Source organism: Colletotrichum karsti (genome assembly GCF_011947395.1).
Source record: "Colletotrichum karsti strain CkLH20 chromosome Unknown Scaffold57, whole genome shotgun sequence".
NCBI classification, from domain to species: Eukaryota; Fungi; Ascomycota; class Sordariomycetes; order Glomerellales; family Glomerellaceae; genus Colletotrichum; species Colletotrichum karsti.
Window position 1 is genome coordinate 30,481 of NW_024065957.1, and position 69,332 is coordinate 99,812.

General features: G+C 51.4%; 15 protein-coding genes across 15 annotated transcripts in view; 7 read left to right on the plus strand and 8 right to left on the minus strand.

The window, feature by feature from the left end:
* Positions 1-2,623: 2,623 nt before the first annotated feature.
* Positions 2,624-3,646, minus strand: CkaCkLH20_12271 (uncharacterized protein; the record flags this gene model as incomplete). Its single annotated transcript, XM_038894984.1, has 1 exon — positions 2,624-3,646. One exon carries the CDS (start codon positions 3,644-3,646, stop codon positions 2,624-2,626), a length of 1,023 nt encoding a protein of 340 aa, XP_038739646.1.
* An 835-nt stretch (positions 3,647-4,481) lies between these two features.
* CkaCkLH20_12272 (uncharacterized protein) lies at positions 4,482-5,476 on the minus strand (the record flags this gene model as incomplete). The annotated part of the gene is made up of 3 exons (XM_038894985.1): positions 4,482-4,762; positions 4,969-5,328; positions 5,419-5,476. 3 exons carry the CDS (start codon positions 5,474-5,476, stop codon positions 4,482-4,484), a joined length of 699 nt encoding a protein of 232 aa, XP_038739647.1.
* A 724-nt stretch (positions 5,477-6,200) lies between these two features.
* On the minus strand, positions 6,201-8,264 carry CkaCkLH20_12273 (uncharacterized protein; the record flags this gene model as incomplete). The annotated part of the gene is made up of 1 exon (XM_038894986.1): positions 6,201-8,264. One exon carries the CDS (start codon positions 8,262-8,264, stop codon positions 6,201-6,203), a length of 2,064 nt encoding a protein of 687 aa, XP_038739648.1.
* An 866-nt stretch (positions 8,265-9,130) lies between these two features.
* On the minus strand, positions 9,131-11,293 carry CkaCkLH20_12274 (ipa protein; the record flags this gene model as incomplete). The annotated part of the gene is made up of 1 exon (XM_038894987.1): positions 9,131-11,293. One exon carries the CDS (start codon positions 11,291-11,293, stop codon positions 9,131-9,133), a length of 2,163 nt encoding a protein of 720 aa, XP_038739649.1.
* Positions 11,294-12,629: 1,336 nt separating this feature from the next.
* CkaCkLH20_12275 (uncharacterized protein) lies at positions 12,630-14,423 on the minus strand (the record flags this gene model as incomplete). The annotated part of the gene is made up of 1 exon (XM_038894988.1): positions 12,630-14,423. The coding sequence occupies one exon, from the start codon at positions 14,421-14,423 to the stop codon at positions 12,630-12,632; it is 1,794 nt and encodes a 597-aa protein (XP_038739650.1).
* Positions 14,424-15,918: 1,495 nt separating this feature from the next.
* CkaCkLH20_12276 (subtilase) lies at positions 15,919-23,492 on the minus strand (the record flags this gene model as incomplete). The annotated part of the gene is made up of 3 exons (XM_038894989.1): positions 15,919-16,812; positions 16,864-17,187; positions 22,551-23,492. 3 exons carry the CDS (start codon positions 23,490-23,492, stop codon positions 15,919-15,921), a joined length of 2,160 nt encoding a protein of 719 aa, XP_038739651.1.
* A 1,828-nt stretch (positions 23,493-25,320) lies between these two features.
* CkaCkLH20_12277 (uncharacterized protein) lies at positions 25,321-26,745 on the plus strand (the record flags this gene model as incomplete). The annotated part of the gene is made up of 3 exons (XM_038894990.1): positions 25,321-25,440; positions 25,498-25,781; positions 25,836-26,745. 3 exons carry the CDS (start codon positions 25,321-25,323, stop codon positions 26,743-26,745), a joined length of 1,314 nt encoding a protein of 437 aa, XP_038739652.1.
* A 1,006-nt stretch (positions 26,746-27,751) lies between these two features.
* CkaCkLH20_12278 (uncharacterized protein) lies at positions 27,752-29,434 on the plus strand (the record flags this gene model as incomplete). The annotated part of the gene is made up of 3 exons (XM_038894991.1): positions 27,752-28,226; positions 28,279-29,277; positions 29,358-29,434. 3 exons carry the CDS (start codon positions 27,752-27,754, stop codon positions 29,432-29,434), a joined length of 1,551 nt encoding a protein of 516 aa, XP_038739653.1.
* A 4,997-nt stretch (positions 29,435-34,431) lies between these two features.
* On the plus strand, positions 34,432-34,756 carry CkaCkLH20_12279 (uncharacterized protein; the record flags this gene model as incomplete). Its single annotated transcript, XM_038894992.1, has 2 exons — positions 34,432-34,605; positions 34,658-34,756. The coding sequence occupies 2 exons, from the start codon at positions 34,432-34,434 to the stop codon at positions 34,754-34,756; spliced, it is 273 nt and encodes a 90-aa protein (XP_038739654.1).
* A 962-nt stretch (positions 34,757-35,718) lies between these two features.
* On the plus strand, positions 35,719-36,602 carry CkaCkLH20_12280 (uncharacterized protein; the record flags this gene model as incomplete). The annotated part of the gene is made up of 3 exons (XM_038894993.1): positions 35,719-35,875; positions 35,936-36,408; positions 36,480-36,602. 3 exons carry the CDS (start codon positions 35,719-35,721, stop codon positions 36,600-36,602), a joined length of 753 nt encoding a protein of 250 aa, XP_038739655.1.
* Positions 36,603-43,520: 6,918 nt separating this feature from the next.
* On the plus strand, positions 43,521-45,884 carry CkaCkLH20_12281 (uncharacterized protein; the record flags this gene model as incomplete). The annotated part of the gene is made up of 5 exons (XM_038894994.1): positions 43,521-43,560; positions 43,684-44,129; positions 44,244-44,294; positions 44,438-44,682; positions 44,810-45,884. The coding sequence occupies 5 exons, from the start codon at positions 43,521-43,523 to the stop codon at positions 45,882-45,884; spliced, it is 1,857 nt and encodes a 618-aa protein (XP_038739656.1).
* An 11,876-nt stretch (positions 45,885-57,760) lies between these two features.
* Positions 57,761-60,745, plus strand: CkaCkLH20_12282 (uncharacterized protein; the record flags this gene model as incomplete). The annotated part of the gene is made up of 1 exon (XM_038894995.1): positions 57,761-60,745. The coding sequence occupies one exon, from the start codon at positions 57,761-57,763 to the stop codon at positions 60,743-60,745; it is 2,985 nt and encodes a 994-aa protein (XP_038739657.1).
* A 421-nt stretch (positions 60,746-61,166) lies between these two features.
* Positions 61,167-62,240, minus strand: CkaCkLH20_12283 (secreted hydrolase; the record flags this gene model as incomplete). Its single annotated transcript, XM_038894996.1, has 1 exon — positions 61,167-62,240. The coding sequence occupies one exon, from the start codon at positions 62,238-62,240 to the stop codon at positions 61,167-61,169; it is 1,074 nt and encodes a 357-aa protein (XP_038739658.1).
* A 3,623-nt stretch (positions 62,241-65,863) lies between these two features.
* CkaCkLH20_12284 (amino acid transporter) lies at positions 65,864-67,328 on the plus strand (the record flags this gene model as incomplete). The annotated part of the gene is made up of 2 exons (XM_038894997.1): positions 65,864-66,042; positions 66,098-67,328. 2 exons carry the CDS (start codon positions 65,864-65,866, stop codon positions 67,326-67,328), a joined length of 1,410 nt encoding a protein of 469 aa, XP_038739659.1.
* A 1,088-nt stretch (positions 67,329-68,416) lies between these two features.
* The window catches only part of CkaCkLH20_12285 (uncharacterized protein), a gene marked incomplete at both ends in the record, with an annotated part of 931 nt that continues 15 nt past the window's right edge, over positions 68,417-69,332 (minus strand). Inside the window, 2 exons of the mRNA XM_038894998.1 lie at positions 68,417-68,895; positions 68,948-69,332. The exon at positions 68,948-69,332 is cut by the window's right edge and continues 15 nt beyond it. Of these exons, the coding sequence (XP_038739660.1) occupies positions 68,417-68,895; positions 68,948-69,332 (864 nt within the window). The remainder of the gene's footprint in view (positions 68,896-68,947) is intronic.

Sequence of the window (69,332 nt, forward strand, 5' to 3'; positions counted from 1 at the left end):
GGTGATAAGTGACGAGTTCCAGAGAGCCACTTTTCTATCTTCGTTGCCAGACGAATGGAATGGCTTTGATGAAAGCCCGGTTGCCGGATTCTCGGAGAAAGTTCCCCGTTCAGATTCTGGACGAGAAATCTGGAAGCGTACGTAAATATGCATTGTGACCACCTGCGCGGACACAAACAATATCAAGTGGAGGCACTTGAACCGAAGCAGAAGGTCAAGTGACGGAAGTCTGGCCAATTATGTCGCATTTACCCAAATTACTCTAGTTCAATAGTCACGTTGAAACAGAGGAAATCTCAACGCGGGCTTTTCCGCAGCACTCAGTTTCTACGGGGATTTTCAGCGAGCGGAGAGCTTTTGTCGAGGGTTCCTACCAGCAGGATCCCGCAAGTGTATTCTCTGTGCACGCAGGATGGGCCTGCATATTGTGGTGCAAACGTTAGCTGTGTAACATAGCAGACACCAACTATGCGGCAGACTCCCGGGGTGCCGGTTATGGAACACTGGTAGACGTACGGTCGCCAGATTCTTCTGCTCGTTTGTCAGTTCCTTGAATAATATTTGCATTACCAACTGCTTTCTGCACAGCTGAGAATTTCATATTTATTTTAAGGATGCCAGACGAGCACTAAAGAAGTTAAATAGATAAACTTTGTCGTGTTCAGCTTTATCATCTCTATTTCCACTGTTCTCAAAATGGGAGAATCTTAACTAGTCGAAATCCCTTACAGCGTATCGGCCTGATAAGATGGAAGCGGTGATGTGGAAAAAGACCTGCACAACAAGATCGAAGGTAAAATGGGATGGAAATCAACCATACGTTACGTTGAGCTATCGCTGGGGCTCTAGCTCGGCCTCCGAATCCGAAGACCTCACTGCACCTTTACCAAGGACAATCGAAAACGCCATTGCAGCAAGCCGCATGATGGGATTTCGGTATCTTTGGGTTGATAGATTCTGCATTGAACAGTCCGCTACCACCAACGACGAAAAGAAAGCGAAGCAAGCACAAATCGATCAGATGGATCTGTCATACGGCCATTCATCACTTACTATTGTTGCCGCAATGGATGGCGATGGCCCAACAGTAGGACTGCCCGGAATGCCTTCAACACCGAGGGCTTTGCGATGTTGTTTCACAACACCAAGCGGACAATCGTACGTCTCAGTACCACCTGAGCCACTGCAAGCGATAAAGAACTCAACCTGGAACGGCCGTGGTTGGACCTTCCAAGAAGCTCTCTTGGCCCGAAGATATCTTGTCTTCTGTGCAGATCAGGTTTTCTTCACCTGCGGCGGAATGACGTGTCGAGATGCCACAGATATGCCATGCCACTCGAAATAATGCACCGCAAAAACCTAAGCCGCTTCTCTGCATGGAACATCAACTGGAATGACTCATATAATGCGACACGTCTGGACAACAGGTTGTTTAAGCCTCTTCGCAGAGTTCGACATCCACACCAAGAGAGCTTCAAGTTGATTGCGGCGTACAGCAAGAGAAAAATGTCGTTTCCTAGCGACGCCCTGAACGGCATCGCGGGTGTTTTCCAGCGAATCAAGTCCATCTATGGACCGTTCCGTCATCTGCACGGCATACCAGTTGTCCCGGACATCACTCTCGGAAAGGCGGCATCAAGTAACACGGAGAATCTGATAACTGGTTTATGCTGGGATATTGAAAGATTCGCCGGCCCCAGTCCTTCCCAATTTCGAAGAAAGGGCTTCCCAAGTTGGTCGTGGACAGGTTGGCTCGCGCACATCTCTGCTCCTTCAGAGTATGATGGATACGTATCAAATACGCATCAGTTGCAGATCGCCGTGGAGGTCACTGTTTCAGGAGCTCAAACCCGTACAATCCGGTGGGAAGATTACTGCACCGAACTTGATTCGACAAACCAAACGACAACTTTGCAACGTCTTCACCTCACGGGAGATTTCGTTGAGGTTTACCTGAGCAAAGTCGGTATGGAATCTGAAATCGATAATGTCGCAGACTCTGAGTCGGGTTGGCAAGTAGTGGTCAAGCGCGGAGATGGGACTGAATTTGGCACCGGATTCCGGTGCACACTGGGAGGAGATGAGAAGTTATACGAGAAGCGGAGAAATGCTTTACAGAACGGGCTGGATAGCTTCAAAATGTCTGCGCTGGTCATGGGAGAGAGATTCGGGACCGTACTACTACCAAGTCGACATCATAACCCGAAGTCGGTCAGTCTGATTCTCATGGTTGTTCACATTCGCGATGGTCGGTTCGAGCGGCTTGGCCTAGCAGTCTTTCACGGTAAAGTCAACTTAATCGGTGTTCCAGTCGAGAGGCGTTCTTTCATTCTAGAGTAAATTAGTTATTCTGCGATTATTGATGTTCTGTCTTTTGCAGAGCCCAAGAACAACTTCTATTTGACAAGTCTAAACGCAATGTAATAAGAAGTATCGTACACGCATAGCCTCTCCTCCGGCTTGAACATTAGAACAGTGGTCATATCCGCTAATAAACCGGAGAAAGATTCAAAATACCCGAAGTCGTGACGCTGTTCCCTGTTCTATCCCGGGTTTCATATCCGCACAAGCCATACCAAGTCCCAAATGGTATCATAATACAGTGTTGAAGCCTTCAGGGGGTTCAGTTGATCCCCAGCGTCGACGACTTCCGACGATCTGTCTTGACCTCAAGTTGCCGACGAACCACATCAAGCTCCATCGTGGCCCATACCAGCGCGATCTTGCCCTTGTCGAAGCGGTACATGCAGTGCTCGTGGAACTTGATACGCTTGCCGTTCGGTCGCATACCCGCAAACTCCGAAATCGGCGTTCCAGAGAGTTCCAATCGCGCCGCCACCTGCTGGGTGTCCTCGTCCACCAACAGCTCCTGGATCTCAAACTTCAGATCGGGGATTGCGTCCTGGCTGTATTCGATGTTGCGCCAGTAATCCTCAACGGAGAAGGCTCTGTTGTTGTGACGGAGCTCCTTCCTGCAGAACCTGGGGAACTCGCTGCTCATCGTGCGGTGGTTGATGCTGGCCACGTACGCCCGATACAGCGATCCCAGGTCAATCGGCTCCTCCGGCATCCGCCTCGTCAGGAACTTTGGCGTCATCTCCGCGGTCGGGTTCTGGGCGCGAATGCCGTCGTTGTCCTGCAGCGTCACGATCCTCGAGATCTTGCCCTTCTCATTGAACCAGAGGTAACACTGCTCGTCGAATTCGGTCGTCTTGCCGACGGGGTCGACGTCGATCATGGCGTCTGCCACCGTCATCACGTTGACGTAGCGAGCCGCGACGGCTTGGGCCTTCTTGTCGACGAGCATGGTGTCGATTTTGATCTGGAAGCCGGCGAGATTCTCCACGCGTGACCTCAGACGGGCGATGTGCTCCTCTCGCGTCTGGGGGTGTCCGTTGCGCTGGAGTTGGTCCGCTAGGTGGTTGCCGATGACGTCCCATTTCTGGTTGTTGAGGCAGTCGACGTACTCGCGAAGGCGAGCGCCGATGTCGACCTGGATTCCTTTCCCATCGCCGTTGTAGCGCCTTCCAGGGCTGGGACTCTTGCGATGCGGACTTCGGATGTGAGATCGCTTGTTCTCGGTCGGGGGTGAGAGCTTATTTTCGGAGGGAGGCGGGGTCTTCTCTTCGGGCGGAGGTGTGAGCATGCTCTCGTGAGGGAAGCATGGTGCTCCGGATTCTTCTATCGTTATTGTCGTCATCTCCGTTGTCTTATTATCGCTCAATAGATGTTCGTCTAGTAGATGAATGGTCGCTTCGCGGATGAAATTATTCTTATCAGGATGTCTTCAGATGAAAGTTGAGAAGTAAGGTTCTCGTCTGCGTCTATTCGCGATGTGTGTTCAGCGTCTTATCAAAGCTAGAATTTAGCTCGTACACTCACAAGTCGATCATGAATATCGTTGAGGCCGATCTTCGATTACTTCAACATGACTGCACCGAAATAGCCACTTAACACGCGGGTTGCAAATTCTCAGTTAAAGAACTACCAAACAGGCCATCATCTGCAGCGAGTGTAGCCACGAACAGTCGCAAGAATTGCACCCTTGCGCCACGTCCGAACGTAAATGACGTAGAATTCCCCGCATTTCCTGACATCACGTCGTTGTTCCCGTGGCGTGCGAACATCAGATCCCATGTTCTTTCCGCTAAGCGGGCCGCGCGGACCTCCACAATCAAGGAAATCCTCTCACTCCCAGAAATCACCGATCAGACTCCTCCTCAACAGCTCCAGCCAAAAAAAAAAAAAGGCGAACCAGACCAGGAGGTGATGGTCCGAGGAGGGAGTGGTCCGCCTTGCCGAGAATCCGGTTTGGTCCCGCGTCCAGTCCAACCTGGGTGCCTTATCTGTGTCGCACCGGCATCGGATAGGTACATCCAGACATGCCGCCACCTTGAATCGTAACACAGCGCCAGGCACTAGCGAAACTGATCGGCGCCCACGGATAGCGGAACGAAACCCGGGCTGCGGAGTTGGTTTTCTTAACAGCTGATCGGAGCGGGGCCCGCGTTGGTGTAGCTGGTCGGCGTCGGCCAGTACGGCTGGAAGAGGATGCCCGGGTCCGTCGACTTGTACGCTCCGGGGAACGACACGCCGGCCGGCTTGGTGCTGCCGCCGCCGGAGAGCGAGACCTGGGCGCAGGCGACGTAGAACTGGGCTCCGCCTTCGGTCGCGGCGCCGTGCAGGGCGAGGTGCTCGACTCGGACGAGGTACTCTCCGTTCGCGAGACAGGACGGGATCTTGGTCGAAAGAACCTGGGTGTCTTTTTGACACGAGCGTCGTTAGCATGCGGAAACTGATTCAGCCCTACCGCTCACGACTCACGAACACCCCACTAAAGATGAAAACCGCCCCTTTTCTTTTGAAACTGAAGTATTTTTTCTTCTTCTCCGCCTCCATTCTCCAGGCCCCAGAAAAGAGAAGCCTTATTCCCGGTAGATAAGTTTGAAAGTTGGATAGGTAACTCACTGAATGACGCCCACTCGAGTCCACTGCTGGTGATCGTCGGCCTTTCGTGGTAGATCTTGAACCACACGGCCCCGCTACCGTCCCACGTCGCCGCCGTCTGGCCCGACGGCACCTTCGCCATGTAGAAGCTCGCGGGTCCGGGGTGTCCCACGACTCCGTTGGCGGCGAACCCGATCGTCGACCCGGCGGTCACGGGAAGGGTCGTGACGGTGCCCCTGTCCTTGGCGTCGGCCTCGTAGCACCGGATCTGCGTGGAAGACACGCCGTCGGTGGGGCCGTTGGAGTAGAAGTTGAGCGTCTTGCGGACATGCTGCCACTCGGGGTAGGTCGTGCCACCGTACACGAGGCGACCGAAGGTATCTATGATAAGACCGTGTTAGTTATCTTCGAGCATCGTCGGTGTCTGAGGATACTATTTGTTCTGAATGGTTACTTGTGAATGTCACTTACAGTGGGCTTCGGCCGACACGGCCGCCAGGGTGACAAGAAGAGTCGACGAGAACTTCATTCTGACAAATGAACCTGTTTGATGTTTGGGTTGGTCGTATTTTCGCGTAAGTGTTGAACTGCCGCGCCGAGAAGAACCTCCATTACCTGAGGGCCAGAACACATGACATCTTAAATAGCACTGCCCTGAGCTGGGGCGGCATACCAAACCATCAACTCCTCGACGCCGCCCACCTCATTTCATCAAGAGTTTCTGACCCTCGCCGAAGGGGAAAGTGCCAATATTTTAATATCGGAGTCAATCACACCCCCGAACAGCGGCGAAAAATTGGGTCATATTCCACGAATCTCCGTCGCCGATCCCTTGCCGGGCCCGGAGTCCAGCCTCCGAGGAGTAACGTTGTGACCCTTGCCGTCCACCACGAGTGACCGCCAAGGCAACATAGAATGCCTCCTGACAGGCCCGAGTCCGGGGAAGGTGATTTAAAACGAGCCCAGACCCTTGGAACTCTCGGTCCTGCCTCGGCAGATGGGCCACGGAAGTTAGGAGACGTTGCATTCCTGGTTCTTGTCTCCCGATATCCCGTACGTGAGCACTGGAAGTCCAGGGTACTTGGATTAGATAGTTCAACATTGAGAATCGAGTGTCTGCGTATTTCCAGATGATATGCATCGCAAAGAGTTTCTTCCGTCTAATCGATCTGCTGCTGCTCTTCACTAACACATAATCAGTCCAAGGTGTTTGGATCCTCGTCAAAAAATCTACCGAAGTGGTCGACCTGGCGTTACTCGTACTCCTCACAATCCTCGTTGTCGCTGCAAGCATCCTCATTGTCCTCATCACCATCGTCCTCATCGTCGGGGCCCTCATCATCAGTGCCCTCGTGATCGGTGTACTCCTCGTCAGCGTCCTCATGATCGGTGTACTCCTCGTCAATGTACTCCTCGTCAGTGTCCGGCTCGCTAGCCCACTCATTACCCGGGGGAGCGCCGTAAGCATTGCCGGCTCGCACCAGGTCGCAGAACTTCTCGTACCGCTCTCTACTGAACCTGAAAAAAGCAAGCTCTTCATCCGACCTACGCGGAGTGGGTGCCCATCCGAACTCCTGCGCCGGGTCTCCAGGCCAGCCGCCAACCGGCTCGTTGCTGTCCATGGCGTCCCAGGAAAACTGGACGCCGGCGAGGTACAACGTGCTCTGCATGCTCTCCAGGACGCTCTTCTCGAGGAAAGGCCAGTCCAGTTCCATCCCGCGGAGGAATTCGATGCGGAAATGATCGCCGTGTCGGAGACGATCTGCGGCCTCGTTTTCTCCGTGCAGAGACACGTTCACGAGGGCCGGGAACTCCCCGGCCGAGACCGCATTGGCGAAGTTGAGCAGGTTGCTTGCGAGGTATTGGTTGACGTTGGTGATTCGGAGCGACTTGAGGGTGCGCGGCAGCAAGTCGAGCAGTCGGGTTCCGCCATGATCGGGCAGGATGGTGGTGTGACGCTTGACATGCGACACGGCCGGGACAATTTCGAACCGTCCGTCCGGGCCCAACATACCCACTGGCCCAAGCATTGGTCCATCCATCGTGTTCAGCCACATGTTGGGAATGCCGAGAATGGAATCTTGTCCCAGCTGCAGAGTCTCCAACTTGGTGAAGTCGCGGAGACTGTCGATGACGGCGGCCCGAGTCTTTTGGCGGGCTTCGTCGGCTCCGCCAGACGGGTTAGGGGACCAGAAGGATTGCCACATCTTCAGCTCGAATGGCCGAAGCTCGAGGTGCTTCAAGGTTTGATTTCCGTATCTTCTCAGTAAGTACACCAATGTGGATGGAGTGCACGAAGGGTGATGGCGCGAAGGCTGGCGTGAAGGCACGAGGTCGCGGAATTCGCCCATCCACTGAAACCGACGAAACTTTCCGCGGCCGAGAACGAAGGTCTCGAGGCCCATCACGCCGACCAGCAGGCCGGCGACGTCGTGTACCTGCAAGGCGCAGTTGATGAGGCGGATGGTCTTGAGATTGCCCCTGACGTGCATGATGTTTTCCATCACCCTACAACCAATACCTCCGATACCCCGAATCTCGAGCACCTCCAGATTAGGGCATCGGTAGAACAGCATGTGCGTGTCTCGAAGGTCGGCGTTTCCGATGAATTCGTTGCAGTCACCACGGTAGGTGAGCGTGAGAGTCTTGATGGACTCGTAGCGTGAGAGACCGTTTCGGTCCAGGCTGGAAATGAAGAGGTGGCGTTTGGTGCGGGGTCGCTCCATCGTAGCTTCAAGGTGCTCCAAGTTGACGAGTCTGTTGAGCAGGGTTGGGAGCCAATCGTACCACCACGTCGTAGGAGTTGCAAGTCCCGAGCTGCCGGTCTCGCCGCTGTCATTGTGGGCAATGGGGCTCAAGTTGACCTCGAGGTATTTGACGGACCGAGCGAAGTCGTCAATGCCATCGGAGAGGCTTCGTTTGCTCGTATCCGCGGCGTGTCGAGCGTGGTCACCGGCAAGAGTTGCTAGCAGGCGAAGCATTGACTTCTCGCGCTTGGTATCATCCTCCCAAGAGTCGTCGCGGATGGCCAGGTAGTCGTAGCTCAAGTAGAGGTGGTGAAAGATGTAGGGTCTGGCAAGGCGATGAAAGCGAAAGCACGTCTGCGAGAATTTCATGATGGCCGTCAGATATGCAGAGTCCACATCGGCTTCGGGAACGTCTTCCTTTCGAGCGATGCAGTGGTGACAGAGGAACTCCACGATGGAGAGGATGATGTCGTCCGAGAGATCTGTGATCCGAATCGCATGCCTTCCAGTCGGCGAATGAAGCTGAAGCTTGTCGATAGCCTTCTCCAAGGCCATGTTAGGGGAATCCATGGTATAGTCAGGACTCAGAGTAGTCCGTGATAGTCGGTTGTGGTTTGACACGAGTACACCCCAAGCGACGACGGAGCTTGAAGACGATGAGTCGATGGCCAATTCAAGTGGGAAGGAGGGATAGGTAGAAGTAGAAAGGGGAAAGAAAATTTTTTCAACAGCGAGCAGTGAAGAGGAACTCACCTCAGACTCGTCAAAGGGATTGATTGCCAACCACGTACGCAGGCAGCCGGTCGCTTACCGTTTGTTGACCAGGAACAGGTCCAATGAAAATTTCAATCCTCCCACAAACCATCCACAAAAGATACAGCAATGAGGGCGAAATATCATCAGATGAATAAACAATAACAAAAGATGACAAAGCCAACTATTAATACTATCTGCGCCAGCAAAAGGGGAGGTAGGTCAGGCGAAGTTTGCCTCAGGCCAGACAGGTCACGACTGCTACTGCAGAACGGGAAGGCCCAAATAATGACCCTGATCTGAACTTTCTAAACCTTTGATGGAACAGTATTTGAGAAGAGAACATCAGCGACCTCCATGCAGGCTACCTAGGCAGGCATCAACGGATGCGACAGCTGAGGTTACCGCCGGCTAGCCGCTCGGCCACTCGGCCCCACATCGGAGACGGCATCGGAGGTGGCGCCGGAGATCGCTGATGAGAGGAAATGTGAGATATTACAGGAAGGAAGGAAGAGGGAGGTTTCAGCAGACGAATTCTCAAACTGTTATCAGGGACTTCTCGTTTGAGAGCTGAAAAAAAGGCCCGGGACTTGAACCTCAATTCCACCCCTTTAATCAATCAATTGTAGTCGAGGATTACGAGACCGATAGCCATTTCAAACAACCTCGAATGTGTCCTCATTCTATCCATAAGCCCTCTTCAACCTTTCACCCAAGATGGGAGATGTATGGCCCGCAATCATAGACTTGAACGGCCGCTTCACAGCAAACGGCTGCTTTGACACAGCCTCCGACATGAGGAAAGTGGTGAAGACGTTGTACTTGGGAATGGGTCTGAACCCAGCCGTCCTCATCGCGTCTTCAAGATCCTCCCATTTGACAGGATCACTAGCCTCCGCCTTCCCCAAAAGCTTCGAGAAGACCTCGCCAATACGCGGGATGGCCTGGATAGCCTTCGCCGGGGATGCCACTTCCTCCGCGGCGGGGCGTTGGCCGTCAGGGCGGATGTCCAACGAAGAAATTTCAGAAGTACGGTTCTCGTTCCGTTTCTTTCGGTCCTCGACGAATTTCTCTCGGGACTCGGCACCCTCGATCGGGAGAGGAGTCCAGTCCATCTCTCCCTTCGCCTTGGACTCTTCGTGCTGCTTGGCAAGGTGTGCGACGCTGTCTTGAACCAGGTCTTCGTACAAGAAGCCCAACTTGGCACCGGCTTTCTCAGCGAGGAACCTATCAAGAGCCTTCAAGGCGCCCTCTGTGTTACTGGGCTCTCGAAGCTTGTCGATGGGGGCAGCGAACTCGCTCAGGTTGAGATCCTTCTTGATTTGGTTGAATTCGGCTTCCAGCCCCTGAGCTCGGGATACGAAGAACTGGCCCTTTTTGCGCGAGAGAGGCGGCATGGAGGTAGCGAGGGTAGCATCCTGGATGAAGATGACGATGATGGCCACGTCGCCCAGCACATCCACCACCTCTTCGGGGAACTTCTCCCGCTCGAGGGGAATATTCTCATACATCTCGCCCAGTTTCTTCAGCCAATCAACCGCCTTGGCAGCGGTCGTCTCTGGCTGGGCCAACGTGAGAAGAATGTGAAGCTGGGGATCGGTCTTGATGAATTCTGCGGGCTTGCCCTTCAACTTGATGTTGGGGTTACCAACCGGGTCGAGCCCATTGGACACACGCTTGAAGAGTTTCGAGCCCTTGGTAAGATAGCGCTTGAGAAGAAATTGCTTTCGAGCGTACTCGTAGTGACAGACGTTGGAGAGTTCTTGGAGAACGATCGATCGGTGGATCTTATCCAGTCCCTCAATTTCGAGCTGTCCAACGAGTTGATCGATGTAATTCCAAACCGCAACGTCCTTGACGATGTTGTGAGCCGAGTCCAAGACGGCGCCGCTGCTGTGCTTGTCGGCCTGAAGAGGCAGGGCCCGGCCCTTCTCATCAGCCACGAGCTCCGGGCGGTTGGAAAACCACAAACTTGCAGTCCTAGCGAGCACGCCAGGCCCTGACGCGAAAAGATCGAGGCACACCTCGTGAGCCACCTTCTGGTCGCGAACAGCGCCTTTGAGTTCCGCAATCGATAGCTTTACGGGGGCTTCCTTGGCCTTCTGCTTGGGCTCGAGAGTCGCCTTGGCGCGCGCGCGCCCAGTTCCGGTCGGTCGCCTACCGAAGACCGCTTCGTCGACCGGTCCTTGCGGGCGAGCGCCCGGCGGACGGACAGGTTTGCTGGCCCTGACTCGGCCCTCTGCCAGGATCGCGTCCGCTATGTCGTTGAGTTTATACATGAGATGTAACTGCCTGAACAGAACGAGTTCCCCAGTCTCTTGCCCAACGAGGTTTCCGAAATTTATTGCCCACTGTATAGGGCTTGTATCCTTCAGTTGCATGGCCGTGCCATACTGCTCGTTGTCGATGAACGCGATGTACTTGTCTTCCCATCTCCCCGGGATGCGAAGATTTTGCTCTTCCATCATTTTCTCAATAAAACCCTTGTCTCCAAGTCCATCCATGATGTGTTTGTACTGGTCAATGAGGTCCGCCTGCGAACGCTCGTACATCATGTCCGTTAGGTACTCCGACCCGGGCTGCGTGATGTCGCGTAGGTTCCACTCGGGAATGATCTTCTGCAACGGGTCGCGCGAATTGTCCTCGGAATGTGCTAGGACATAATCTCCCTCTTCGGCGCTTGCGATTACCATTCTCTTCCGGGTTTCCTGGTCGAATTTCGACCAAAGATCCTCAATTTGCTCACCATACCGGTCGAATTTCGTACGCAACTTCGCATGTTCCTCCTGGAGCTGAATGTTGTTCGGCTTGCCGCCATACAAGTGGTCGCGTGCCCTGGGGTCCATTGTGACGTTGACGATTGGTGATGAGGGATGTGAGATGAGATAAGATGAGTTGGTATGGTTTCGGGGGATGCATCAAAGGCTTCAGAGAAAGTGAGGTCACAAACGGCAGTTGCCCCTCTCCGGATTCACACCGCCTACTGACGTCTATGGATCCCCACTCCCAGCGTCACCGTGATCACTTAATGCTTTATTAGTAGCCGGGAAGGCGCATAATAACAGCCAGAAAAGCTAAACGTCTTTCTTCAACTTCATTCCATTTGTTCATATACAGCTGGTCTGCCTTGCTCTCTGAGGCTCCACAGATATGTGTCTTTAGCTGACCGCTGGAGCGGACGCTCTATACCGAAGGGCGTTGACCAATAAAACAACGACAACAATAACAATAGCAATAGCATCAACTATTCGACGAAGCAACCGCACCACTATGCTCTCTTGGTCACTCATCCTACTGGCTGTACACAGTACACCACCTGAATGTCTGTTAGTGTGTTACTTTGCCCTTGCCAGTGTTCAAGTATTTTTAAGTGTAGGATACTAACAATTCGTGGAATCGCTGGCTTAATAAGGCAAATTCTATCGTAGTAGGGATGTACGACCTTTGCAGATATTCAGGGTATGTATTATATGTTTATAGCATCTCGGTGCAATACAAATTGCATTGCTACCCAGCTCCTTAAGTATTCCATATTTCTCATGTATAATACACTGTCGGTCTGATATAAAGACCGCTGTTCATTGCCTTCTACGACTATTCCGGTTTGTCGCCTTGCTGCCACTGAAATTTACCCACTGCTTTGTTGGACGTCACCCACATGTTCCCGGTCGGAATTAAAGAAACCCTAGTTCTTTCCTTACTGAAACTTCTCTCGTTCTTTTTCTCCTTCTTCTTCTGGGGGTTGTCCTTCTTTATCTCCCAATTCCCTCGTCTTTCAACTGCTGATCGTGCTACTCGTCTTCATCGTGGGTCCATTTGTGACCTATTTCCTCCTCTCTATTGGAGCTCCATTTCCACCCATAGTTCCCATTCTGTTGGAACTGTGATGAAGTCTTAGCCAAAGCGCAAAACAATCAAGACACTCAGAACTTTCACCTTCGGTTTACTTGTTGCTGGTGCGTGCTTGGAGATTTGAAGAGATGGGAATTTCCAGTTGTGATCTTGCCAAGTCTGCTTAGTTGTTTTTGAGTCAAAATCTTGCGTTCATTTGGGAGTTGATGTTCCTTTTCGGCGTTGAGTCAAGGAATGAATTTTGAATTAAGTTTAGGACCTATTTCTTCAATTTGAAAATTCCGCGTTTACTAAAAACCGAGGTTACTGAGTGAAGATTGATCCATTTACTCATAGTCGACTTGCAACCCGTGGTCTACCGGTTTCCAGTACCCCTGCTACCAGGTCCTTGAGCTCTGCAAGATGACTGCTGTGAATGCCTCGAGGACTCGTGCCATATTTATGGCAAAGATGCGCTGCGACAGCCGTAGCGACGGCGTGTTGCCCACCGTTTCCCATGAACTTGGCGTTGGACATTGACACCCGCGTCGCACTCAGATGCTTCCCTGCCATCATCAGATTATTGATGTTGACGGAATAGAAACAACGGAACGGGATGTCATAAGGTTTTTCATCCCTCTCATCCCAGTCCCAGTGAGACAATCGAAAGTCGTAGCGTTTATGACCCGGCCAGTGCAGACAGAACGCACCGGAGTTTTGTACAACGGCGTCGGGGAATCCTTTGTGGGTTCGGATATCCGACTCGCTGAGGACATAGTCGCCCTTGTAACGCCTGAACTCGCCCTGAGCTGCCACCATCGCCACCCACTCGAGCTCCAGATTGGCGTACTCTTCAGGCCTCATGGTCTTGACGTTGGAAAACGTGCCATAGATGGCGCGCAGGAGATGGTCGCGGATCTGCTCGCCCTGTGTGTACGGATCGAGCCACTGACCGTACTCCCAGAAGTGAGTGAGGGGCATTTTCATCCGACGAAGAATGTTTTCGTCGGCATGTTCCCCGCGATCAACACGAGGACCAGGCCCGTTCTCGTAGCCAGGACTGATGAGCTGGCCACCGAGATCGGCGAAGTCTCCGGCGACCGGAGTAGCCCATGGAACCGGCGGGAATGGCACCGGATTCTCTGCCATTCGAGTCCTGAAGAAAACTGTGTTTCCGTGATGCATATTGTTACCCCGTTCTGGAGCGAGGGATTCGCCGTATGCGGCTCGTGGCTCTTGGCCGTACAGAGTTTCAGCTCCCGAATATAGACCAAGGATGGCCTTGCCAGAGCAGTCGATGAAGGTCGATGCCGAGACGATGATCTCTCGTCCGGTTCGGGAATGGCGAGCTTTGATGGAGGTTATGGTACCATCAACAGTGTCAGCACCGCATACAGTGTGCTCCAAGAAGACTGTGGCATTTGGGTTGGCGTTGAGGAGTTGTGCTGCTTCCAAGTCACCCGTCGGACCTCGGCGTGAAACCTCTTGAACCACCGGACCCGTAGTACCCCGTGGGCTAAGTCCAATTTCAATGCTGGCATTTCCGCCCAAGAAAGGTCGATCTTGGATGAGGGCAACGCGTTCTCCCAGTCGTGCGGCCGTGAGAGCAGCAACGCATCCCGGAATACCTCCTCCAACCACGGCGACATCGAACCGTCCAACACTCTCGGGCGTCTCTGGAAGACCCCTCAGGGCTCGACGCCAAGCTCTCGTGGGCTCATCGACACCATTCAGCGGTGGAGTATCTCCTGTGCTCAGGAAAATGGCATCACACCGCCCGCAGAAGCCGGCGACATCGTGCAACACAAGGGTTGTGCTGCCAGCCCCAAGTTGGATGGAACCACCAAACTCCCAATTCCAGTCCATATCGTTGGCTCCGAATTCTGTCTGCAATGAGGTGCCGTTGAGTGAAAGGCCAAAGCGGCCAGGGTGAAACCCGGGAACCCAGTCTTTGGCGCGGACCCAGACATTATAGAGACCAGATTCGGAGATTTGGATGGTGGTCTTGGCGTCCTTTACTTGTTTTCCGTTTCCATGGGCAATTAGATAGGGTGAACCCATCTCGGTCTCGAATTGGGAATCCAGGAGCCATCCGCCGTAATCGTCGAAGGCTTCCGCCTCGATCAGGATGCCAGATGCAGCCATCGTCGTAGATTGTGCATATGCTGTTAAAGAAAGTTCTGTGCAGGCTTTCCGAGTTCAACAATTAGTGGCAAGTAGTATGAAAGCCCAAGGCTATTCAAAGCTGCGTAATGATACATGTAGACCACATCTGGTTTAATATGCACTGCTCTAGAGAAGCCGAGGCAAAACGTGGATCGGACGCGGAGTGCTCCGTGAGGGGCTCCGTCCGACGCTCCGTTCGGTGTTCAGTAATCAGGATTCGGCTACCGTCCTTGAACTACGTATTACAAATATTCGGTGTTCCAGCGGCCTTAAGCGGTGACCCGAAATAATGTGGGATACCGAGACCCAGTACTTGTCCGCATGGGATCCAACCATTTATGCCTTGAGGTCGGGATGGGCATCTCCGCCGGAATCGGCGTCGGACCAATTTCATAAAGATCTGTTTTGTGCCGACGGATCATAAGGCGGCGTGTCTAGCACCGGGAGAGCTCCATAGGAAGTCTGTTGGAAGTTCGCTTTGGCAAACTTTGAACTTGAAGCTGGCTATTTTGACTTGTCATGTAGGATACATGTACGTACGGTAGTCTTGAGCCCGATGCAGCTGGCCCAATCTATTGCGTCCTATGTCTCGTACTCGCTCATGGAAAGATCCATAGCCTAATATTGCCGACAAAGATATTGATATGACAGCAGGAGACTTTTAGATTCATTCTTTACGTGATTCAGCGATATGTTTCTGCATGACACTTTCTCTTCGAACTCAAATTCGCTGAAATCTCAAAACGCATGCTTCTGCATTGGGCTTTCATTAGTGAGAATATGAAAAAAGAATGTTGACTGGTTCAATCAAGTATGAAATCATCTGTGAGTAACTCGAAAACATCATAATCGCAGCGGCAAATGACTACATACTACTGCGGAAGTTTATCCGTTATCAGATTGGCGATCAAAATTGCCAGGACACATCAACCATGGCCACCCCTTTTTTAAGCGTTGTAAAGGAATCAAAGGAATGCGCCATGAGTGGAACTCGATCCTCAATTACATACATGCAAGTCATATACGCCAAGATGAGCGGTCAATGCCGATCACCGGAAAACTACACTTCCTGGCCCTAGGATCTGGCAGCTTTCAATCCTTATGACTTGTCGATATCTCAGTAAATCGGATTATGTCACATTTGGCAATGGCTTTCACTTGTCGTAAGGCGAATCTGATGCATCAAGTTTATTGTTCCTATGAACAAGCCCAGCAACCTCTCTCAAATCTCATGCAGAGGGCCCAAGACCAATCAGTCAAGGGCATGAAGTCTTAACCCATTCATTCCGTCATTAAAGAAAAAGGTGCGCTCGCTCATCTCCAATGAGAGAAGATCCTAACTCCTTCATATGTGCAAAGAGGCTGAGCGAGCAAAACTTTCGACAGCGGGGGCCGTCGTCAACGGAACGTCTTCTCGTCATCCGTTGGCCTCGCGCTGCTTTTATATACCCTCGACTAGAGCGGACCGATACGCTTACGCGCCGTTGCCGTTGTAGGCGATCAGGTTGGGGCTGCCGTTGAGGGTGCCGGTGATCTTGCTGGGGGTGCCGAGCGCCTTGATGCGTGCAACAATCGAGGCGGGGGTGCTCAGGCCCTCGACGGACTGGAGGTAGTTAACCAGGCCAGCAACGTGGGGAGAAGCCATGGAAGTACCAGAGATGGTGTTGGTCGCCGTGGTAGAGCCGATCCAGGTGGACAGAATGGAAGAGCCAGGGGCGAAGATGTCGAGAACGGCGCCGTAGTTCGAGTACGAAGCGATGGCCCACGAGCTGGTGATGGCACCGACGGTGATGGCGTTGGCGGCGTTGGCAGGGGAGACGTTGGCGGCGTTCTGGGCCTCGTTACCGGCGGCAACGACGGTGGTAACACCAGCGTTGTAGGCGGAGTTGATGGCGGTGGTCCAGGCGGTAGAAGAAGGACCGCCGAGAGACATGTTGATGACGGACTTGCCCTGGCGGCTGTTGCTGGTGATGTCGTTGACAGCCCAGTTGTAACCGGCGAGAATGACCGAGGTGGAAGCGGAGTTGCCGACGAAGACCTTGACGGAGATCAGGGAGGTGAGCTTGGCGACACCGTAGGTGGTGGAGCCGATGGTGCCAGCGACGTGGGTGCCGTGGCCGAGGGTGTCGGTGTGGGCTCCGCCGGCGGCGTTGTAGCCGAGCGAGGCGCGGCCGCCGAAGTTGGTGTGGGCGGTGTTGATGCCGGAGTCGACGACGTAGGCGTAGGTGCCAGTGCCGGCGGCGTTGTCGTAGACATACGAGGTGGAGCCGGAGGTGCGGTGGGAAATAGTTCCCAGGCCCCAGGGAGCACCGGTCTGGGTGACGATGGCGAAGAGGGTCCAGATCTGGTCACGCTCAACGGCAACGACCTATTGCATGTTAGAGTGAGTCTACAGAAGACTTGGTTCGGTGGAACTTACGTCAGGGTTGGCCTTGATCTCCTCAATGGTGGCATCGTCGAACTTTCCGGCGTAACCGTGGAACTTGTTGAAGGAGTAGTTGCGCTCGATACCCTTGAAGTCGCGCTTGTTCAGGTTGCGGGCGGCGAGCTGGCTGACCCAGTCCAAGTGGTTGTCGACGTCGCGGGCCTGGACGCCCTCCTTGAGGGTGACGATCCAGCCGTTGGGGACAGTCTGGACGGTGTAGTCACGCTGCTCAATGGGGGCAGCGAAGCCGCAGGTGGCCGCCGCGAGAAGGGCGAGACGCTTGAAGCCGACCATGATGATGGAGGATAGACCGAGATGCTGAAGGAGGAGTTGGGAATCTTAGAGAGGATGTGAGCGTGGTGAAGAAAGAAAGCTCTGATATCGTGGGTTCCCCGGCGATGATTTATACTTCTTCTTTGTCGATATGGCCTTCGTAGAGATGAACATCTTCCGCATCTTTCTGGCATGCAAGAGGCTTGGGTCATCCACGTCTTCGATGGTGTGGCGCCGCCATGCATACAGCCATGCTGGGAGGCTTCCTTCGAGAAGCTGTACGTACCATCGGCGACCCCTGTCAGCCTCCAGCCATAGCCGCAGGGTCTAAGTCAAGATGGACAACATACAACTTCGCAGCGGAAGACGCCATGTCTGTTGCAATGTTCGAGACACAGTCGATAAGACGATGCAAAAAGGGGAAGGAGAGTACAAATGGCGCCATGTGGCGACATCACTCGGCCATCTCAAAAAGCTTGTACAACGACTCGTGAAAGAGGAAGTTGATTGACGATGATGTTGGAGATGCAGCGGCTGGGGCGGAAGAGGACATGTAGGTCGGACTTGGCAATGCAACAGAGCTATCAGATGGCCGCGCGCGAGGTCGAGGTCAGGCAGCAGACGAGGCTTGCTGGCGGCTCAGAGAGTTGTGCCATCACATGGATGCTTGCAGGGACCGAGTTGCATCGGGACCCGAGGACGCGTGAGGGACGGAAAACAAGCTCAAGTTCATTATATGAAAAATGTAACCCATCGGGAGGTTCCAGCAAAAGACCAAAATCTCGAACTCCCCATAGACCACGGGAAGTTGGCGGTAGGGTTTTCGCCGCATTCTTGTAACGACGGCATCGGCAGTTGATAGAGCTATCAAGCTGGAATTCGGCCAGTCAAAGGGGCTCAATGGGAGATGATGGAAACCAAGTCTACCAATGATGATGGCGCAAGACACCTTGGGTCATTGGCAATCCACCTCAACGACCAGTGCCGTGGGCGGAACGGCACTGCCAAGGCTGGAGTATGCATAAAATACAAGATCTGTCGAGTGACTGCTCTATCTCTAGCCCCTGTTGGTTGGTCAAAAACCGAAGACCCTCTTTCACTGTGAAAGGAAACATGGGGTTATGACAGCAAATGGTATGATTGAGATTCAGCAGATAGCGTAAATAAGCAACTACCAGGACGTCAAGGTCCTAATCACTGGGCCCCCAGAGACCCCTGCCAGATCTTGCTCTGCCCAGGCCTTGAGTCCTTGTCGGACGACGTTCGGGCACTCATTTCTGGTCTTCGGCGTGAATCGCACACGAGATTGCAGCTGGTAGACAGATGTGGTTGGTCGCAGCGGGGATTGATCCTTGAGCTTTGAGACGATGTAACCCCAGGTGAGATATCTCGCCTTCCTCATTTGGAGATGAGCCGCGCCGGGTGACAGTAGGCGATCGGAGTGGAATGTTGTGTTCTGGGGTACTGGGGGCCATTCGCAAATGGGCTGGACTTCATGGACGATGATGAAGGTTAGGCAAAAAATGGCGAATGAGTCGCAATGGCTACTGCATATGAGTGAAGCTCAATACTACACAAGCTGGCAGGTACTCTGGGATGCAGAATCGCGTGGGGAAGGTTGCATGTTGGTCGGGCCTCAAAGGCTTGGGATTTCGGTCTCCGGCGGTAAAGCCCTGGTCTGATAGACTACCTGGCATCGTCTATTGATGTAAATTATTTCGTAATAATGTGACGCAAGACCATGCAGATAAGACTGCCTGCCGGCCATCATTCTTGATTCTTGCTCATGTGTTGTCGACTTCTCGAAAGGCCCTTGGTGGTCATCTGCAAGCATACGCAAACAAGCAATCGTTGGTGATGATTGTTCAGGTGGTTGGAACGGATGAACTGTTGAGCTCATGCGGAGAGGAGAAAAAGGAAGCAGTATGGTAGATCCTTGACGGGGCATGCATCGGCGTAGTTGGGGGTCGCGAGTTCCTTCCTTCTGTTCAGTTTCCACCCCGCCACTAATTATGATAAGCCGATTGGTCTAGAGCAATTCTAGGCAAATCCTCTGAGGGACAGCGGTTAGTAGTTACGTCAAGGCGATTATCAGGCAAACTACAGACGATAGTATTTGACAATATCTCGGCGCAATGGGCGGCCAATCAAGCTTGTTATTCAGTGGCTGCCATCAATGAAAGACCCCTGGTTCCTGGCTTAGATCCTGGACGGTTTAACATCTGTACGCAGTCAGCAGCCACTCCGTCCTGTTTGTCGCTGAATAGGGTTGCCGAGACATGCTGTACTCACATTTGTTTGGTTCGAAGCTTGTGGCCACACTCTCCAGACCTCCGGGATTGGGGTTCGTCACTGGACACAATTTCCAGCCACAAACATCCCGCTCGGAAACTTTTGAAATTACAGCCAGGTTCGCTCAAAGCACATGCAAATCAAGATAATCCCTGATAAGGTTGATATGAGATAATGAACCTGGTCGATGAGCTTACCTCGCTCGGGATCCACTTCCCTCAGTTCCCGTCGGCAAGTGGGGGCGCGGGGTCTCGAGCGGAGCAATATGTGGTCTGAGCTTCACCGATAGCTCCGATAACGTGATAAGGTAGTGGGTCCCACGTGCTTTACCGAAGCTGACACGAGCTAAAAGTGTCCAATCACACATGCAGAAGGTATGGGGCATCGGTAGCCAATCCGGATTGTCGCCAACTTCCTTCCTCAAACAACGCGGACGATGGAAATCGACGTTACTTTCTCCTCATTTCGGGCTGCCGAGAGGCTCCAATGCTCAGTTCCCAGATTTCTAGCTCAAACCAGCTCACTTCGTCACTTATTTTCTCATCGTACCTCCCGAAACGCTCTGCTTCGCAGTTTGGGAAAGCCGCCGAGTCCAGTCTTTGAAGGCGGGCGCCACGTCGGTTGAGTCTCGGTGTCCAACGTGCGCTTCTTAGTTAACCAAAGATCCTTTCTAGTACCCCTGTCGTCTCGGAGGCATTTCCGAGAGGCCCACGCTGCTACTTTGAGGCTGCTCGGAATGGAGCGAACAGCCGTCTCACTCGTTGTAGCTGAGGTAGGCAGTTGGCATTGTGACATTCAAGTAGATGGAGGCCTGCAGACTGTCCATATTCCGTGCCTATTTACCTCAGTGGCATCCAGCTGGAGTACAGCCACAATCCAGTGATGATTGAAATCTGGACGGACTGGTTAGCCGACTGCAGCTTTTCGATAGTTCCAGCGGCAATGGCGGGACACATGCCGCAATAGTCAAGTCGCACAAGTTTTATGACACCGAATGTCGTTGGATATAGTATGTTTCTGATATTTCACGAGCTGGAACGGTTAGGCGGACTTCGCTTCAGCTCTGGCTTTAGGCTCCAAGACGCACAACTATACTCAAAGAAGGAGGTGACCATCAAGGTGAGGCTCTAACGTGCATGCGTACGAGGTAGCACCACCGACAGAAGAACGCTTCTGGAAGGTTACTTCCATCATCTCGGCGGCGATGGCGATTCAACTCCTCGTGATGGTGGCATAGGGGAACTTTTGGGAGACTGACCTAGGCTCGGTTCCTGAATCCTGTCACCCCTGTCCCATTCGTCCAGGAACATCCGGCATTCGTCTTTGTAAAAGGCTTGGCTTTCCTACTTTTCGAGATCCTTCAGCATACTCCCGAAGCACCGCTGCAAGATTCTGTTTTGCCAAGACAAGCCACCCTGCAATAGAGATTCTTACCTTCCATACTCGGCCGCCGAGAATGCCGCCATGAACCGCGGATAACCTCCACGACCCCATCATTTTGACATCCGGCGGATATTGCCTTCAACTGGCCGAGCTGTGTTGACTAGCCGAACGGCCTCATTACGGATATTGTCATTTCATGGTCACACGATCGGGGCATTCTGTGGCATCACCAACATCAATTCCTAAGATCCGAGCTGAGTCTACGTCGGTCACATTTGTGTTTAGCGAGACGGTCTCAAACACAGGCAGATATCCCAGATCTCCGAGCTAGGTCTGCGTTACAGCAACCAACCGAAGTCAGATCCGCTGAACTCCGAGGTCTTTGTGCGCCCTACTCATCAATCACGTGTGACCCGTCAGACGTTAAAACAAGAACACGCCGGAGGCGCCCCGTTTCCCCTCCCATACCACACATTTGTTCAAGCGAAAAGCAAGCGCTGCAGCGGCGTAAGTATGCCCCACCATGGAGACGATGTGGGATGCCTCACCGGAAACGTCACTTCACGATGTAGGGCGGAAGACAACCCGCGTGCACCAAATGCTTGTAGGCATGGGGGAAGTGACCTTCCTCATTGATCTGCAATCTGGGTTCATGGCCTAGGACATTTCTCAAATTCCCCCTCAATCGCGCCATCCAGCAGCCCGAATCTCGTGTCGAATCTGGTTTCTCCGTCTGCGTCTCCGGTCCCGTCTTGCGTCCTCCATCTCGGCAAGATCCCCTGGGTGGATGCCCTCTTGCTCGCAATCTCGACAGACTCCTTCGGTCTCAAACACTCCATCTCTCCAAACTCGATTCGTGGTGTTCCTTGCGCATTCCCGATTTCTCTGCCTCACCCCGTCGCACTGATCCAATGACCAGAACGCATCCAGATGGCCACACAGGAAGCTACCAGTCCCAGCTAGTAACTGACACATTCTTTAATTTGAAGTAGGAACACAAGAAGTATCTAGTGTGTCAAAAGAATGCGTAGTTGTGAGATTCAAGAGGTCGATATTGCAGGCGCGTTGTTGATGATGCTGGCAAGTATGGATTTCCCTCTTTGTTATGTTATCTTCAGTGTGGAATGAGTAACTTCGAATATGATTGATAATTGTGAATCACTGAAGGGCGTCTAGGTGAATATTCTGACTCATTCGCAGGCCAACAGTTACATGCCGCTGATATTCACCGACAAACTACCACTCTCATCTGCCAGGAACAAATCACCTGATACCCACGATGTTGAGTCAGAATTGCCTCGTCTTCTCGCGCTCAACTTTATTTAGTGGATAGGCAAGACATGAGTGTCATCATATAACTACAACTGTGGTCCAGATCCGAGGTCCCGTCAACTATGTACTCGGCTCCAGGTTGAACTCTGTGTTCATATTTGCGCATTGCTCTAGTATTTGTGCATTATTGCTTCTTTGACCTGCAATACACGGTCCATGTCCCAAAACATGAACCCAAGCAGTCGCCATCGGAAGAAAGGGAGTACAGTTCGACCAGTGTCTCGAGGCAACAGACCATTACATTCCCTCTCGTCATAAGAACTGTTCCTTCCCCAGCATATGTGCCCATTGGACTCATCCACCGCATCTACCCATCCCGGCGGTGAATCAGCGACTGAAGGGTGCTCAGCGAAGCCAGAACCAAAATCACCCCAGCAGATCCCTGGATGCGAACGTTCAACGTAATTTATGTATAGATATGAGCGGTCGAAGCGAGGAATTGTGCCACGTTGATCCCACACGTTGCCTCGTTCCACGCTTCGCCAGTCTCCCGAGTCGCGCTCGTGCTCTCTAATCGCCGTGTCCTGATAACCCATCTCCTGATGACGTAGTATCGCGATATCACGCAAGTAGCCGGCACGCATCTGGTCTCTCTGCCGTCGCCATTCCAAGAATCGGCCGGCAGAAAGTGCTGATCCCCCTCGGAATTTCGGCTTTCTGTACGGGATTTCAGTTGAATGCTTGACGACCTCCTTGAAAAGCTCAACGACTACATCCACCTGGTGTAATTCCCATGTTTCATACTGTGCCATCAACCTTCGAAGCAGAGGTCGTCCATTGGGGCGATCCAGCAGTGCCTCGGGGTCCAGACGCATGAAAAGCTGATAGCGAACAAAGGCCTGCGCCAGGCGATGTCGCTCTGAGCGACTGAGAGGCTTAATCGTGTCTTTGCAGTGCTCCTTGAAGACGTTCGCTCGAAGACTGAAGTACTCGTTGACCCAAAACTGAACTGTACGGTTGAAGTTGACCAGATAGGTTACGTTGTACAACTCCAAGCCTTTGGTGGAGGCTACACCGGCGGGCAGATTCAGATATTGGTCGATGGCGTCGGAGACGTTCTCTTCGAATCCTTCCTGATCGCGGTCAAGTGATGTAGTGACAGCAACGGCGACAGCGTCTCGAATGCCCGGCCCCAGAAGACCTGAGAGAATCGAGATGAAAAGACTCCGTTTTGTGGCTTGAAAGCAGATGAATGCGGCGGGTGAAGCTCTTATGAATGCGTACAAGTCCTCGAAAGAAGCGCATTCTGATAGGATTGCTGCCAGGGCGTCGTTCGGTAGAGATTCGAGGGGACAAGCCGGGGCGTTGGTGACGTCTGTCGCGAGGGGTTTGGAGACGGACATTCTGAATCAGACCCATCAGAACACTACCGAAACAATGATTGGGACTTGTAACTGGATTGACAGACGATCAGGAAGATTGGATCCAGTGACTTGATGATAAATCAAAACGAGGGGACCGGGCCATATCATGCAGTTCAGGCTGCAATGCGGCACAGCAGACCCACTGTTTCCTTCCTTCTCAAGTCCTCAACTGAGTGGCAGCCTTGATAATTCAATGTTCCTGTTACCGACTTAGGACGGCGTTTCCTCATTATACATCTTTTGATAGTGACATAAAACCATCGTTTTCAGACATACGTAGGCATTGACGTCCCGTGACTTCGTCCGCACCCGGGCCCTGATCGGGGCTCCGAGGGTCTCGATGTCCCCGGCGTCGCGGCCCCACCTGGCTGGTTCGTTCCTGTGCAGCTGCCGTTGGACGCCCGCAAGAACGTCGAAGATGTGGCAGGCAGGCATTTTGAAATCAACCTGTAGCCGTTTTTTTCCACAGAGTTGGAGAACCAGAAAGATTCTCAAATAGATCTGAAACAAAATGATGAGTGAAGACGAATGCATGGACGTTCTGCGTGTGTTGTACTGCCTTTCAGCAACAGAGCTGGGTCGCTTAGCGCCTCAAATGTTCGACAATTGAAATTCCATAAATATTGCCCCCAGGTTTGACTAGTTAGGCCACTTGAATATGATATGCTGTTGCTGATGCTGAGATGGTCCTTTTGAGAATACGTGTACAGAGCGTCGTGGTTATTCATCGACGCCTAAGTAAAATCATACATATAGGCTTCTTGAATCATGTGCTGAATGTTAAATGTGTACTCGTTGGGTATGGCGAGATATCAATGACCAGATTATAAGGGTGACTGCATTGTATTGCGCGGCATGTTGCATTTGCTGATTAACAGGTGGGAAGTAGGTGGTATGGAGATGTAGTGATTCCGGGCATGGGTCACTGAGAATTTTGGGAGCTTTTAGCGATCTCGCCGTGAAGATCGAGGCATGCATACCAGTTTACTATGGACGCATGAATCAAGATAGAGCGGCGCGTCAAGCTAGACCAGATATATCTTAGACATGCAGTCGTATATGCACCGGCAAGAAGGGCATCTGCAATGGACAGTCTTCAATCCCGCTTCCACCGCAGTCGCCTCATGATGGATGGTTGGCGGAACAGTGTGATGCACGCCGCTTGATTCGGTTGCTATTGACCAATGTTGCATAATGTTTGACCGATTTGATGTACTGCGACGTCGCTCTGCAATGGGGATGCAAGATGCAGATCGTAGCTTCCAGATTGTAAGAAGCATCCGTTTACCAGTCATAACTGAATGTTGTCACATCAGCCCCGCTCGATGTGTAACTTGCCGTGCTCCACGGCGGCGCGGCCCGTCACGATCTACCCGCTCCCTGCCCATCGGATATTGATCCGATCTGTGCAATACACGTTCATGACCTGACTCGCTTGGGTGGTTGGCATTCTGGTGATGTACGACTTCTCTGCACCTAGAGGCTTTCTGTCCAAACACAGCCTAACAATGAGGCCAGCAGCTTTGCATCAGGACGTCCGTATCCGCCTTCCAACTTCTTGTACTGTCTATGCATTTCTAGCGGTACTAGCTTAGAGCTGCACTCGAGCCCAACTGTCTTTACGTTAAAAAAAGAACAGGTAGCAGTGGGTTTGAGATTCTTGTGATATAAATACCCCTTTCGTGCCTCTGCAACTTTATTTCGTCTTCTCTTGCTTATCACCCTGAGTCTCGAGCACGAAAAATCTCACCCTCGCAAGCTAGCTTCCCATTACTCTTCAACCAATCCTTGAATACCATCCATTATCATGGCCTCCTACTATCCTGAAGGCGAATGCTTCTTTGTCCGATCCTCCCTCAAGTACGGAGGTAACTGGTCTGCAGACAACGAGGAGCAGTTCTACAGCCATGTTCTTCTAGAATACCAGGTAAACGGCCCTACAGAGTCTGGCTTTAACGATCAGAGGCTAAAGTTCTTTATGCAGTGGAACGGCTGGATTGGGAGCGGCCCTTCCTACTCGCCATCGCACACACGATCTACAGCCAAGGGCGGCTATGCCAACTTGTACGGTACTAGGTTTGTCCAATGGGATAGGTTCTACGTTGGTGAAAGCAAGACCACAGATCCAAACAGTATGCTGGCCATAACCAGCCATCCCAACAGCTTGAACTGGAACGAGATGCGAGACCGCGACAGAGGCGGACCACGAAAATACATTCTTCGTCCAGTCAAAATTCGCAACAAGGACACCCAGTGGCTCTGGATTGAGTAATCAACCCACCTATAGCTGAACGAGACTCTTTCAAGACTAACATACTCCAGTGCCACGATCCCACTCCGAGCCATCTACTTCCCGGTCTGCCAGCAGACCGACGAGGCTTACAAACAGTACTGCACGTACGTAGTCATCGACTTCAAGGCACGCGAAAGCATCAACTGCTTCAATACCGTTGGGGAGCCTCGGACCTACCAGTCCACTCGCGAATCTGGCCTTGGCCTTGACCAAGGTCTAACGTGGCTTTTCAAAGTCCCAGACCTTGTGACCTATCTGACGATCCCCCACAAGGTTCGGAATCCTGAATACGGAGTCTACAATGCCAAGACGAAGACTGATGCGCTGTTTCTTGTCGCATGGTCGGGCTTCGACTGGAAGTCCAGCGACTACGTAGCGGCGGAAGGCTTTCACCGCGAGATCGACCTCGCTAACGTCATCAGCGCAACCTTCGGCGTTGAAGTCGGCTGGCGTCCCTACAAATTTTCTTCTTTCATCCTCGACCTGGTCACGCACGTGATTCAACTTGGCCTGGGTTTCATTCCCGGCGCTGGACCCCTCTTGTCCGTGGCCTTTGGCATAGGTCTACAGCTCCTCAATGATCCCGACTCGTTCAAAGCAGACAATGTCCTGGATATGAGTGCCGCCATCTTGTCGACGTTGATCTCCTCGGCTGGGAAGTCGAAGAAGTATGTTGCTCCGGGCTTCCTTCCGAGCATATCCGGATCTTCCGCATCGATGACTATGGCGAGCATGAGGATGGCTCCCAGAGCCTTGAAATCAGCCTCGGAGGCGGAAGACATGATTGCTGACGAGGTCGAAATTATCAACGGAGGTGATGCCTCCGAGAAGAGGAAGGCCGACGAAGAAGAGAACGCTCGTCTTACGGCCAGGGTCCAGGAGCAGCGACAGGTACTTGAGTTGAAATTGGATGAAGCATTCCGCAGAGCAGGTTATTGAGGTGACAAGGCCTCATAAAATTATTTGATGCAGAGAAGTCACTCCTACATTGTATATCCTACATTTTCGATCAGAAATGCGGACATCGTTCATCCTCTGAAGCAAAATATGAGTACTTCATAATATGTCACTTAATTTCAGGTCAAATGGAAGCTTGGAACGAGGCCAAGTATGAATTTGGTATGCAATTATGTCGACGCGAAGGCGATCATTTCAAGAGTGAGATGAGCGCACTGAGGGCTGGAACGGAACCAAATGGCGTAATATTCTAGCAACTACCTCACGTAATTGTTGTTGTTGTTGTATTGTTTTACGCCTGCTTGAAACCTCTATGAGGCATAAGACATACGTCACGCAAGTGCCAGGACGTTGACAAGGTTTCTGGCCATTGCATTGGGCTCATGGGTGTTTTCTCATGTTATCTTAGCTTTGAGACTTTCAAGGGAGGTGGTGCTGTGAAATGGGCGACTTTGGATGGTACATACATACTTCAGGACTACCTACAGATTGAACTTTCCGGCCCCGACACCCTATCTCAAAATGCTTGTCAAGTACCCATTACGAATAAAATTTTATTATCGAAACAATCTGATGCGGCGTACACGGGCGACTCACATTAAGCTTTCGGCTATGGAGGAGAAAAGCCGAACGCACCAGTTCCTGGATCAATTGACTGATACACCTGCATCTTATCTTCGCTCCTGATATCCACTATCTGGACCTCAAGCTTCACCGAAACGCGGGCGGGCCTCCTGCTGACAGATCCTGCACACCGACACCATTCATCGAGCGCGAGTGGTCATCCGGAGATCACCCAGGTTTTGGGGACGAAGGAGACTGCTTGTAGACTGCAAGCCGTCACCTTCGTCTCCCTGAAGGAATGGCTTATTTAAGCCCTGGCACATGTGCCTAGAGTATCGAGTACGACGTTGAGGCAATCTATCTCGCACACAGCAGGCTGAACAACTCGATAAGCTCAATATTATTTCACAACCGCTCCACTGCAATGGCTCTTACTCCGCGATTGGATCCGTACGTCAGACTTGTTTATCGCTTCTATGAAGCTCTCATTCTACTCTCAATCTTACTGCCTGTGAGCGGCCATCATGTTGTCTCGTCTATCAACAACTTGAGCCTTCAAGATGCTCGCAGGCGGTTTCTGAAGAACCTGTGCTTCATCTGCGACTACGACAAAGGCGGAGACAGTACGACTGCTATAGCTGTGGAAGAACGCGACGACGCATGCATTTTTTGGGTTTCGTCGAATGAGGGAGTCCGAAACAATGTGACGGAGTTTCTCCGCAACATACTCGATGAGCTTGGGAATGCCATCGATCAACAGAATGATCAAAATGTTGATAGGGAGACATTTCGTGTCTTAACTACGGAGTTCGCGTCGCCGAGAATCAGGAAGGAAGCCAGAATTTTGCGCAACGCTGCAATGAGATGTATCGAACATCTCAATGACATGAACGCCCAAGGTACGCCTAGGCATAGAACTACTCGTTATGACAACCTGCTAACTAACGGTAGCTGAGAATCTCATCGTATGGTTGCAACATCTCGATTTCACTGGGCTACAGAGTTTGGATGTGTGCCAGCGTGCTTACCAAGTACGTCATGACGAGGAAATGAGCCTCGTTCAGTTCTACGCTCAAGACGACGACCACGACACGCATCCGGGCCCCATCGCACAATCTTTTCGCACCGTCAGACATTTCGTTGGACGGTTGGCTGCTCACATTCGTGCCGTGGACCAGCTTCTCGACGATGCAAATCGCCTGCAGACGATTTGGCAAAATCGATATGAAGTTGAACGCGTGCAAAGACCTCCGAGTGCAACAGTCCCAGAGGCCGATGCCCACATGACCCTTCGAGGTGTTCTCAGGCGCTTGTTACCCGCCAACGATAGGCGTTATGAACCGTATCTGGGTTTTCTCTCCCACATGGATGCATCTGTTCATATTCAGAATAAGCTGGATCACAGGTTCCAACCAGGGGGGCTCAGGCTTTGTGTTCATGCAGAGATTCAGATGTTGCACCACTTCTATGACCAAGGCCGCAAGTTTATCGCCAAGGATCAGCACATTGCTTGCAGCAAATTTGCGTGCATCTGCTGCGAGCTCTACTTTAAATACCACCCCGCAGGCTTCCATCTGCTAGGCACCCACAAGAGGGCATTTCCCAACTGGGGACTTATTGGTCTGTCCGAGGGTGCCAAAAGTCCTAGATGGTTGGAACAGCAGAGCATGATGAGTTCTGTCATCAAAGATCTGAAAGACTTGGTTCTTCGCCAGATATCGGAGCTTCAAGCTTCGAGCATGAACCACCCAGACTCCTTGACCCAGATCACTGCTTCGTTAGCTGATGTCGGTGATATGACTGACGGGGAATGGGATGAGGGGTTTGAGGAAAAGGAGCCAGAGGTGGAGGAGTCCAAGGAGACGGACGAGGCGGTGGGGCAAAATGAGGAGGCGGAGGATGGAGTTGTCGTTTTTGACGACACGAACGACGGTGATGCTGCTGCGCAGTGTGAGTCTACTTCTCTCATGCCCGCTGGGCCCAACTGATCAGCACAGTCACAAACTACGATCCCGCTGACACCGCGGCAGTCGAGGAGGTTTTCCTGCAAGACGATGATGGCGATGACGAAGACGAAGACGAATTGGATCAAGGCGCCAAATTGTAAAACTTTGGTAAACGAGTGTGGTTGTATTTTCGGTTTTCTCCTGCCTTTTCTTCCTTTCTTCTTGATTTTCTGGTTTTTTTACGAATGCTGATCCTGAACGACAGCAGCATTTGTATCCTGCACGAACACGAACAAGAAATCACAAAATCACCAAGCAGAACTACCATAACCCTGCAACCCAGACCTGCACCCTGATCACTGTCCCTACTTTTGTGTTTTATTCTTAATGTGCCTTTCCAAGTTATCATTCCTGGTGAAAGATTCCAAACAGCTGCAAAAGTATCTAGGGCGGTTGAAGTGATTATTGTAGTGTCTCGTCATGTCTCGCTGCCATGCGGACTGGAAATTACATATGGGACACATCACCGGCCGAATATGGGTTCGAAAGTGTTTCCTGTGTCTGTCAGATAGGTCCAAAACAAACGATACCACTTGATAGGCGCGCGCAAAACCTACTTTCTATCGCCTGGGCTTGAAAATCGTTTCGTGCACTTCACCCATGTGCAGTAATAAAACCCTTTGCGATACCCTTTGCTTTTCTTAATGAACGGCATTTGAACCTCCTCAAACATGATACAAGGGGCCAGATTTACAGTGAGCGGTAACAAATTTGGAACCTCTGGATAGACAATTCCGAGATAGTGATGCGACAGCGAAATGCTCGTGGACTCGTTCAAGTGAGCATAATCTTGTGCCTGAGGTGTGCTCTGGTCTCCGTACGAATAGTCACTCTAAAGAGCTGACGACGCATCGTTGGAGTCAGATCCCTCCCATTGGCAAGACGAGCCATTCGAAGAAGCGTAAGAATCCGCCGTCGCGAGGTTTGCAGCCATAATTGCTGGCTGTGCAGCGAATTCCGCAGGCAGTGCTAGATTTTGGTGGGCGCTAAGGTCAAAGCCTTGTTCGCCAGGAGATACAGCCGCGAAGCCAGCTTCTTCCCGGCGACAAAATTCAAGTAGATCTTCTGGTTGACATGAATATTTAGTGACAATCACGAATGAGTGGACTTCGGATACACACCTGTATTTTCCATATAATCAACAACGCCAACCAACAATCTCCATGACCGAGAACAGACAATCCGTGTAGAGGAGACCCGACGAACTTTTGACATGAGGAAGATGCGTTAGAAAAAGACACTTGATCTTCACATGTCACCACTTCAACCGCCGTATCGGCAATGCAGTGATGACACCCCACATCTCCGGGTCAGGTGAAGTAAAAGTTACAAATTCCACGGGATCCTTACCTGTATGTATGACACTGCCAGCCACGAGCAGTTGCACCGTCTTGGTGAGACAGCATATCTTGCCATGAAGTCTGGACGTACCGTGAAAGCAAGACACTACCTCGGCAAATAAGTGTCTTCCATGGATTTCACATGATCTGCCTCATGGGAGCTGTTCCTAGACTTTAGCGTGCCCAACATTGGGCTGAAGACAAAACGTTAGCTAAACTTAGGGGAAAGAAAAACCAATTCAAGTGTGATTGAGTTGTGAGCCACTACTTTACGCATCTGGTGAATTGAGATTACTCAGCTGAGGGACCATACATGTAGTCTACCTGCTCAAGGGCTTCTTAACTTCAGACGACTTTACTAGTGGAAGTTAGGGACGACTTCAACGAACTTCCAACGAATCGGCTTCTTGGGAGCTTCCCTTCATGTTTAGGTTGCAGATCCGGCTTGAATTTTCCCATGCAGGTAGGAGTTGCTTTCGTCTGGTCTGCTTGAACTTTCAAATCCTCAACCATAGCTTACTTCGTACATCACGGACTACAGCGGCAAATCAACTGATCCCTTCAACGTTATGAGAAGGACACTATATGGGATCCAGGAGAAAGGTTGTCATCGGCGATTTGGTATCAACGCTGGTTTGGCATTAGACTGATGTCTTCAGGCTAACAGACTCAGTAATTGCGGCCCATGGAAGGCTACCTGGCACACCTTCGTCCGCCGTGTCGTTAGGGAGTCTGTGAAAACCTGCGAAGGTTTACTATCTAGTACCAATTAAGTCTCGCAACCTTATCTCATTAACCTAACAAACGAGGCTGTTGTTGAAGTTTGATATGTCAATGAGAGCTTATCGGAGTGACGCCAGAATTGAGACGAAATACAACGAGTCTTTTTCGAAAAGATCAGTCCCGCTGAATGGTGGCAGAAACTTCCAACCTAATTCCCAGTACGTTTGACTTCATCAGCGACTGGGGTGTCCTGGTTCGTTTGTTGTGTCAATCACCAGGGGGACATTGACGATGTGAATAGTTTCAGTATGACCACGTCATTGCACTACTGAGCTGCCGACTTGCGCTTCAGTTCCGTCTGCATGCGTACCCGCTATCACACTACTCCACACGGAAGCGTTTCTATGGATGTTTTGGTGAAGTCTTTCTCGTTAAAAGTCTAAGGGATTCCTGTATTTGATGTGGACGGAAAACAGTTCCATCTGGTTTCCGTGCTGCAGCGATAGCATTAAGCTTCGGGCGGCTGCTTTTGTTAATTTCGCCTATTGTGGCTATCACCTTAAACTCGATGCCTCAAGCGTTCTACAAAGCCCCTGTTTACATCGTCCGCTCCAGGTCAGATGAACTGTTTTCTGTATAGTCGCATATTCTTAGCCCGCTGTTTATTCTCAATTACATCGTATCCCAATACGACCTTCATTGTGTGAAGAGGTACAACGAACGCGTTCCAACAACAAGATTAGTGGTATGGCTGTGATCCCTGTCCTTCGCATAACTACCGATTTCTCACCGTCTCCTCCATAGCCAGCATTTCCAACAGCCTCATCGAATCTATCGAAGCCTTATCTCTCAGCTCCTCCGCTAGAAGTCTACATGACGCAATACCGCGAGAGCGAAGATGGGTCGTTAAGAACGTCCCGATCCCCCGTCTCAACAAAAGCGTGGATGCACACATCACCAAAGACCACCCGGTCTTCGAGCCAGCTCGGCAGTTTGCACTTCAATGGGACATCGAAGACAACGCGTGGACAAACTTTGAGCAACTTCTCTGTGGATGTTCCAACTTGCCCCTGCTGCTCCTGCACAGTCCCTCCCCTGATCATCATTCTTCGTTCAGCGAGATGTCGAAGTGTTATACTATCAAATGGGTAGCTAGCCAGTTAGGAATGATTGGCTTGTCTCTTCGCCAGGTTTCCATCATGGACATACGCGGACTCTTTAGCGACAAGGACTTGCAGGCCATGACCGAAGAGCGCAGGGATGAAGCTACAGAAGCAGCTTACGACTTAGCGGAACGGATGATATCAATTCTCAAACCAGCCGTCATCCTTTCGTGTCAGTGTCGTACACAGTTTGCGCGAAACGACTTAGCAAGACGCCTCTGCTCAAACGTCCCCGGCGCTCGAAGTGGACAGGCTGTATCAACCGATGATGGCAAAATATGGGTCGTGTACGGTTTTCATCCCTGCCTAATTCGTCACAGCCACAAACCCGGGATAGAAACAGATTTGGAGAACATTTTCCGCGACATTTTCAGGCCATGCGCTGCTTGGAAGTGCCAACAATTTGAATTTAGCTCCACGCTCGAAAAGACTATTCACAAGATGGACGACCAAATCAAGACGTTGAACGGCCTTCTGATTACTGGTCCTGGCTCTCGGGATGAGCTGAAGAATGAGTCTGAAAACCGCTTCCGTTACGTTTCCGAGGTGTTACGCTTGCATGTTCGTTTCAGAGATCTCTTCCAGAATCTTCAGCATGACTATACGCGTACTGATGGCAGACTGGATCAGGCGTCGCTTCAGGACGTACTGGGCCAATGTGTTGACATTGTCGCTGACTTGAGCTCAAGTACCATGGTCGAAGAGGGAACTTGACCAGCAAAGATTTGAATGAAGGGCTTTGGTCACATTGAGCAACAAAGGTTCCGTAGTCATTCAGTAAATCATTATTGAGGCTGTAGAATGGAGAAGTGGCTCGTATATTCACGTGCCGCATAATCTCTTGTTGTGTCGAGTGATTTATGTTGTGTCTCATCCTTACGGTCACCTTGAGGGATAGAGAATAAAAGTCTTCAAGCAGCAGAAATGGTGAGGTAAGAAAACTAAAATATCCAACACCTTGAGGAAGAACTTTCTACATCGAAAACAATGAAGGTGCATATGTCCAGCACTAAGCCCATTGAGAGTTTATACTTCACTTTGATCCAAGCATTGACCGAACTTATCAGTGTTATTTCACCCTATAAAGATCCCGAACGGGTCTCTTGTCACTTGAGAGCAAGATCTTTCAGGATAAACCATCAGGGCTTATACATAAGGGTTCCCAACGACCTAAGTATCCTATGGAAAGGCAGTTTCTCTCATTTTTTGTCTTCTTCTTTTCCTCATTCAAGTATCCTAGCCGCAGGACGCGCCACGATGCCGTTTTCGTAGAACAAAGGATCGCTTCCTCGGATAGCCACCACGGCGTTCTAGGCCCTTCAGCCGCACGCTACTTAGTTCAACAAGCGCCAGTTCTATCTTGGTCATGTGAAAGTTGAAGCGATATTGCTGCTCTCCACCGCAAGATTGGCTTCACACAATTATGTTACCATCACAGCAATACACAGAGCCTATAGCTTCATAAAGCCGGTTAGCAGTTGAATTAGCTAGATATTTAGAACCTCCAATGCACTAGCAATATAACCTGTGTATGCGCATACACATGCTGTTGGTGACTTTCGCGTGGGTGAGATTTGAACTATCGTGCATTTAGCCCTGAGAGGCTGGCGACTAACACGGCACTTGAGCAAGACAGGCTTTTGACGGACCGTTCTATTTGCAGCAAACACTGTTCACGAGGTTTCCGGAGACGCCGCATGGCTGGGAATCAGATCTAATCCTGCTGCACCCGGAAACACATAAGACGACTACGATATGTTCAATTTCACGAGTAGAGATTCGAAGCAAGCCAAGCGACGATCAACACACTCATCTCACCTGTTCAATACAATTACTCAAAACACTCAACTCCATCACAACAACACATTCGAAATGAAGTTCCTCACACTTTCTTTCCTTGTCGCAACGGCCCTCGCAGCGCCCCAAGGTCGTCCCCACGGACCCGTGCAAGTCTGCGGGCCGCAGGGGATCCAGATGTGCATCAAGAACGCAGACGGCAGTCCATCGACACACATTGGCGTGTGTGCTCTGACCAGCATCAACGACGTAAGGAAATTTTCTTCTCGTCTCATCAGGATGGCATTCTAACTCGTCGTAGTATGGAAGCTGCCCGGACGGCACTCATTGCGTTCAAGATCCCCCCAACCCGAACTACATTCCAGTTCCTCGCTGCGTCCAGAACAGCAAGTCGCAGTGACAGTTCATTGGGGGTTTTGAGATTTACAGATTTCTTACTTGAATATATGATTTTCTTTGGGAGTCTGGGCTTGGAGTTACATCACTGGGTACAAGGGGCTAGTGTTTGGGTTTCCAATTTGTTGACTTGGCATCTTAGTCTTGTTGCATCGCGTTGAATCAAGATATACTTGCTACTACTTCTCCCCATTCAGCTGGTGTGTTCCATGTGACACGAAGTATACTGGGTTACGCTTCTCAGTCACTTGCTTGTAGCCGCTGCGCGACATCTGGCCTTCACATTCAAGATTAGTCTTGCTACGGCAACATCTCAGATTATGAGAAATCCAGCCCCCGTGAAACCCCACTGCAGTCTCGAAACTACAAATCTCATTCAATCACGATAGCTTACATTGTCCTGATAAGAGACGCGTCTCCTACCGTAGTACACCTCGTCATCCGCCACAAATTGCGTCAAACAGACGTCGTTCGCCGATCGTATCGTATCTATTCTTCTTAAGACGCCTCCGTACACCCGTTATGAATGCTCCTATACTTCCTATATTCTGTAGATCCGTATCTAGAATTCCGTATCACTCTCCCAAGTTCCCAACTACAACTCGTCGCCAGGAGCCTAACCCATGCAGCAGTTGCAACGGACCAATAGAATGGTACTAAATACGCAGTGGGTCACCAGTACGATTCCCGCCATTGGACGAGCCCACACAGCCGAAGGATTATACGCGGATCCCACCGGCTCATCCTCAATGGCTGTGTAAGTAGAACCCCTGCAACTCATCAACTTCAATGCTTGGTCAGTACGATCTTCGGGATACGGCAACGACGGGCGGAGCATCAAATAGGAGAAACATTTGACAATATTACGATGCTCTCAAGATAAGTACCACCGGTTCATCGCATTTCAAATATGGCATTCGCAACATCACAACTCAGACATCCTCACCCTACAACATTACCGTCATCATGGTGTCCCTCCGTCTCTCACTCTTCTCCGCCCTCTCCGCGCTGGCCCTTCAGGTATCGTCAGCAACCTCCGGCTGCCGCTGCGGCGACCGCAACTTCCTCGCCTTCCCGCGCATCAACCTCACCTCCTCAGAACCGAGCCAATGCGCAGCATACAGTTCAGTCCCCCTCCCCCAAACCCCTACCCCAGACCCAAGAATCTAACCACACCCATCAGAAATGATCGACGCCCGCGGCACGATGGAACCACAAGGCGTCTCCGCCTCCTTCCAATCCGCCATCCAGCGCCTGATCGAGAACAACACGCAGGTCGTCAGCCACTCGGTGCTCTACCCGGCCGGTTTCGACCAGAACGTCACGCTGGGTGTGCAAGACGTCGTGGAGCAGGTGCAAAATGGAGCTAGAGCGTGTCCGGAGCAGAAGTATTTCCTCTTCGGGTACTCCCAGGGCGCGACTGTGATGTTGCAAGCTCTTGAGAAATTGGACGCGGAGCGCGTTGCGGCGGTCGTGTTGGTTGGGAATCCATACCGTCTTCCCGGGCGTTTGTCGAATGTTGATGGCGAGAGGAGGTCGGATAATAGGACTGCGGTTGGGACTTTTGCGGTGGAGGCGAAGAAGACGAATGCTTCTATCCCGGTGATTGCGGATGATTTGGACCGGAGCGGGAAGGTGAAGGATATTTGTCTCGACGTATGTTCCCCCCCCCCCCTCTTATCACGCTAGATCTGGGAGATGTAATGTCCGATGCTGACATTTGACAGAACGACACCGTCTGCGCGTTTGATCCCGCGTGCAAGTGTCAGATTGCAAGCGACCACCTTTCGTACGGGTTGATGGAGTCTGTGCAGGACTTGATCTTCGACCACGTTGTTTCGCGGTTCTAGATGGACTTGCTACGATGGGAGGAAGCTTCATAAAGACTCGGCGAACAAGTATTTAGAAAGAGTGTTTGATTGGGGTTGCGGCGCACATACACATACCGAGGGGGTTGATGCATATCTCACCATCGTCTGCTTCACAGCACATAATTGATTGTCCTGGGCAACTCGGGACCTTGAATTGAAGACTCCCCTGCATCGAAATATCCTCGAGACGCATCGGAGTTTACAAGAACATAAGATTAGATATAAAAGGCTTCCAATTACCTTTAGAATTCCAAACACAAGCAATGGCATACGTTGCATTGAAAATTTGAAATTGGTCCATCTCTCCAATAGAACCTGGTGCTGTCTGTCCTACTGCTGCATATCACATCCCACGTCGTACGTTCTCAATCAACGAGCGATGACGGTAAAAGACGGATTCTTACTCCCGCAATAAGAAAGACCAGAATACGTACCGAACAATCACAGACAATAGAAGCGACGGACATAACGCTGAAATGTGGACTGAACAACTTGACAGGTGATGAAAATCCATTGCCAACCTGAACCCAAGCCTGGACTATATTGAAGGGTGCATGCAGACAACAGCGTCGATGGGTTCTTATTTGTCGCTTGAGGAAGAAATCTCGATCCATTCAACACAACACTTTTATCCTACGCCTCGGGCATCCTGGAGTTCACGTGGCGGGCAACGTATAAAACCAGGCTGATAGCTTTGGATCTCCTGCTCTTCAGGCAATAGAATGTGAGGTTGGATGATGCTGTTGAACAAAACATACAACTTCTGTTCCTCACAGATATCCCTCAGTGACTCGATATGTCGCCCCCGACAAACCCATCTGGAGTTTAAACTAGACTTTACATCATCACACAGCCTAGATAGAGGGGTAGAAGACACCGAGGACGCGTGTGGACGATGAAGATGAGGGAAGAATATGTGACTCGGAGCACAAGCAGCCACGCCGAGAAAGGGCGAAGATATCACAAGACAAGACATCGTCGTTTCGCAAGTGCCCTCGGCAGATCTGAAGCCCTACCATGTTCTGTGCAGTCGAACTTCGTTGTAATCAACCGGAGCTTTTATGCCAAGTCCTCGGCCATGAACACAGTCATGATGACGGGAGAAACCACATTCCGTCTACCACATATGGCCATGAGCATCGCATTATGAACTGCCAATTGCGTTGGGATACTCAACAGTATCATGGAGTCCAGAAGTAGAACTTTCAAGGTCGAAGCGCATTGAGCTTCTGATTGGATCACCATTGTCAGGGTTTCCCGAGTTGACCAGGCTGGATCGGGCGGGTTGATTTCACCATGATATCACCAACCCGGAGACTTCTGTCCTTTACACTCGACAGCTCATTGCAGTTTGTGTGTCAACCAGGGCGGAGACGACGTTCCGATATTACTTCCAAGTCCTGTTACTTTCGCCGAATTTCATGACACGCGATCATGTCACTGTTTTCACTCGGCCGATGATATTGGCCGAGGATTCGCAACTACACCGGCCCCACCGATGCGAACCCGCATGAAGAATGATCCGGCAAAGGATCTGGGCTTCAGCGAGGTAACTCCAGCGGCAGAACGCCGTTCTTCAGGTGGTTTGCGGCCCAGCGCACATGGGATGCCCAACGCCATCCATGGGCAACATTGGGTGCCTCAAAGGCTAATCTGTGGGACTCTCAAGCACTGTTGAAAGTGAAGACGACTTGATGGACACTATTATTCACAGCCGATTCGCGGGTAAACATGCCTGTTTCCGTGTGGAGGAGAGCCCCCTCTTCCGACGCCGTCGTCGGGCTCTAGGAGTGTCGATCGCTTGACTTTCCGGTTACGAGGGCGGATAACGTCCCGTTGGCCTGATAGAGGTCCATGCTACTAATGTTCCAACGTCGATAATGACTGCATATCGCACGCTCGCTTGGTTTGAAAACTCTGAGAGCCAATCTTTGACCCAAGCTCCCGGTAGGCGTTTGCCCCAGGTAGGAAAACAAGATGTGATGCGCCGCCCTGACCACAATGACTTCATTGTGGACATTACGGCCGCGCGAAATGTGGAAACGGTTTGATGGCGTATTCCGCAGAACTGCAGGGCGTGGGCGTGAAGGGCCAAACGGAATCCGACAGCAAACGGCTGGCAATGGCTTCACAGAAGCGAGGGCCGATGACCTGCGACGATCAACGATCAAGACGTCAGGGAGGCAATATCGGGTTTCAGGAGACGGACCGCAGGTGTGGCTCGCTGATTAATGCCATTGGAACCGTCATCTGAAGGATGATTCACGACCGTTTGTCTAAGACAGCCATGGCCAATCGTTTGACGGTGTTATGTGCTCATCAGGTGGCTAGCCACGTGCCGACGTCAGCCTTGTGTTCTCTGAGCTCTCGCGTTCACTACCTGACGGCCGCATGTGAGAAGTTATGCTTGTTAAGCAGTAGAATGACGTCAAGTGTTGTTTTGCACGGTGTTGGAGTGCGATGACAATCTCTTGCGGTTCGGGACTGCTGCAGCGCTAGTCTGCAGCTTGGTACGCGGCTACTGAAGGGATGCGTTCCAACTGGTGACGATCACTTCGCGGTGAAGATAATATTTCGAGAGGCACAAGCTGCCGAGCCGCATGTTTGAGGGGATGATTACTGGGAGCTTCAACTTGGCCGACTCGGGTGGTTGATCGATCCATGGTTTCATTCCAAGTCTAAATGAACCGTCTTAGGTGAGCTGAAAGGAAGGCGGATGTTGAATGACCTGCTGCGCAAGGAACCGACTGGTTTGTGTCGCGGGCTGGTAGCAAAGCGGGTGCTTTCCCCGGAGATGAGGTCACGCGGGATGAGCAGCCAAGGCAGACCAAGCATGGATGCAACACGAAAAAGACCGGTAGTGGCGTCGGAAAATCTGAGCATCGGCCGGCGGAGGACGCACGGAGGTTGAAACTGCTTGGCCTGCGGGAGAATCTGGGATTCTGCTCGAACTCGATTCAAGGGATGGACGAGAGTCTTTGGAATGACAGATGTTGGGCAGAACCGCTAGCAGCATGTCTTGCAGCGGGACGAGATTCGACGAACGTTGGAAGCAGACACACGCATTCGTGAGGGTGGCTAGTATCGTCTGGAACGTGGCTGGCCCTGCTGCAGAAAGGGCCCAAGCAGATGGAATCCGAGGCAAAGCAGGCATTCGGACCGACGCCGGCGAGGGACGAGGGCCAGGATTAATGACGAAAGAAAATGTTGGCTCGAGTGGGGCGGAGTCTAGACCGATCCATGAGGCGCTTCCGGCGATTTCGTCTCTGCGCGCGGAATGTTCGAAGAGCGAATGTTTGGTCTTTTGAGTCGTGATCCCAGGGCAGGGACCTTGAAGCTTGGGTTCGCAGGGCCACGATGTGGTCGAATCCCGACTCGTTGGTGTTGCCAGCTGCAGATCGAAAGTCAAGACTTGATTGACCGCTCGGTGAAGCGCCGGTGAGTCGAGTTGGAGAAGGGAGTTGGAGAAATCGGCCGTATGAGGCAGAATTATCCGTAGGCGGGCAAGAAAGTAGATAGATGTAAGGCTCAAACGCGGGAGGAGAGAAGGACTAGACCAATAACGACGCCTGGTTCCCGCGTCGCGTGGATGACGGCGGGAAGGACATGCGAGACAGCAGACAGTGTCGGTCGATCGAGGCGGACACGGAGAAGCATCTTGGAATAGCTCCAGACGTATTGGCGTAGAGCGTAGACGAATAAGCGTCGTAAGTGAAATGATGGTTGCGTGTGTGGCTTGCAAATCGTCGCGTATCATCATTTGGATGGTACGGTAAGGTACTTCGTACTTGGTACAGATAGCCGCAGGGTGTTTCGGCGCGGCAGACTGCAAAACGAGAGACGGGATGATTGGCGGCGTGAACCAACAGCATACCCACCCGACCGATGCGATGATGCGGGAGGATGTGACCGAGGCGGAAGTGACGGGCGGGTGGACGGGCCACAGGCGACGGAGGTCAAGGGAGGCTCCGAGGCCATTCCAGTGCTGGGAAAAGAGAGACAAAAAAGAGCGAGGATCCCTGCAGAAAGAAAGACATTTCTGGGAGCTGGGAGTCGATTGTCTGGAGAGCAGATGTGCGGGCAGAAGATGGGACGGGATGGCCGTGACCTCGGCGAAAGAGAGAGGAAGAGAATGAATCATGGGCCTGGCAGGCGCCGACCCAATGGCCTCAGGCAAGGTAAGAGGTATCCATAATTACAGCGTACCTCCCCAATGATGGGGCTTCGTCAACGATGACATCCCTACCAAATGCGGGTATGACGATGAAGAAGACGTCATAACGGGGGCCCCGCCCCGCCACCCAAGCGAGTGGGACACCTCAGAATCCACGTCCCACAAGATCATGGATGGGCAACCGCTAAGCACCCGGGCCCTGCCTTTTTTGACTCTTTTTTCCTGGTTCCAATCGCTGCAACCGGCTGGGGAAGGAAAGAGCAAAAAGCATGCGTCCTGCAGCCAAATCATGGAAATGGAAATCCGGAAAACATGGGGGAGTGAGGGAAAATAGCACTTTTGATCTTGGAATTTCCTTATTTTCTGTGCACTGATGTTTTGTCGCCAACGCCAACCCTGGTCCTTGTGCGAGAAAGATGAGGACGACGTGTCGGATATTTGTAGATGACGGTCAGGGTCCCAGCCGCTTTACTTGACACTGAGGTGAGATACTGCGCCAAATGCTGCGATGTGCTTTCGCGCCAGGTCGACGCTACGAGCAATTAGCGCAAGAGGCGCCCCTGGATCCATATCGTCGGCATTTCGACTTGCTGGTGGCCATTTGTAGGTTGTTTTTGACGGTCATCTTGTTGGATATGTACCTTGCTCGAGTCTCGTCCAATGTCACCAGTGAACCTGCTCAAGCCTGAAGTGATTCACCCAGCGATCTCCAAGCTGTTCCTGGCCTTGATTTTCGCCGATGAAGCAGCAGTTCCAGTCACAGGTATCTCCCTTGCTTGCCTGTACCCTGCCCAACGTGCCCGATTCTGGGTCTCTCCCGGCAACTGACCCAATGGGTCTGGGGTTAAAGTGACGATGATGAAAGTAACCCAATCATGAAACGACGGGCGTAGATGAAAACATCACGGTGCCTTATCTGAGGAGGGAGAAGCTGGGGAAGAAAGGGTCGATGAGATGATGACCTTGGCAACTACCTAGGAGGGAAGAAGGACGAAACAGGAGATGCCTTCCTCTGAAGAAGGAAAGGCAGGATGGATTATTTCTGTCTTGATGAAGAAACCACGACGTGATATCTACTGATACCTAGGGTAGAGGTACCTCACGAGAAGGAAGATCGGGACGAAACGAAGGTACCTGACTCTTTCGTGCATCCTGCCTTCCTCGAAAATGTCCAGAGACACATGCTCCAGCCACTCAATCATCAAAGCGCCCAAGAAATGCCCCGCTTTGGGGCGACGCTGAAGTTGCAGGTGCCATCAGGTGCGGCAGGTGCAGCTCCTGCGCAGCCCACCACACCCGCAGCCCACCAGGAAACTGCCACTGACGAAATGCAACGCAAAAATGGAAAGCAGAAATGAAAAATCACAGGGAAAGATGGATTGTCCCATTAATTCTCCCCTCGCGATTGTCAGCTGCGCTGCTTGTCTTCTGTCTGTGCAACTGTTCCTGTTCCTGCTTGACCTGACTGTGGTGCTGTCTGTAATGGAAGGTTCCCTGATCCTAAGATCCTGAGGTCCTGACTGATGCCGCTAATGAGGCACTGATGACTGTCGCTGTAATTGTTCCTGCCAGCTGAAAGAGAAGAGTCTCGTCGCCGTCGCCTCGTCGCCTCGATTCTTCTGCCCATCCAGTTACTTCCTTCTTTCCCATCAAATTCCCTCGTCGTTAACCTCACATCCCCCCTCCATCGTGCTTGCCTTGTTTGGACCCGTCCGTACTTACCTACCTTGACGATACGTACCCTCTCGTCTCTTCACTTCGCAACCTTTCCGACCTCCGAACCTGAAGGTGACCTCAACCTCACTCAACCTCGACTGGACCTCATCTCACACACCCTCCTTCATACACACCCGGCCTCAATCTTACCTGACGCTGTTTCCCACCTCTGTCATCATCGCTTCCCTTTACCGAGGGCCGCAAATCCAAGTCTTCGCGCACAGTACACCAGGGCACCGTCATCGCCAGGCCAGGCTTTCTTCCCCCTTGCCTGTCTACCTAAACTTTCCACACCCCCGGTCCATTCCATCCCTCCCACCCTGCTTTACATCGCTGTCTCTCGCATTACGCAGGACGCTACGCTACTTCGCCTACCTTGCACGCCTGTTCTCGACCTCTACCTCACCCTATCTCACCTACCGAGACCTGAACTACGAAAAATCGCTGGAATACGCTACCGACGTCTACGCAACGCAACACCAGGGACCGCAGCACCCTACGCTACCTTACGCTACACCTGCTTTGGTGCAGTCCCAGTCGCAGACAAACGTGCTGCAGCCCGCCTTCCCGCGCCCGATCGTCCTGTTCCTCCAACTTCCGTCATCCGAGTCCACGTTGCCCCTCCGCCAACATCACCACCACTACCGCAGTCCACAAATCTCTACTTTTCGCAACGATTTCTCCCTTTCAGCCGCTCGTCCCCCCCGATTCTCAAAGGAAACAACCTTGCATTTTTCTCGAGATTCTTTTCTCTACCTACCTACCTTTCCGTCTCTTCCAATCCACTACGACTTGGCTCCCGCTACACGAAGCAGATTGCACCGAGCATTCCACCACGACTCGTGCTAGACCTCCGCATTACCAATCACAGACACAGATTCACCCCCTCAATCCGGCTCCGCTGGACACATCAGGCCGCCGCTCCTTGCGATTTGCGAAGAGAGATACGACCTCGCGAATACCTTCAATAGTACCGTCGCTCCTCATTAGCGACCCCGCCAGTCACCATGTCGACGATACAACAGCTCAAGAACTTCATCCGCCACGGTACGATTCCTCCCCATTACCTGCCATCAGTCCCCCCTCCATTCATGGCAGCCCCTTTTGCGGGCATTTCTCTTCTGCTTCCGTCTTGCTCTCCGCAACACTTCACTGACGATCTCTCCGCAGGCAAGCAAGCCCGAGCCGCGAACAATGACGAGACAGTAGCCAAGTCACAGAACTCTCCTCCCCCAAAGGCACAGATGGCTGGCAATTCCGAGCCGGCACATGTTGCCGCTCCTCCTCCCGCCGCCGTTCCCGACGCATACTCGGTCGCTGCCGATGGTCAGAACCGCGCCGCTCAAGCCGGTCATGTAGCCGCTCACGCCGTCGAGCCCAACCAGAACAAAAAGGCCGGCAAGAACATCGATAGCACACACTTGGCAAAGATCATCGCCGAAGAGAACGAAAGCAAGAGCAAATTCCCGAGATACCCCGGTTTGGAAAGATGGGATCTGGTTGAGAAGATGGGCGACGGCGCCTTCAGCAACGTTTACCGAGCGAGAGATACCCAGGGCGAACATGGCGAGTGTGCCATCAAGGTCGTCCGCAAGTACGAAATGAACAGCATGCAGGTGAGTTGATGCTTGGGTGGTTACGGCCGCGACCATGATTTTCTTGTTTTCGAGCACATTTTTTTTCTGTTGTTGGGTTTTCCGATGGTTCCATACCAACAAAGGCCGTTTTAGGGTAACAAGCATCTACACCCGGACTTCAAGAAGGTCCCCAAAGCAGCAGAGGTGCGAAAACATTTCAATATTTCTTTTGTCTTTCAAACATCGAGCCATCCTCACATTTCCTCGACAATTTTTGTTGCTCTGTTATGTGTTTCGAGGATGGCTCTCCATATACTTCGCAGACACCGTTACTGACCCGAGCGCAGAGAGCAAACATCCTGAAAGAGGTTCAAATCATGCGTCAATTGGATCACCCCAACATCATCAAGCTTGTCGACTTCTCCGAATCACGGCAATACTACTACATCATTCTCGAATTGGCGCCCGGTGGCGAGCTTTTCCACCAGATCGTTCGTCTTACCTACTTCAGCGAGGAACTTTCTAGACACGTGATCGTCCAAGTTGCCCAGGCTTTGGAGTACCTGCATGAGGAGAGAGGCGTCGTTCATCGGTAAGTTTTCGATGAGTGCATTGTGGTGCACTTGTGGCAGGCTTGATGCGGAGTGGCGGTTCACTGCAGTCGGATTTCTCTGACGTCATGCTATCGTCTATTGCACCCGCTGACATTTTTCTGCTAGTGACATCAAGCCCGAGAACATCCTGTTTAGCCCGATTCCGATTGTTCCGTCAAAGCACCCTAAGCCGAAGCAGCCTGGTGATGAAGATAAGGTCGACGAAGGCGAGTTTATTCCGGGTGTTGGCGCTGGCGGCATCGGCCAGATCAAGATTGCCGACTTCGGCCTGTCCAAGATCGTATGGGACAACCAAACGATGACGCCATGCGGTACCGTTGGCTACACAGCTCCCGAGATTGTCAAGGACGAGCGCTACTCGAAGTCGGTCGACATGTGGGCCCTCGGCTGCGTATTGTACACGCTGCTCTGCGGTTTTCCGCCATTTTACGACGAAAGCATCGAGGTTTTGACGGAGAAGGTTGCCAAGGGACAGTACACATTTTTGTCTCCCTGGTGGGATGACATCTCCAAGTCTGCTCAGGACCTGATTTCCCACCTTTTGACCGTCGACCCCGAGAAGCGCTACACCATCACCGAGTTCCTGGCTCATCCCTGGATTAAGGGCTCTGGCCCCACACGACGCGACGAGAAGAAGACTCAGCCGGAAATGCTTCGCGCCTTTGATGCATCAAAACTCGTCGACGGTGACCGCCGCTACGACTTCCGTTCACCAGGAGCTGTCAACTTGCGTGAAGTCTTCGACGTTGGCTACGCCGTTCACAGACAGGAGGAGGAGGCCAAGAGACGGAAGCAGATTGGTGCCAAGGGTGGCGTACCTGCGCGTTTCCTGAACAACCTGAACGAGGAGTCGGAGGATGAGGACCAGGAGATGGCTGATACCAAGGAGGCCGAATACGTACACAAGCCTTCCCAAGCAACACAGGCTCTCGAGCAGAGCATGCGCAATGCCCAGATCAAGGATCAGCAGGAGCAGCAGCGCGGGCGTGAGCGCGAACGCCAAGCTCACCACAACGAGAAGGGCTACGGCCAGCACTCTGCTGCGGTCACTGCGGCTGCTCGCCAGCAGGTAAGGGATCGCAACAGGCAGAAGGGTGCATTTGAGCTGAGCCTTGACGGCGCGACACTTCTTGGTCGGCGAAACAAGCAGCCTTTGGCGGCACGTGCTGGCGGGGCATAGGAGCCTCGTACTCCCAGCAGTAGTCCACCGGGGAGCGATCTTGTTCTTTCGCGAAGCTTCAGCGCGACGAAGTAGATCTAGAGGCGGCACGGTGTGAATCAGTGTGGGTTTTCGGCGTACAGGATTAAAGGGAATGGCATTCCTTGGTCAAGTGGCCAAGGACTTAAGCGCAAGTTATGAGACGGACGTCGTGGATATCCATTTGTGTCGAAGTCGGTTTTGTTTGTCATTTCTTCTTGGGACGGATTTGCTACGACTCCTATCTCCTTTTTTGCGGCATCATACATAGGCCTGGAGTTTCATTGGCAACCGGGAACATAATTCCTCCTTGCGATCAACAATGAATGAGATTTGCTACTTCAACTTCTTCGTCCTGTTGATTACGTTTGTGACTGCGATGCTACGTCGACTTGAGGATCCGGAAGCTGCTGCTCCGCCGGAAGCTTCTGCGATCTTCACGCTTTCGGTCTACTTACATATATATTCTAGCAGCAGCCTTTTGGTCTTCTAGAACCGGACGAACTGATACAGTCGAAGTACCTTAGTTAATCACTTTTGCATCCTGGGCAAGTTTGTCTTCACAGCTCCCGACGCCTCTCGGTGTTAGGTCGTTGAAGGAATGAAGTACTCGTGTACATGTAGTCTAGTAGAATACATCCCAAACGCCGCCGACCGGTGAAAGGCGACAGAGAGAAGGTTTCGTGGCTCTAGGAATGCTGACATGAGTTCAACAGCGGCGATGGTATGGCTACGAGACGGCCATGTGCGTAATGCGCATCTGGTAAAGAGACGTGTTGATCATGATGATCTGGCACATGCCTCGTGTTGTGGAGCCGTGATCTCGAACTCTGGGGCTTGTTGTTTGTTTTGTGTTGGAGGGGTATGCCGATGCCGCGGATCTGTCCTTTGGGGAAGTTGTTCTTGCTATATAAAGCGCAGTGTGCGTGGTTGTCATGTCCCCTTTTCCTCACACAAGATTGGAACGAGGTTTGGTGCTGGAACTTGTTCTCTTGCTCCAACAATTGTTTGAATTCCCACGGCCTCAAGATGGTACTTCAACTTTTGGGGAAGTTGACGGAGCATCTTTAAGCCCAGGAAGACGGTTCTGTTCGAGAAGATGTATTTGGCTGGAATATACCAGGTAGGATGGAGAGGAGGGATGGTGGATGGGAATGTGTCTTTAAGCCGCGCGAGTTCGGCGGTGCTGTATTTATGTGTTTGATGTAGATTGGTCATCTCAGCCTGAGGGGCAGCAAGCTTCGAAACGCAAATGGTTTATTTAGTCTTAAAAGAAGACTCAGCCGACGCTACATGTATTGGCACGATACTTTGGTGTCCGGGCTGGATTTTAAATACACCAGCGGAAGACGACACCGATGTCTTGAATGTATCCTGCCCTCGTTTGTCTGCCATGAACGAGGTGTGTTTGGAATGATATCCTCTTCCACAAGCAGTGAGTATGTTTCTATATAAGGGAATGAAGCAGTGCTGAGCTTTGCCTTTCCGCAAACACATATAGTGATTGGTTGTTGAGCATGGCATAGAAGGATGTACCTGCTGAATGAACGAGGTAGGCTGTGAATTTGGACGTGTGCGGCGCGGTAGTCTGACCCGGAACGGTGTCATGTTGCGTAGAAATTCTGTTGCGTACGTATTCTGTTGGAATGCATCCACGATGACGAAGATAGACGACGAAGTCAGGGGAGTATTGAGAACAAATCAAATTGAGATACGCCAACATGCCGCACGTTGGACGCTTAGTTTGCTCAGGCTTTATCACATGGGGAAGCCACCTCATGAGGGTGCATTTTGATCGTCGTCCGAGTCGGAGTAGATTACGTCGTCGGAGTAGATTACGTCGTCGGAGTAGATTACGCCGGCAGCGATTCGTTTTATACCTAGCAGATCCAAGTTGCCTAACCTAGAGATCTTTGTATTTCCTCGTGGCGAGATCTCCGCCCGATACTACCTGTGAAACATGGATTTCTCGAGTTGACCGCCCGTAGCTTGTTTGGGACATATAAAAGAGCCGCTATTACAATCCTTCCGTCTTCAACAATATGAGAATCGGCTAGTATCTGTGCTTCTGTAAAGCGTGGTGCATCTGATTACCTCTCTTGTCAGGTTTGTTCTATGGATTACGACACACTGTGCTCTCTTTGAAGAGGTTTCTACGCTGGCGTTACGTTGGTGTCTGGCTTTGCCGTATTCTGCTCGAATAAACTGATAGTAACGGAGACGCTGGGAAACAATAGAAAACAGATGGGTCTCAAGAGGTTGTTACATGTCGGTGCCTAGTGGGAGGATATTCGTGTAGATTGTCTTATTGGATTTGTGCGGTATCCTCACTTGTGAAGAAAGTGGAGGGGGGAGGTCGACCATGTTCGTGGGGATCAGAGAAGCAGCTGCGAGAAAGCCAGAGGTCTTTTTATACCCGCTACATCTGGAAAGGCTAAGGGATGTAGAAGTATTTAAATATGCTCTCTGCTCTCTCGGTCCCATTCTTTTAATTACTAAAGAGGAACGCTCATCAGCGGTTTTCTCGTCACGTCTGAGTACAAAACACAGATATATCTCAACATCATGTTTTGACCAACTCAAGTACGAACGCCACTGAAAATTGCCAGTCTGGAGGGGCGGCTTTTACTATGGGTGAATATCTGAAGGGAGACGGAGACGTAGAACAACGGAGATGTTGGAAAAGGTACCTGGAAGATGAGATGGTAATCCCTTCACATGCGGCATGCGATGTTGATCGATTCTAATATCTAGTTTTCATTCGGCCTTCTTTGGCTTTTATCAAGCCGAGACAGGGAGCATAACGACTCTTGTGCTGCTCATGAATATGGCAAAGGTTGATATTTTATACCGAGTGAGAGTAGGAGAACGCGGTCTTCTCTTCTTCTGTATGGAGAGTGCTTATCCCTATAATAGAAAAAGAGTCCTTATTAACGCGATGTGAAAAGGCCTTTCCTTGGGTTGAGCAGGCCGCCAGAGAGATCCTAGATATTGGAGGTGTTGGGTTTACCCTTTCGTAAATCGACAAATTATACTTGCTGTTGCAGACACGACATGGCAGTAGAGTTTGCGGCTGGGCCGTAACCTTTTGTCAACCCTCCAGCGTTTCGTCTATGACTGGAGCCGATACGCAGCAGGTACCAGAGGGAACACTTTTCTGTCTACATATCGCTTAGCAATACACCAAGGAGAGTGACGCAAGGAGGCCACGAGAAATAGCTGGTTCCAATCTGAATGAGATTTAAGGTTGAAGAGTTTGAAACTGTTATCTCTAAACATGTGCAGACATGCTTAAAGTGCAGATTAGCTTGGGGTATGGTGGGAGTATAGAAAGGGATAGTTCTAGCATCGTCCCAATGCTGTGGTAATACTGCGTTATATCTAGTTTCTTCATGGAGAGAAACATTCTATTTAATCTCAGTTCATTATGGCTAGAATGTAGAGAAACCAACAGAAAAATCAGCCAGGACTCTTCCTGAGCATGCTGTTGCTATCTCCAACTTTAATCAACAGAATCCCTAGAAATCTAATCACAGCCTTTCACGTATGTGATGTCCAGTGAGCAGACTAGTTATTCTTTGGGAATACACAGCGCGAGGCGAGCAACAAAGGTGATGGCAGACGATCAGCATGCACCTTGCTAGCTAGATCACTTTGTGCTGTGAATACTGGATGCAAATGGTTTTGCTTAAGAGATAACAACGCCTTGGAAATTGTTCCGCAATGAGACACTGCGGATGACGATGAGTATGTGTCTTTGCTGGACACTCAAAACAAGGTGCATTGGGCTTTTAAAGAAAAGGGTAAGCTTGGGAGACATGTGTCTTTGTCTGTGGTATCATAGCCAGCTGAATTCTTGCTGCTAACAGCTACTGATGGGACGAGAACCACAACATTTGTACCGCAAAACCTCAGTAATGATGCAAATTCTCTACTGCATTTGTTTCTGACCAGCCTTGATGATGCCAGTGATGTTGATTGAAGATAGCCTTGCATGTGAATATTGAACTTAGATCTGACAGCTGGCACTATCAACTCCTTCTTTAGGACCCTGGCTAAGGTTGATCTGTTTCCTGTAAAATTTGGGTAACATTGCAGATGCAGATAACGCAGACGTGCTTCAAGCTTTTCCAAGTTGAAATGCAAGAATTGATAAAGAAGACGGCCTGATGAGGCAGGTGGGGTGGAGTGACTTCTGCCCTAGGTGGGAAGGTGGTCTTCTGCCTTAAGGGACGTTGATGTTGCTTCCTACCTACCTTCCTACCTAGACATCAAAGAGTATTTCAGGCCGCAAGCAATTGCGAGAGCAAGTGCTCTTACTCGCTTCCCTTTCATGTCATTCCATGAAGCTGGTGCTCTTGACCTCGCTTGATACTCCTGCCCTTTTGACCGGGCTAGACTTCTCGCCCGCCATCTCGCCTCGGGTTTCTTTTGATCATCATTCTCCCGACAATCCCCTCGATCATCCAACGACATACCAAATCTTATAGCTAAATATGAAATCGCCCTTAGCTTGTCATACTTCTGCTCTCAGATCGCTCGTCTGCGAGAAGTCACGTAAGGTACGTTCGCCCTGCAAACCCGGCACGTTTTCTAGCAACCCACACACATCAATGGTGTTCGCACTTGCTGACCAGGATCGTTAAGGAAGCGAAGAGGTTGGTCGTTGAATTATCCGAGAGCTGGAGGCGACGAAGGGGCATCTCGTCATGGATCCCGACGAGACCGAGAAATGCAGCAATGCACCGGTGGTCCTGCGTCCGCTCTCGGGTCCCAAGACGCAATATCCGCACAAAACACAAGATCCTGCAAGCGACTTTGATCACGTCACCTCCACAGCCAAAGTTGTTCCAGAAGCACGATGGCCTCTCTGCATTCCATCTGCAGCAGGGTCCAACTTGACCCCACGTCACGCACACCGCTCCCGGCGACACGGTTAGCGAGCGGCTACCGACACCCCAAGAACATGGCATCGGTCCCCTCACGTTGTTCACCTCCGAGCCAATGCCGTTTCGACGCGCACGACATGTCGAGTAGATCGGGACGGCCCGCACATTGATGGCCGGCGGAGCTTGCTGGGAGCTAACTGGGGCCAGGGTCCATACGTCCGATCGGATCTGGGTCACGATCTCGGGGCCGCTTGCTGGGGATGGCGCCATTATGGGGTCCTTGGCGCGATGCCCGCCGGCTGGAGCAACGACAGACATTGCCCAAGGTTCGCATCCCTGAAAACCACTTGGTATCGACGAACAGGTTCAAGATTCACCGGCCCACTAACGAGACGGCAGCTGAAGCCCAAAGGGCGGCCAGGTCAACTTCTGAAAGGGCAACAATGCGAAAAGCGAATACATTATACACAAATCGGAATCATCGTCTTAACCAGCTTCAGTGGGCGTTTCTAACTTTCGAAACAACAACCTTTCTGCCGGTCGAAGATTGTTTGTGTACGCCACTTGGAGAACAGAAACCCGATGTCTTCCTTTTTCTTTCCAGCATCGCTTGAAGCTGGGGAACCATGGGAACTGCGTTTGGATCAAACGACAATGTATGCGATATCGAGAGGAGTCGATATTTCGGAAGCAGAGACACCGGTCAATACCGAATCAACACTGCCCGGGTGATTTAGATGTCGGAAACGCTCAATCAACATCTGAAGCTCAGTATATCGAAACCCCTGGCTCGGTACCAGTCTCAACTCTCAACCAGCATTTATGTCAATACGTCTCTGTTTTCAGTCTTCGTCAGCAAATGGAACTCAAATGATATGGTACGGCCTGCCATCATTTGATACCGCAGTGAATGTTTGCCGATCGGGCGATTCAGACTCAACTTGCAGCGCACAACTTTAACACAATACTTGACCACGAATCATGGATCCGACAAGAAAAGAAGGACTGAAAGTTTCAAGTTCTTTAGAGGAATAATCAAATGATTCAGTGAGACAAACTACAAGTCGTCAGCTGGAGCGAAACGATCATCTGGAAAGCCATGTTGAGGACCTTGATGGCCGCATTGATAAGACCCGAAGGAGGCAAGTCTCGAGAACCCGGATGGCCAACCTTGATGGCCAACCTGCTCACACAAAATCATCCGCCATCTCCCTCTACACCAACCACGGTTCGCGATATCGCCGGATCAACGCAAGATACTGCGTAGCCAGCGCATCCATCAAACCTTGGTTTGGTCAGGCGGCTGGACTTGTGGGATTGAGACCAAGCGACGGGCGACGGACGCTGGGGGCCCGTCGGTTTGATGAGACAATTTCTATCAGCCAGCTCGCGTTCGTTCCGTTGCATCCCCGCCTCAGGAATGCCGATTCTCCCTTCCACCGCCATTTTGGATGCCCCTGAGCAACAAGATGGGTTGAGCACATAAAAGGGACGGCCTGTCCTGCCTCTCCTTTCGGACACTGTCTCGCCGACACTTCTCTCGACAACCAGAACTCCTTCAATCTCGACCTTTCCCGACACCACAGCTGACGCTGCCCGATTGACGCGACGCGACGCCCAGTTGAGAACTCGAGAAGACAGAGAGAGACGGGAAGGACAGATCAGAAGAGAGAGTGGGAGAGGCCTTCACCCCCTAAACCTCTGACTCTGCTCCTTGTCTCTCTTCATGGCTGATGTTTGCCTTGATCCTCGGGAATCGGCTTCTACGCTGGGGCGAAAGACTCGCAACCCCCCACGGTAATGAGCCACAAATCTCTCATTTGTCTCTTCTCACTTCTTTTCATTTCACCCTTGCCATTCTCTAACGTTAGGAATCGGACGTATCAGCTGATCGGGCAAACTGCTCCTTCACGGGCGGTACCCGTCGCCGGCGGCCAGTCTTCGTGATTGGGCAACCCGCGCTGTTTAGCTAACAATTATCTCGCTCCTTTGTACGCGGAATTTGAAGTATGAGGGTTTTACCGGGATTCTCCTTTAGCAAGGTTCTTTTGCTATTGCCCCCATCGTCGGAGTTGAGGCACGGCTGATGCTTAGGGGAGAGACTATAGTCTGACCGGTGAGACCACTCTATGAGTTGTTCACTGAGGTTCAGACTTTGACTTCACGATGACGATTGATGGCAAGGTCATCTGGTCGTAGTTGTTGCTTCATTCTCTTCAACCCTTCTCTTTCTCTCTGTCTCTTTCTGTTTGTTGTTTCAATGCTTTTCCGCCGCCGGGTCTGCCTAAGTAGACGGACCCCATTCGACTTAATGACTAGTCCCATGTCTGGCCAATGCGGATTGTCCGGGCGCATCACCTGAAGAATCGGGTGTGGGATGGTACAAACTCTGTTTGGCGCGGGTGCCGCTGCCAAGCGGCATCACAAGCAGATTTCCCTCTCTGTCGTCCTACATGCTGCCATGCATATACACCATTCACATACACCAACCAGACCACGACAGCGAAGGCCGCGCCGTCGGCTTTCTCAGTCTACTGGTCGGTTATTCTGTGAAGGCGGTTTCCGATGGCTTTCATGTACCAAATTCGCCAACGCGCAACCGATAATCTGCACAGTCGAGGCCGGCACTACCCACCATTTCATGTCTCCATCTCTAGACCGGACGTCTGACCGATCACGGGCGGGGCTAGCATGTTCGGGCCCTTCTCGTCCACTCACTTGACGACGATCCCACCCAGCCCTCCTCCAACATTGCATTCACACGACCACGGCAGCTCATGCAAGCCCATCCTGCCGCCCTGCCGTGGCTCGCCATGAACCTCACGCGTGGATGTCCATCTCTCCCCGGCTAGCCCAATCACGGTACACCTTCTCGTCATCTTGTGGATCTAGCCCGAACGTGGCCTGCCACCACACCTCGAGTCTGCACCCGTAGGCTCGGTCCCAAACCCCGCTTCCAACGTCCAACCCACAGCCGACCTATCTTGGAGCAGGGAGGCTATTATGGATCAAACCATGGGAGTGCCAGCCTGATGCGGTATCACACAACCGCCATGTCAGCTTCTGCCCCCAAACGGCGCCGCGGCATTCGCGGTATCTTCTCCGACTATCCTGGCCAGCACAAGCGCCCCCTCCTCCGGGCACGCCCGTTCACGCTCCACGTAATGGCGAATGATATTGCGCTTTCTCGCGAGATAGCCATCTGATTGTTAGCCGACTGTACGAACCGTACGTGGGGGACGAAGCTCCAAAACGGGTATATAAACCCCAAGACGACTCGGGCATCTCATTGCTTTTTTCTTCATCGACTCAACAAGCTCTCAACCTCAATTCCAAACAACAAACTACCACTTTCAAGCTTTTCGCTTTAAACCAACCAACTTTCAAAATGGCCCCCTGGTAAGTGGCAGTCGTCACCTCAAGACGAGCTCGAAAACTGCGAAGCAGTCTTCCAGCTCCAAGTCTCGGAAGCAGAAATTCTCAGGGCATCACAGTCAACTAACCAAATTGATATAGCTCCTGCAAGTCTTGCGGCTCCAGCTGCGCTGGCTCCTGCACCTCCTGCTCCTGCGGCTCTTGCTCCGTAAGACTTCCTTCGAACGACAGACGATCTTCACAACTAACAAATTCCAGCACTAAATCCAGCATGACGCTCCCGCATCACCATATCTGACGCCCCCATCAAAGAGGCTCGCTCGACACTCAATATCCTTCGAGCAGGGTGCCCCCCTCGAGACGGACCGAAGTCGTTTGTGACGGGACTGGAGACTGAAGGATACTGGGCAAACTGCGGAGTTTATTGCCGGATACAGTCGGCCGAAACTTGCCCCAAAGAGCTCTATGTGGAGACCGATATCCATCTGCAAGCTCGACAACTACCGGCAGTTGAGGTTCGCTGTCACGACGGGATGATGAATACGTTTTGATTTTCTCGTATGATAGTTTAGTTTTTTGGAATTTGACTACGAGTGCTTTTGATCCCGGGAAACCTCAGAGAATCTCCATTCTTCCTGTCAATGAGTGATTTAAATTGTGATTATGCTCGCACTTGTCATGTTTGTTTCTTTCGAGGTGGGGAATCGGAGCTCCAGTCTTGCCCGTTGGGATCCATCTTCTCCAAAGAGCCAAGTTTGGAGGTGTGGGACTGGCCATGCATCCTGGCGAGTACCTCGGGACTTTTCAGCAGCTCCAGTATGGACAGGCGCCGGGTGCTGGGAGGAGCTTCTTCGATCGGGGCTGAGAGGACTTGGATGTGGCAGCTCGGTGTTGGGCTATTGGCAATGCCCGTCCCCGACGCGGATGCCGTCGGGGCATATTCCCCCCCACGTGCGGACCAGCCTGGGATGGAAGTTTGGTTGACTGGCAGGTACCTCAGACATTGTTCGTGCGGGGGGCCTTTGGATTATTTGCATGAGGTTGTGATTGGGTGGGGCGACACCGGATGGAGGTGAGGATTGGACGGGCTTGCTATCGGGTGAAGTCAGGATTGGATGAGGTGCGGGAGAGTGCGGCGAAGCTGTCAGCTGATTCGGACGGCGGAGATCGGGAGGTTGGGTGGGTGCGGTTTGGAGCTTCCATCCTTGGGGGAGGGTTGGATCTGGAGATGCGGCGAGGAGGCGAGGAAGCATCGGCATGACAGCTTCTCAACTTGTTGAAGTGTTTGGTAGATGAGATATATGTCGAGATTTCACCTCACCTGCGTGACTTTTCGACGATTCTAGAGGCGTGGACTACAAAGTTGTGGACTCATCGAGGGATCTGGATTACCTGCTGGTGGGCTCAGTGCTATCATAATATGAATGACTAGAGAAACTTCCAAAATAATCAGAATAAACAACGTATGCGCTCTATCAGTAAGGATGCCGTGAAACCAGAATCATCATTTCGGAAAGGGGTTAAAACGAACCTTGATGGTTCTGTTAATAGGGGAATCCAGTTGGCACTGTGTCAACTATCGTTTTGCTGCACTGAGGACAGTGCGAGACGGATCATACCATGCTGGAACACTGTCTTTATATGCCAATGCCGTTGCCCCTATCCCAAGTTTCCTCAGACAACAACACTTGGCAAAGTGTCGAATAACGAGAACTCTGAACACTTCCATTCAAAATGAAATATCAGCCCAAGTATGCTTTTGTACTGTTTACTCGATGGAAATGTGTTCTACTAGTTCCTTCTTGATGGACTAGGTAAGGAGTCCACCACCGACGATGGCAAAGAAGCAGCCGGACGAGGACACCTTTCGATAACACCAACCTCCTCGACACCCTTTATCATTCGAGAATTTTGACAAATCCGCGACGCAATTTATCGAAAAGAGACTCTGGGAATCTTGTAAAACGATCGGGCGATGATGGTCTTTAGAACTCTCTCAGGTTAAGCGGTTGTAGGAGCCACAGAACGAACTGGATAGAAACGCAGCGTGTATGAGGCTGTATTGGGCCCAACCGTATAATGGTCTTTCTTAAACACTTTAATTGAAGTAGGCTAATTAATAACCAACCTAGACAACCTCTTCGATGAATGTCGATTCGAAGTCGATGATGCGCCTCAATACCTCGAACCACGACCGAACGACGAACGACCGAATCTGAATTCAAGTCAAGAGAGATCTGACCCAAACCCTCGTCGAGTTCCGATTCATTAAATCAAAGCACGCTTTTCACGACAATGCTGTGCTTTGCTTCGTCAACTATGTCGGGCGCCTACACGACCGAGCTGGCGATTCACCCACGTCCAGCATAAACGTCGATACTGCCACGACATCAACGCTTGAATAGAGCCCGCCGTCATCGGAAAGCTAATCTAAGCTTCAATGGAAGCCTGTGCTTTCCGCGGCCTGCGCGGGGCTTGCTTCGCTGTCACGTCTCCACGATCCACCAGACGCGCAAGGTAGATGCTGGCGGAACACCATGACAGCCCCGACAAGTGCCACGGCACATCGAGAACTCTACCGCTCTGCCTTGGCCGAAATGCCGATAGGGCTGCGATGACGCGATCACATGTTCATCGCGTGTTTCGTTGTCGTTGGTGCCCAAGGGGGATCCCGGACCGGCACGTCGAGCGATGGGAATAGTGTTTTGAAGGTGTGGTTGGCGACTGTCATGTCGGCTGAAGCACCTCCTTTCGTCTACAAGGGCCGGACGGGACGGGACGGGTGGTGTAAGACGTGTAGGCGTCAGACACGGGGCATGCCTCGCATGAGGATCGCGATTGGTGCTGGGCGTATGCGGGTTTGAGAAGATTGGGAATGGGTTGCAGCGAGCGCGTCTTGCCATCTGCACGGAATGTGATTTGGAGATCTGATAAGCTCTCTGCGAATGCTCGACTTGGCTGTAACATTGTCGAAGTCGACGGGTATTGCATAATCATTTGCCATGCGTACTATAGCATATGGGGACTTCCTGTTTAACGAAAGCATTTCGCAGCCAACAGGTGACCTAGTATCCCGCTCGGTCGGCTTGTATTGAAGATGCTGACTCGATATTCGAAGGAACTCCAAGCACCTATCAAGGGCATCATGTCTGCGAACGAGAGCACGCGTGAAAACCCAAAGAGGATGGTTCTCTAAAGCTCTTTGAGAGCTTTGTCGACGAGTGTTATCGTCAAGAACTCAAATCACATCGTAATTACCCAGTCGGTTGCGAAAAATAAGTTCCTAGTTTGGAATTCCAGTTCACTATGTCAATGAGTCTTCTGATGTACATTCTCTTGCAACTTTCAATTCAGACTCTATCACCAGTCTCCAATCAACATTGGACCCTCCACGATCTTTTTGCAGTCATTAATCAGCAATAAGCCCCAAGGACGACCTACCAGCCAGAATGTGCTTTTCTATGCACGCGACCGGAGCCTGCAGCACCCCCGCCGACAGAATTGTTGGCCGACTTGTGCAGGAAAAATTGACGACTACTTCTGAGGCGCAGCCGAATTCTATGTCGAGTATCCTCACCCGAAAAGCAACAGGACATGGAGGTCGCAGGTCTGGCAATCGGAGTCGTGGGGCTGGCCGGCATCATCGGCACCTTTCGCAGCGTGATCGACCTCTTCGACCTATTCGCAGCAACGAAGTCACTTCAGCGCGATGCTGCCCTGCTCATGACCAAACTTGACATCGAAAAGTTCCTTCTTCTACGATGGGCTGCAACGGTCAAGCTGGTTCATCAAGATTACGACGAACGCCTCGACAATCCCGAAAATCAAAAGCTGATTGCGCACGTTCTGGCGTGTATCCACCAACTCCTCACCGATGCGAGCGAGCTCAGTGCCAAGTACGGCGTTGAAGAGGTCACCACCAGCGAGCCATCTACGGACCTTTTGGCCTTGGACGAGGCTTCGAGTGTCAGCGAGACACAATCGAAGACCTTTTTCGAAGAGCTCAGCCAGTATCGGTCCCAACTTGCCGGTCGTAGAACAGGCCGTCAACAGCATGGTCTTCGAAAACGCGTTCGATGGGCTGTACATGACAAGGAGCTGTTCCAAGGTCTGATATCAGAATTGGCCTACTTTGTAGGCAAGCTTGGAGAGGTTTTATCAGCCGGGAGCAAAATCTCTGAAGCCAAAACACAGCTCAAACTGGACGAACTCACAGATGCACGAACGTTGCGACTAATCATGGACGCTTCGAAAGGGCATCACCATACTATTGCTGAGGAGGCAAGCATAGCATGGGACAAGCTCCGGAAAAAGACAATCATCAATGCGCTTTGGTTCAGAACATTGCTTGAGAGGAAACATGCCATCGAAGCAGAGCACGAGTTGACTTTGCGGTGGGTTTTGGAACCGTCCGAGTATCACAAAAGCCATCTCTGGGATGACTTATCCCGGTGGCTTCAAGAAGGGCATGACATCTACTGGGTATCGGGGAAGGCTGGCAGTGGAAAATCAACTTTGATGAGGTTTGTCGGGGAAACCCCTAAAACCTACAACCTTCTGAAGCAATGGCACGGACAAAAGCCATGTCATGTGGCGACCTACTACTTCTGGGGCTTGGGGGTAGTGGAGCAGAACACTCTGCATGGCCTGGGAAGGTCTCTTCTCTACCAACTCTTGTCGCAAAACCCAGACCTCATCCCGGATGTGTTGCCTGAGATGTGGATGGAACAGGAAGTTCTTGACAGTGGCATCGGTTCTTTAACACTGCCACCCTTGGCCGAAATGAGCAGGGCGCTTGACAACGTAGGCAGCCTTTTGCACGGCAAGGGAGAGAGGGCTTTTCTATTGATCGATGGTCTCGATGAGCTTGTGGGAACAAATTACATCGACGTTATTTCCTTCATACAGCGTCTGACAAAGAATGAGACCGTAAAAGCCCTCGTCTCAAGCCGACCAATTCCGGATTTCGTGGCTGCATTCAGCAATTGCCCAAACCTGCGGTTACAGGACCTCAACAGAGGAGACATCGGGAACTATGTCCAGGATGTTATTGCAGGGCATGAGTACATGAGAAAGCTGCTTGAACGTTCCCCAGATCAAGCCAAGGAGATCATCTCAGACTTAGTCGATAGGTCTTCTGGTGTCTTCCTTTGGGTAGTCCTGGCTTGTCGTGCTCTGCTATGGGGATTTTCCGACTTTGATCGGCCTCACGAGCTTCGTCAGAGAATCAGCGAGCTACCACCTGAACTCGAGGAGATGTTCAAGATGATGATGGAAAAGGTGGATCCTCGTCACCGCCAACAGGCAGCCAGGCTACTGCGAATCTGCTATACGAGCCACAGGGAAACCCCACGTCGAGAGATTTCGGAAGGACCTTGGACGAGTAGTGATGTATTCGCATTATCTCTGGCTCTCGTAAGTGATTACGACTTGGAGCCAGTCAGAGTTGCACCTCTCACTCTTGCCGAGAGGCGTGATTTATGCGAGAGCATGGAAGGGCGCCTACGAAGTCGAACTGCCGGTCTCTTAGAGCTCACGAAAAGAAGTCGTCATCAAGGTGTGGGCTGGGCGGGATCCGGTTGCTTCTGCGGCGGGACCAGAGTCGAAGACCAAGCCATCATACACGACCCCTGGATTGACGCGAGAGTCGACTTCATCCACCGCACTGTTTTCGAGTTCTTGTCACAAGAGCATGTCTGGAATCTGGATTGGCTGGTACTTCGCAACGAAAAGTTCAATCCGGCGACTGCACTCTCGCTAGGAGGCTTGCAGCTTTCTCTACAGAGTCTCAGCCTTGACAGAGAACGTCTCTACGATGGTGTGATATTGCTACTTCGTGACGCTATGGCATGGGGATCGCAAGCAGACAAAGAAATGCCACGCTGTCGAGACAACATATTCTGGAATATCCAACCTTTTCTTGACCTGCTTCATAACCGCAGCAGTGAAGGGGACGAAGAGGTTATCAAACCAGGATGTCTGTCAGACCTGATATTCAGTTATCAACACGAGCCACGGAACAGGTACTCACATGCTGCCCTTCAGTTCGCTATTCGTGGAGGATCAGTCAACTACATCAAGTCACACCCCGAAGCTTGGAAGTTGGCCAGTGCTCTGGCTAAGGAAGCCTCGCCGAAATGCGGGTGCCTGCCACTTCTCAGCTACGCCGGTGACATACAGCTAAACGCCGGAGGCTTCAGAAGCAACCATATTCTTCTTAACCACTCGCCGAAAATGGTAGGACTTCTGCTTTCTCTGGGCTGCGACCCCAATGGCGATCTCTATCCTACAGGTGACAGCAACGGGGACGGCGAAGGCGGCGGCGTTCTCGAAGCTCGAACGCCCTGGACGGCTTGGTTGTGGAGCGTGTATTTTCAACTAGGCTTGAGCCCGGGTATGCCAGACGTTTTAGAAAGACTGGAAGTCACGAAGCAGTTTCTTGAGGCTGGAGCATCTCGAGATGCACCTGACATAGATCAGCTGAAAAAGAACCTGGCTCATCTGGTTTATTCCGACGCATCAAAGGAGATCCGACATACGGCAGTGATCGTATTAGAGCGCGTCTTTGGCATCAAGTAAGGTTTCTCTCTGTGTGGCTTAGAAATGGAGATGTTACATGAGTTTGGATATTTAATGTTTCAACTCGGTATATCGGCTTGACAATGTTGGGGCGGGAAGATGAAAAAGGCTGAATCTATTCTTACCGTGTCACTAAGAAGCTTAAGGATGATAGAGAGAGGCTCCTATTGAATAGATGACAATTGCATTGGTGCCAGTACAGTTTGAAATGCAAGCGCACAAGTCCAAGATTGTAGCATCACGGTCATTACCCAAGCCTTTCTTTACGCCAACCAACCTCGGCTGTATTAGTAAATACTGGGACGAGATAGCTAAGAGTACAATCCTTACTGAAATCATGGCCGCAGCAACGGTCGTAGCCGTAGTTGTCTTTGTGGCTTGCTTACCAACGCTATCACCAGTAGCCTGAGGGGCTCTGAATCTACTCAAAGAACTTGAAGCTGAAGCCCGTATTGCTTGTATCTCCTGGCACGTTCTGTCGAGTGTAGGCCGTGTTGCTCCACCAAACGTAACTACCAGTGAACCAAGCCCGGTTGCCCCAGTTGTACTCAGTACCCTTCTCCACGCCGTGAAACACGAAAGGAATGTGGTTGGTGCCGCCTGGACTCTTGTTCACGTCGCCATCAGGGAGCGCAAATGTGTGATGTCCAGGTCCATCGATGTAAAGGGTCTCATCCCAGCCGTTCATCATCCTGTCCTGATGAGAGCCGAAAAGGCAGCCATTTGACTTGTACCAATCCCACACGTAAGTTGGGTCGCCACCCTTACGTAGTCGAAGGTCTGCTAGGCAGTATTTGTTGTTCCAGCTGCCATTTGCTGAGTAAACGATGTGCAGTTGGCCGTTAGGGTCAACGATGACTTCAGGTCCCTCGTTGATAAGGGGACTGTCGCCCTGCTCCCATGGCTCTCGGGGTTGAGAAATGATGTATCGTCCACCGGTGGGTTTTGTAGGACTTTCCATGCGGCAGATGTACAGGTTCTGTTCCGAGTTCTGGCTTTCGCTCGCCCAACCAGACCAGACAAACCAGCCTTGACCCTCGAAGACAAAGAAGGCACCATCAATAGCCCACTGGTCATCGGGCAAGGCGAGCTTTGACTCGGCCGAGTATGCACCAATAGGGGAGTCTGCGCTTATGACGTACATGCGATGCGCCGCACCTACGCCGTAAGAGAAGTAGATGAAAGTCCGGCCTTGGTCGGTGGTGATTTCTGGAGCCCAGACCTCACCTCTATTGGCGTTGTTAGACCAGACTAATTCTCGACGAACATCAGAGGCACCAAGACGCTCGATGGACGATGCTTCGCGGACCCAAATCCCCCCTTCCGCTGACTCGGCAGAGTAGTACGTGTTACCGACTTTCATAATGGTGGGATCGGCGCCGGTCCGGAGCCTGACGGCCAAGGCGCAGTCGGCAAGGAAGAAAAGAACAGCACTGATAGCCAACAGAAAGTTGGCCGACCGCCGTCGGATAAAGTTTGTTGATGCGACTGACATGTTGAGTTGCTTCTGATTGATATATGCTGGGTATACTTCACCTCTTGCCCTTCCACTAGCGGATCGCTCTCCTTTTATGAACTCTCTGAAAACCTTTCTGATAGTCCTTCCAACACCGAGCTCATCGCTAGGGACATTACCTGTCTGTTAGTTCGTGCAGATCTACATCCTGTCGTGACCTCAGTCTCAATATTTCCTGCTGGTCGACTGAGCTGGCACCTTGGCGTGGCAAAACCGTGATTCAGGCCCTGCTAGGTCAGGCGACCTGGTACTTCCCAAATCAGATAATTGGTCGTTTTGAAAACGACCCTGAATGCTGCGAAAAGTGTAAACATCGTGATTGGCAAGACCAAGACGAAAACTCCTAGCCAGTTGGCCCGGGATGGTGGGGGCTAAGCAGTGAGCGGCAGCTTACCCTCCAATTGAGATACACCCAATCCCGCGACGATGCTCCAAATCCCACATGCGTTATTCGGTCAGCAGGTGTACGAAATGATGTACGTTGCATTATTCACAGCCACTCCCGAGAATCCCTCCGACGCTCCTGACTAGTTCATGCTTGGGTTGAGACATACAGACGAATAGTTTTGATGCGGCTGGCTTTGTACTCACAACTGGAAGGAGTGATTGGGATGATGGCTGAGTCAAGTTGGGCAGTCAAATGGGACTAAACCTCTTGGTATTGCTTAGCAGCTTCCGTCTTTGAGGTTCGTGTGTTACGTTATATTTTAGCTGATCCTATGAGATTGACAGTCTTGATACGAGAATGGGCTGAACGTGTGACAGCATCCAGCATATGCCGAAGCAGGTTTCAATGCATGCAACGATAATTCAGAGTGGGTGAAAACAAATGACATCTTCAATGTCGTATACGTAGTCATCTACTGCTACCAAACCAGCTAAGTGAGTTGGGTGTCATCTGAGCTGTAGGAAGGTTCTTACCGTCTTGATCAGATGGGTGATGTAGCTGTAGGCTGGATGTATACATACTGTCGGAGTTTTCGGCCGGCGGTTCATCAGTCTAAATCCTGGGCTCTTTTCAGACTTTCCTCGGACCTTTGCCTCAAGGAGAAAAAGCAAAAAGGAAAAGAATCCTAGAAGAGTGAAGAGCGGTTCTTCCATCGTCGGAAGTAGTTGATGAGGCCGAAATAAACTTCACGCTCAGTTTCGAGGGGCGTCGTCGCTACTTCAGGCGGTGGTGATATTTTACTCGTTTTCAAAATACGTCGCATGAATTCAATTAGTAGCATATTCAACAACGAGATTTTGTGGCTTTCCACTGTGTATTATGTTGAGTTTGAATTCTATGGGTCTAACACGTGTCTGTGAGTCTTTCTAACCTACACTGGATGTGAAGACTTGTTACAACGCATGAAAGGTCTCGCAGCTTATGAAAGAACTAGAAGAAAACATGCTAAGACGTACAATTAGCTACCAAGTCTACTATTCATGCATTTGTAATATTCATGCATTTGCTCTCTATCATGGTATGTAGTAGACTGCCGAGGCGGACACCTCATGCCTCATAGAGGTTTACAGCAGGCGTTAACTACTACTACAACAAAAACAAATTCTTTCTTCCTTGCCTTCACTTCTGATGTTTTATTCGAATCAATATCTTAGGATAATATGTGTTGTTGATTGAGTGAAGCTCGCGCATACGTCGGCCTAAGCCAGAGACGAAGTAAATTCGCAGCCATCATGTTTCACGCAATCCGACATAGGTCTCATCCAAACGATTTCTAATACACTTTATAGGTTATCATCTGGTATGATCGAGAAATATTCAACTACTAGCAAGCAGGTGTTTCAATGATGCTTGACAAAGCACTTGCTGATTTGAGACCCAGAACGACACGAACTTTTGTTCACATTACTATGCATATCATTTCTTCCCAAATAATGTTACATAGACGATTAGGTGGCAAGACGACCTCCTCAACACGCCTCTCCGAGTCTTCGACTCCTAATCATTCCCACGAGACATCATTGTATCCCTGAAATGGCGATAATCTCGGATCTTCTCCCGAGACCATTTCTTGGGACTGGAACGCGAATTTAAAAAAGGGCTTCGACCTCGATCTTGCGCTCTGATTAGCCACCCAGTTTGAATCGAAACAAAGCCTTAATTGACGTCAACCAATCCTCCACCGCATCGGAGAGGTCAATCGAAGCTTCCAAGCCTCTCTGCGCTCGGTTCAGATCAAGAGCGATCCCAACTCCTTCGACCGTAACACACGCTCGAAACACGAGACGGGATCTTGTGTCAATTTGAAGGTGATCACCAATACAATTCCTAGTGTCGGTTGCTCTTTCGTGTTACGGCACGCTACTCCAGTCCAATTTCGCACCTTATGATACTCGAAAACGCATGAAGGTTTCGAGCAGAGAGAAGCGGAGGCGAAGCTCTACGATGGTTCATTCGAACAAACACGAACAAACAATCATATTGGTAGAGGCTGAGCTAGCACACGTAGTCTAGCATATTGGCGGTTGGCGCGCATAGAAGGCATCGCGATGGCTTTTGACCATACTAAAAGCGGAACGATCAAGTGCGGGGACTGTCTTCTACGCCCTATGGCCCCTCAGACTGGGAGCTGGACCTGACGCGTTGATATGGTCGAGAATACAGTTTCAGTAGCCGCCCGCGCTCTCAAAATGGTTGCTTGAGCGCATATCAAAGTCTCCTTTTGGTAGAGTGCAGTGCTCCCGAGTCTCAATCCTTCAAAACAGTGACGATCCCGCGTTTCGAAACGTGGGAATGGTTACATAAGTAAGATGGACGTTGGAATAAAGTATGCGAGAGCATGACTCGCCGCCTATCAACAGCTTCGAAACCACCTCGTGTTTTGTGCTGCAGCGATGTTTGCGACGTCCCCCTCTCAATGCTCGAGGATTAGCAATATTCGCTACCAAGATTACTCACGCCACGAAACAACGTGATGAATAAATAATTCAGTCGGCATTCTGCCCGTGACGTTGAATCTGGCCAATGTCACAACTCGAAGATCCCGGATAGGGGCCCAAGGGTCCAGAGCGGGCCCGGAGTGGATAGACAAACGTAACAACAACTACTGAATTTTCATCCGCCGTCTGATTTGAAGCGGAGGTGCCGGAAACAGTAACACCTTTCCATCGTCAATTGTGTCAGAAAAATCTGGCTCCGACGATGGAGTTGCCAGGTTCTTTGTTTGAAGTGGCGCGGACCAGCCCGGATGCGAGTGAGTCAATGGGGCAAGTGTGATGAGCTGGAGAACATGGGCGATGGGAATGTCCAGTCCTTTTAAATCGTTTCCTTCCCTTGAACATCTGCCGGCGAGAACCGTACCTACACCCTGATGAACGAAGAGTCCGGGGCCCCTCAAAGTTAATCGCTCGCTGCATGCACGAGGCTGATGCCAATCCCCACCACCACACGAACCTGCATATCGGCCTGAATCATCCGTTGGCCTCCTCTCTTCATGTTCGGACGCTCCACCGAGCACGACCCAGTTCCCCCGTTCCCCAACCTTTTTGTCCTTTGACACGAAGCTCTGAGGGGTTCACGATCTGAGGCAAATCGCAAGAAATCATCGGTCAATTCGAGTCAGATCTCGTTCATTAGGATCTCACCTCCAATCACCATGGGGAACGAAGCTGAAGCTATGAGGGCACCCGCCGACCCTGAGAGTCAGGCGAAAAGCGAAGCGCCCGCTGGTTCCAAGACGGTACAGGACCAGCCCCCATCATTCCCATCATCGACAAACATCGCTGTCGACGATGATGAAGCTGAGTTGATTAACTTCAAAACACTGAACTGGCTGTGAGTCATCCTTGAATCTCTCGTGATATCCAATCATGGGCTGACATCGTTGCAGTCAAGGAGGAATTGTTCTCGTGGCAGAGACGGTGTCTCTGGGAATCCTTTCCCTCCCATCGGTGCTCGCTACTGTCGGTCTTGTACCAGGCGTCATCCTCATTTGCACGATCAGTGCGCTGGCTACCTACTCTGGCCTCCTTCTCGCAGAGTTCAGGAAACAGTACCCGTTCGTCCAGAACTTCGGCGACGCGGTCGAGCTCATTGGAAAGCCAATTGGGATGGGCGGTGTCTTCCGGGAAGTTTTTGGGTGGGCTCAGACGATCCTCCAAATCTTCCTCATGGGCGGCCACATTCTCTTGTGGACTATTTGCATGAATACTCTCACGAACAGCACAGTGTGCACTGTTGCCTGGGCGGCAATTGGCATGATTGCCTTCTGGCTCTTCAATATCCCGAGGACGCTCAAGTACACAAGTTGGATGTCTGCAGCTTCTTGCATTTCCATCGTCGTCGCTGTCCTCATTACCGTCGTCGCAGTTGCCATTGAGAAGCCTATCGGTAGCGCAAGCATCGACATCTTCCGCAAACTCGGCTTCTCTCCCGCATTCTTGGCTGTCACCAACATTGCTGGAGCCTTCTCCAGCCATTCGATCTTCTTCACCGTCATCGCCGAATTCAAGAACCCTGACGACTGGCCGAAAGCTCTTGCTTTCTTGCAAATCACGGACACCACTCTCTATATCATCTCGGCTGTCATCATCTACGTTTACACCGGGCCCGACGTTCCCTCTCCGGCCCTGTCCGCTGCAGGAAGTGCTACGATCCGCAAGGCGATTTGGGGCGTAGCGATTCCCACAATTGCTATTGCTGCCGTCATCTATGCGCATGTTGCTTCGCAATATGTATTCACCCGTATTTTTGGCAACACCAAGCATGCTGTCAGGAGGACTAAGCTATCAACTGTTGCCTGGCTTGTCATTACCTTGGCTATATGGGGAATTGGCATGGTCATTTCCGAGTCTATTCCGGTTTTCAACAATCTCCTGGGCCTTGTGTCTGCTGCTTTTGCCAGCTGGTTTTCATTTGGATTGCCGGGTATTTTCTGGCTATGGATGCACTACGGCAACTGGTTTTCAGACTGGAAGCAGAAGACTCGCTTTGCTTTTACGTCGCTTCTGCTGGTTGTAGGCGTCGTCATGTGTGTGCTTGGTTTGTGGGTCTCGATTGAGTCTATCGCCAGCGCATCAGGCTCAAAACCATGGACTTGCGCCAGTAATGCGGCGGAGTAAAACCTGTATTTAATTTGGGGAGATTTGACGATCGTCCCGTGTCTTAAAATTATGTTTCTCGTTTCTGAAAATGCGTTCCAACGGCCGAACTTGGCTTTTCTAGCCATGCATGCATGCATCAGAGAGTCGATTGCTGACAGACAGTGGTGAAACAGAAACACTGGTGGGCAGACAATGAGATCCAAAGAGGTTCGGCTGGACCCGTAGCGGAAAGCCTCAATATTGCCCGCAATAATACGTCCTATGACGGTAAGAACTCCTACTGATGTTCCTTCCTGTCTCGTGGGATATTGATTTCACGAATCAACCAAGCCACTGGGGTGCCTCTGTGAGAAACGTCTGATCCCTGACGAACGTGAATTTGATGTAAACGGCCGTACCGTTTTCCGTTTTGCATGGCAACGTAAAAGATCATTTCGTGATGATAAACTTGGAAACTGACTTGGAAGTTTTCATCCGCATGTCGTATTGAATGTCTCAGCTGATACATAGGGCAGCTTCCGTAGTTGGACGCCCAAACAGATATCTGTTATGACCCTTCATCAAGCTAAAGCGACGTAAGCGGAATTATTCCAAGACACATTTGTGTGAAATAGACATGTCTTGAATGTCCGATTTCAACTTCGGGTCTCAATTCAGGGTCCAATAACATTGCTTTTCGCAGCTCACATCATAGTTGCTTATTCTCTGTCACCTTGGTCCCACAATTGATCAGCCTCCATGTCAAAATGTAGAGATAGAATGGCTAGTCATATGTTGTGGAACTGGCGAGAATCTGTTATCAGAAAGGACTGCTGATTCCAACGCCGGAGCGCATAGAACGAAAGATATGTGGAAGTAAGACATTCAATGTTCTGCTACGGTATCTACATGTGGAGATTACGTATTAAGCGCATGAAACTCATTTACCCGTGCAAAGAAATAGTACAAAGTAAATAGTGAAAACATTATGTTCGTTACATCGTCGATGCCCAAGCATGTGCAAGCAGTCTCATCCAATCCCAAGAAAGTTTGTACAAATCATATGTGCGGATACCGTTCTTACCAATTATGTCTCGGCCCAGCCAAAACTGTGAGATAGAGCATGTTCAAAGAAGGAGAACAGCAAGGGCAGCAGCCACACCAGCGCCTGAGAAGGTCATCATGGCAGCGCCACCAGTAGAAACGGAGACGGGCTTCATGGAAGTAGAGTCCTCGGTAGAGCTCTCCTTGCCCTTGTTGCCGTCCTTGTCGTTGTTGCCCTTGCCGTTGTTGGGCTTGCCGTTGTTAGGCTTGCCGTTGTTAGGCTTGCCGTTGTTAGGCTTGCCGTTGTTGCCCTCCCTGCCACTGCTGGTGCCGTTGCGGTGGGCAGAGCCAGTGGGAGCGGCGGCACCAGGGACAGCGGCCTCAGTAGGGGTGAAGCCGCCAGCGGGGCCGGAGCCGGGAGTGCAGGCCTTGCCCGAGCACGACTGAAGAGACTCCTGCATCTGAGTAAAGACCTGGCCGAAGTGAGAGATCTCGTCGCCGCCCTTGCCACCCTGGGGGAACTTGGTGGAGATGGTGGTCATCAGAGTGTTAACGTTGCCGGCTATTGTCTTTGTTAGCAGTTGAATACGTCCCGTTAAGTCAGGATTTCTTACAGATTTGAGACACCCAGTTCAAGGTGCTCTCGCAGATGCAATTCTGGGCGTAGAGGGAAAGCTTGCCAGTGATGTCGTCGAGGAGCTTGTCACCAGCGGCGTTGAGCTTGTCAGAAAGGGGCTGGAAGGCGATGGCCTCGTCCATGGACAGGGGCTGCATGGCAGCAGCGTTGTCGGTGGCAGTGCGGATGATGGTGAGCATCTTGTCGGAAGCCTGGACGAGCTCCTGGCCCTGACCGCCGCTGTAAGCGACGCAAGTCTGGTCCAAGCTCTGGATACCAGCCAGGACAGTCTCCATGATGGTGTTAACATTGCTGAGTTGGCGGAGAGAAAGCTCGGCGGCGTTGGGCGCGGCGAAAGCACCGGCAGCGAAGAGGGCAATGGG